Genomic DNA, 72,089 nt, shown 5'->3' on the forward strand with positions numbered 1-72,089 from the left:
AGGGCGTCTCAATCTGAGACAATGCACTCTTGCACTTTCCGGCTGTGCTACCTACAGAGATTTGCTCCCAAACTCGAAAAAGGAAAGCAACACTGGTCCTCTTACTAGGACACCACGAACTTGGTTTGCTTTCTTGAGCTCTTTACCATGAACCAGGGTCTGTTGATACCATGTGAAGATAGTGGGAGAGAAGGAAGGAGTCTCACTTGCGGCTTTCTCACATACACAATGGGGGAATACACACAAAGGTGGAGGCTGAAAATAGTTTTCCTCTTCTTAGTTGTGAAAGCCAAAAGAACTCTAGTACATAGAAATTAAAGAACCCTATATGTGGGTCTCAAACCAAACTCAGCTAACTAAGGTGGCATACTAATTGAGCTAGGAACTAGAGTACATAAGGATAGCTGTCATCCAGCTATTATTCATGGGCAGTGTACCAACCGCATTTGCAGCTAACAAGTCGGTGACATAAATGCACAATGGTCACCCTGGCATATCATGAGTGGAGCTCAATATTTCAACACTGCTTTGGTTCTACCTTCTGCTTGCATCGATACAGCTGTGGTTCTTCTTCCTATTCTGTTGGTGCGCATTTACTTTCGTTCTGTGTTCATCGGTGCAAATTCGCAGGGCATGCATGTTGCATTTACCTACGTTCTATGTTCCTTCTTCCCGTCGAAGCAATCTCCAAGAGTATTGTGGTTCATGAGTTTCCTCAGTTGCATCTTGGGTCTTTTGCAATACTGTAGGGTCCTTTCTTTGCGCGAAACAGAAAATTTGGCAACGCTTTGTTGTTTTTGTTTACCTTAGTATGGCGTTGTAAATGGTATGCATGGTTTTCCACGTGTTGTCGTCTCTTTCGTACGCTAATCATATACTCTCCCCGTTCATGTTTTGACTCTCCTGATTCCTACACCTCCACTTCTGGTAAACTGACAAACATCTCCCTTCTATTTTATCTCCCTTTCTGCAAAGTTGACGAACCATCCATCTGTGCCTGCGTACCTTCTTTCTCTACTAATTGCCGTGCCTCCTTTTTCTTAATTTTTGCACCTCCACTTCTGCTAAACTGACGAAGATATTTCTTCTAGCTTACCTTCCCTTTTGCAAAACTGGCGAACATTCCTCCTGTGCCTACCTCCCTTCTTTCTCTGCTGTGCTTCCTATTTCTTATAATTTTGTGTCCCATATCTCCTTTGCCTTCTAATTTCCCTGCGTCTTATTTTAACGTAATTCGGGTGTGTAGTAATGTATTGTTCATCGAAAACTGAATGACGCATCAAATCTTCATAAAATATGCTTAATCTGATTGAAAATGTACGCTGTGTTTATTTTGTTGCATTTTTCTATTGAGAGAGTAGATTATTTTAATTCTCTGTTTTATTGAAACGTTGGGACCACCCAAGTACTCCACATATTAAATACATATGTCTTTGTTATTTTGCATGGACTTGTGTCAATAATGTACTGTTATTTGAGATTCATATGAATCTGTAACTTTTGTAAATTTTATTTCCAAGAAAACTGTGTTGATTAGATAATGTTTGATAGGATTTCATGCTACATCCGCATGCTCGTTTGCTGAAAAGAATGCATCTCCTCTCAACAACAAAACAACAAACTTCTTTACTATCATCTTATGACTACTACTTATCGTTGAGAAAGCTAAATGACGAACAACGTTTAATTCTTGAAGACACAATGTTGAAAAAAAGGTGTGATCCTACAATCCCACACCATCTCTTTTTGACAGGAAATGCCGGAACGGGTAAAACATTTGTCTTGCTACTCATTCCCATCCCCCTCCCCTGCGTTCAGCCTCCCCTCCCTCTCCCTCCAGTCAGCCGTGGTTGGGAGCTACAGCTTTGCCTGCTCTTTATCGCAGCCTCAGGAGAGCAGAAGCTTCTGGAGAGCAAAAGCTTCTCCAAGAAGCTATGGAATCTTCTTCTGCATCGCGCGGCCAATTGATTGCCTATGAAGCCTTGCCTTCGTTAAATTTTTGGAACCATTCCCCCGCGCGCTACACAAATTAATTAATTCTGCCATTTTCCTCGTTTTCGGGGAGGGGCGGCGGAGGGGCAATCGGCTTACGCATTACCTTGACTTTCTGCTACTGCTACTCCTTTCTTTTCTAGACCGCCCAACGACTTTGATGAGGGAACATGATCGTCAAACCGCGTGAGTGCAGCGAACAGGCATCATCCATGTCATCTTCATCGAAACCTCCTCAGCCCAAAACACACACAACCCCTCAGGCCTTATTGGTGGCCAAAACACTCAACTCCTTCTTGACTGGACGATGTTGGATTTGTGTGAAAAACCCACCAATTTCATGCTCCTAGAAAGCGCCTTCCAGAGTTGCTTTGCTGTGTTTGTCGCTCACATTCTTGCTGGAGCAGTTGATGCCGACCTTGATGGAGGCAACATTGCTGCTAAGCTCTCATGGCTCCTCCGATACTTCAATCCCGTCAACCTCTCCTGGCGTTACTACTCCATCTTTGCTTACCGCTTTTTGGCCAGAGATTGGAGTGAAAAGCAGTTAGCACTCATAAATTATGAGGCCTACCCTTACAGACCTCCTATACCTTATGTAGTAGGAGAGAGGATCGAAGATTATTGTGTGAGGAAGCTGAAAATCTCCGGTGTCATAAGCTCCCAAGGTCTGCTGTCCATCGTCGCTGCATATCAGGGAGCGATGGCCGTTCAATTCACCGTCTCGTATAATGTTGGGTTCTTGCCGAACATTTCGAAGCCCATAGCAGTCTTGGGTCTGATTCGAGTGATTGTGTCCAATTGGATCGCCAGCAAAGTGTATGTGGAGCCTCATCCATACCCTGCAGAAATGGACGACGTTGGTTACAAATCTAATCGGTATGTGACCTTCGGATGGGTCGCGATCCTGCTGATTCTGGTGATATTGTCTTTGTGGCCATTCATTGGGTATTTTGAGTCTAACAGCTATATGGATCTTAGCATGGAAGTTCTGTACCAGTATGAGGCGATCTCAATATTCCTATTTCATGTGGTCTTACTTTCGCATGGTCCTGGTGGACTCGCAAACCGAATTCTCTATTTTGATCATTGGGCTTACAAAGTACAAACGCTTGGCTTTGGCCTCCTTCTCGGGGCGACGCTATCCATCGGTATTGTAGATTTTGTAATACACAATTACTACAGATCTTGTGAATAGTTCCCAGAACTTATTCAGAAACCAGACGACATACGACATATCGAGAATTCATATGGTTTGTGCTCTACCTGTCAGCCAAAGAATTTGTACATTGTATTCTTACTCTCTCCCCCCTGCCCTATTCTTACCTTTAATAAGAAGTGCCCTAACCCGTCTACGACGGGCTAGATACCCAACTCTTGAAAGCATTTCTAGTAACAAACATTCATCTCTCTCTCTCTCTCTCTCTCTCTCTCTCTCCATCTATATGCTTAAGATAATACTTTTGTAATCAAATGACAATGAATCCTTTGGGGTGCCTTTAACTCATAAACTCCACGATTACATTTAAGGCCCCATCGTATTCTCTACTTATAGATAAAGAATTCTTGAATCAAGAATTTGGCCCAAAAAATTTCTGAGGAGAACTTATGTTTACAATTCTTAAAATCATGGAGGTAGTGCTTTGGAGTGCCTCATTAGGGAGAAGGTTCTTGGTTGCTTGAAGCTACAATGTAATCATACCTGTGAATAGACGGTTATACCGGTGATGATGAGAAGGAAATCATATATGGTACATTTGCGTGTGCCAAAGCATGTACAATTAAGATTGAAACCTGTGATGCTTGTGGTGACGAAAGTCCCCATCTGCTCCAAAGGCAATCCACCCTGAGCTCGCTTCTCCTTTATGTCCATCTGCGGCGGCGACAGCCGCACCTCCGCTGCTGCATGCGAACATGAGAGTCACCTAAACTGTGAGCATGGGAAATAGCTGATCATCTTGCATAACGTAGGCCAAAAGCTTCTTCATCCTGCTCGTACTAATCTGCCAAATGCAATTTTATATCAGAGAAGGAACCCAGAAATAATGGCCAATGGATTTTTTGCATCGATGGCGCGTGGAGCAATTGAAAATCCTCCACCATCCCTGTTGCACCCCCACCCCTTACACTGCCCCGCACCATATCTCTAGACCTTTTTCAATGTCCTTTTGTATCATATAAAAGCAAATCTCAAAGTTTAGCGTCACCACACAAGCTGTATTGCTGTATCTTTTTGAAGATGTAGATTGCCTCTCTGGTTGGGACGGAGAAGTCATTCATGAAGCGTAGAGTCTCTCTGAGATGCTCGTATGTTTCATCCGCAGAAGGTTACAGGAAGATCTGCTCGATGGCCTAAGGCCAATGCTGCATCATCCACCGAATCACACAGCCAGGAATGAATGAATTGCCTGGATCCTTGAGTCAATTGCTCCAGAATCGGCATTGTGCATAGATCGTGGTGGACGTTCGGGATATGTCTGGCCATTGCATGTCGGATCACTTGGAAGAAAGGTGCATGTCGATCAACAGTAACCTCTGGTGCTCCTTTGATTGATTGCACTATACGTGAAGGGAAGTACTCTACACGAGATGTGTGGGAGCAGTTGCGTGCGGGGTAAATCTCTTCCAGGATAGTAAAGATGCGAAGCGAAATGCACATGTTGATTCTTCAAACGGGCTGGAACCAGCTGGATACCAGTACAAAGTCCCATCAGCCTTGTACTTTACCTCCCAAACACACTTGGTGCACTAATAACCTTTCTATTAGGTGGTCGATCTACTAGCTCCCAAGTTTCATTCTTCATGATGTTGTCATATTCTACTTGCATAGCGTTTTTCCAATCTCGGTCTCCAAGTGCTTCCTCCAAACTCACAGGCTTCTTTACTTCTACAATAATCTTAGCCATCAAGGCCATATTGACTATGTGAGCACAAGCCCTCCTTTGCTCCTTGATTCTCTGAGACAGCCTCGGTTCGTTTTCATGCTACTCAATAGACATAGGCATCTGGTTATCATGGTCATAGAGCTGCCTTACCCATCGCGGCAATGGCTTTTCCAGTGGTGTAACAACAGGTTGGTGACTTATACCTTCATCATCTGATATTTCCTCCTCCTTTATAGCTCCTGGGATAGGTCCATAGTGAATTACCTCTTTGCTTGATGATAAAGTGGAAGAGCTCTTCTCTGCCTCCACTACATGTGGCTGCTCCCTAAACACCACATCACGGCTCGCTATGATCTTCTTTGCCTCTCAGTCATACAACTTATAGGCTTTCTTCTCATCACAATAGCCTCAAAAGATACATTTGGTGCTTTTTGGTTGTAGCTTGTTTCTCTCTTTGTCTGGTACATGCGCATAGCATTCACACCCAAACATTTTAAAATGGGAGATAGACGGCTTCTTACTACTGTAAGCCTCATGTGGTGTTTTACCTTTGAGTGCCTTTGTATAGGTGCGATTAAGGATGTAAACCATAGTATTGACAGCCTCAGCCCAAAAGTGGTTTAGCAGTCCAGCATCTTTCAACATACACCTCCCCATCTCCACGGTGGTCCACATTCAGCATTCAATAATAAAATTTTGCTGAGCCGTATGTGATGTCATCATTTGTCGCTTGATCCCTTTGCTCTTGCCAAAATCTCTAAACTCTATAGAAACAAACTCACCACCACCATTCGATCTAATTTTCTTCACTTTTCTCCTTGATTCATTTTCAACAAGCTATAGCCATTCTTTAAATTTACCAAAAGCTTGAGCCTTTTCGCAAAGAAAGTACACCCACATCTTCCTACTATAGTCGTCGACAATCAATAAAAAATAGGAAGATCTCCCCAAGGCCTATGTAGGCATCTTATTGCACAAGTCAACATGCAGCAACTCTAGAGGAGCGTTTGCTCTATTCTTGCTTTCTTGTGGGAATGCCTTTCTTTGTTGCTTGCCCATCATGCAAGCTTTACACGGTTCTTTGATTTCAGTGACTATAGGTAAGTGAGCAAGCATACCTTGCTTCTGCATCTCCTTCAGCACTGCAAATCCGATGTGGCCAAATCTTTCGTGCCAAAGTCTACTTGTGCCCACTCCAGTGGTGGTAAGAGCACTTAGCTCATACAGGTTGTTCCTCCTTACTCTTGTGCCAACAAGATTGCCTGCACTATCCAGAATTTTTGCTCATGTCTTGTTGAACCTCACCTCATGGTCAAGGTCACTTATGGAAGCAACTGATAGCAAATTTCTCTTGATTTGTGGAACATATAGCACATTAGATAGGTTCTTAACATCTCCATTTACAGAAACAAATGAAACCATACCTATACCCTCAACAGGGCATTTTGCATTATTACCAACCGTCACGGTGATGGGTTCTTGTAGAGGCTGCATGGAACAATATAGACCCTTCTTGCAAGTCATGTGACTGGAGGCACCACTATCCAATACCCATGAATCAGTGGTTGAAGCTTCTTGAACTGAGTAACACTCTTCCTCAATGGCCAAAAATAGATCCAACTCTGCTTCCACTCTGTTAGCTATCTCTTTTCCCTTATCTGTCTTCTTCAAGGTACCATTCTTTTCATCTTCTTTCTTGACTCGGCAATCTGCAATCACATGGCCCTTCTTCTTGCAGTAGAAGCATTCTCCCTAAAACTTCTTCTTGCCGCCCTTCTTCTCTTTATCACCACTAGTAGAGGACTCACCTTTGGTGGAGGAACCACCTTTGCCTTTCACACTGGTAGAGAATGCAGCATCCCCATTGCTGCCTCCATCTCGAGCTTTAAGCCTCAATTCCTCCTCCATAAGTAAAGCACAAAACTCCTCAAATGACAATGGTTGGGGTCTCGCCTGAGTGTTAAGTGCTATTACCAATCCATCAAACCTTGGTGGATATATCCGGAGACACCATCGAGCTAGCTCTTTGCTAGTTTTTTGTATCCTAGCACCAGCCATCTAGTCATGCAAATTTTTAATTCGAGTTATGAACACCTCTGCTATCTCTCCTTCATTAAACTTCTCAGATGTGCTACGAGCTGATTCTCCAAGTTCTAGATCCTTGTCTGATTCCACATCTCATACTGATCTTCAATATGTTCTAGGCCACAGTTGCCTTAGATGTATGTTGAATAAAGGTCAAAACACTATTAGTATTACTTGTAACCAGGGCACATAGAGCATTTGTGTTCCTACGTTTCCAAGCTCGTAGAAGGTTAGCATTAGGAGGTATTGTACTCCCCGGATTTACTGGGTTGGGGGTTCCTTGTGGTTCTAGGTCAGTCCCCAGTACTGTCTCTAGAAGCTCATATGAATCTAGAATATTAGTAATTTTAAACTTCCACAAAGTGTAGCTCATATGAAGGCTAGTGGGGGAATCCTCAACGCCTGGATTGTTGGTGAAGTTGGTGTAGCTGTAGTTGTTGAACTTGAGCCGCTTCCTATTGCCAGCACTCCGTATGCTATTGAAGCCCTTGCCTCTCTTCTACTCCGTATGCTATTGAAGCCCTTGCCTCTCTTCTACTCTTCGATCCTTAGAGCTGCCTGGGCTCTAATACCATGTTAAATTACACGGCACAGCGGAATAGAAACTGAACAAAGAATAGAGAGTACACACCAAACTGGAGATGAACAAAATTTTCCTTCAATACTGATGTAGTATAGATGATAGCTCCATCCACCCGTGTGCTCCCACAGTGGAGCTTAGATGGTGATCTAGACAGATACTAGGTGAAGAGCTACCAGTTGGAAGATCTCTGCTAGAAGATCTGATCTGGTACAATGGACTGGGGAGGTCACCTCTTTATAGCTATGATGGTGGTAGTCGGACAACGTAGTCAGTGGAACTGACCAGTCAACCTAGTCGGTAAAGCCGACCAATCAACCTAGTTGGTGGAACCGACTAGTTGTCCATGGAACCGACTAGTCATGGAACGAGAGCAAGGGGCTCCCACACAATCACCTTTCTACCATCAATGGTCTCATTGTGATAAACCTCATCTGACATGCAAGTCAGGATCCCCATCTAGTGTCATGGGCTCACACATGGCTTCTTCTCATATGGGGACGGGGAAGAAGAGGGAGAACTAGAGGCCGGTGAACTAGAGGATCAAGTTTTAGGTATACATACAATAGGGGATGATGATGTAGGTGATCAATTATATGTAAGCATTGAGATAAACATATTTGGCATGCAAGACTTGGCTCAAGATGAAGCCATCGATGTAAATGCTACTAATTCATAGTTTTGACATAAACAAGACTTCTTATGTATAATTTGGCCCTCACATTTTTATAGTGACATTTTGTACATTAATATGTTTATTAATTAAGTTCACTATCGATATATGAGTGTTTTGATCTCAAATTTGGTGTACATACTCTTACATTTTTTATCTTTCAAATGACCAAACTTGTGGTCCAAAATTATTTTGGGACCCTTGCAAATATAAAAACATCAGTATGGAAAACTATACCCAGGCATCAATGAAAGCATCACTAAAAGCGTCAGTGCAAGGGTGGTATCAATCCATACATGGCAGTCGCTATATGTGTCAATATAGGCGTCGGTATATACTGATCCCTATACCGACACTCTATCGACATATATATCGACGACCATACCCACTGATATCTGGACATCCACACTAACGCCTTCCCTACTTGCCAACTAGTATCAATGATCTTCGTGCCCGCACCCATGAAGACATCAAAAAGAGGCCCATGTCTTGTAGTGTGTAATAGTGCGAGTTTGCTTTGATGTTTTTGGCAATGCTCCTTTGTGTAGAGTAGGATATGGAATCTCTCACACAAAGAAAGAACGAACAAAACACACACTAAGGTCTCTCTTATGCTCTCTCAATACCTCTTAGAAGAACTACTCTCAAACAATAGATCTCTCCAAGAATAGAACTCTCAAACACTTGGATCTCTCTCTCACCAATGGAAATCTCTCACATGAAGAAGAAGACATTTATGAATGAAATATCTCTTGAAGGAAATTCTCTCTTACAACAGCTCTCACTCAAAGGTCTCACAAATATTAGAGAGGAGATGCCTTGAAGGAGGATTTATTGCCTCAACAACATGCAAGGGCTTGTGAGTACCATTGGCTCTAATACCATGATAGAGAAACTGAGAGAGGGACTCGGGGGGGTCAGTCATCATATGTAACCCTATCACGTGAGTTCAACAGAAGGATATTTTTAATATCTAAATTTTACAAAAATTAATTTACATAAGGGAGTATTTAAATTGATTTTGGGAAAAATTTACAGATTTATATAGAAAAAGCATACATTTTATTAATGGAAAAATTATAGATAAGGGATTTTACAAATAGGCCTTGAACACACGTGATATTGAGGGTTTATACACAGTGACCCCCCTGAGGAGAGGGAGAGAGAGGAGTGCACAAGAGATTGACTAACTGTACACTAACTTGTATTCCATGGAAAGTGAGAATATATACATGGACCCCTTAGGGTTAGGGTTAGGGTTAGGATTAGGGTTAGGTTTAGGGCTAGGGTTAGGGTTAGGGCTAGGGCTAGGGCTAGGGCTAGGGCTAGGGCTAGGGCTAGGGTTAAGGTTAGGGTTAGGGTTAGGGCTAGGGCTAGGGTGATCCTAACCCCAATGCACTAGATATCAAAGCAATCGACCACTCCAACAAAATCACAATGAGCTCTCTCTCTCTCTCTCTCTCTCTCTCTCTCTCTCTCTCTCTCTCTCTCTCTCTCTCTCTCTCTCTCTCTCGGCTTCCTAGGCTGCCTCTAGCCTAGCCCCTCTCCCCCCCTCTCTCTCTCTTTCTCTCTCCTCTCCCAGTCTTGGGCTAAGTTAAGCTTTATGGCTCAAAAATGGGCATCAGCCTTGCAATGGAGCATCTCTCCATGAAACCTAAAACTGTAGCTCCTAACTCAAATCCTTACTATTCAACTCATCCAGCCAATGGGATTGTTAGTGATGTTGGGACAAATTGATGTAATGGGGATTGTACCGAGGGGTACAAGGTCAATATGAGTTTGTATGTCACCATAGGTGGTTAGTGTGACCAAGTTAGGTGGTAGAAGGTTCTATTAGGTGTGATTGAGAGATTCACAAGTCTGATTGAGAGATTAGTGGAGAAATTTGTGGATCTAGAGGTGCTCTCCCTTGGGCACATGTGTTGTATCAGTTGCCTTCATAAGGGCACTTCTACTCATGAATAAACAAGTATTTTTCTTCATTGTTGGTACACTGCTTCCATCACTACTCCATCATATGGTATCAAAGCCACTCCATCCTCCTTGAGTCTCCATGCCATTTAGCCACATCAGCATCTTCCTCTTCACCTCAACCTTCTTGCTCCATTCTTCCCTTTTCTTCCTGACTTTTGCTTAAGAAAGTTCTCCTTATTCTCTATGCATTTCCCATGTCCTCTGAGCCCAAGCATCCTCATGAAGGGAAAAACGTCTGGCTAGGAGGAATTATGAAATGCTTGCGTTCTTTGCTCATGCTGACACAAAGATCAATCTACACCATTTGACAAAAGGTGACCTACTAAAATGTTACAAAGAAAATTGGAGAACCTAATTGTTTGAACATTGCAAACAAATTTCTTTTTAAGCATTACTTATAGACTACTGGTGTGCACAAATCATGGTACTTGATCTTGATTGTAGGAGTCTCTCGAATGTGTGTGTCTTGCAAATTATCCTTTGCTTGGATTACCCTTCCTTTAATTTGACCTTTTTTGCATGCAAACCCATGTTGAAGAGGCTACTTGCCATAGTACAATTTTCCTTGTTTTGAAGAACAAGGTTTTTATGGACAAAGTGAAGTGGCTATCTTGATTTGTTAGCTCCCATCTAGCCACGTCATGGGAAGATGTTTGGGGAGGCATGTGTAGCTACACAAGTGTCCAAGGATAATTTATTGAATGCCAACTCCTCACAAAATAAGTCCTTGAATATGCTCAGTGGTGGTGAAAATCCCTTTGGTAGAGAAACAATTATCGGCTTGTCCACGAATTCAACAACTTGTTGACTTGTATATACTCCATGTTACTAGTGCATCAATTGCTACATGGTCTTGCAAAGTTTGGTTGTTTGTTTGGTAGCTTCTTGTCCTTATTCAATTACATGTAAGTTTGATTTGTGCTCCATCCAAAGGGGGTTTAACTCCACCTTGTTCTTTGTAGAGAGGGCTATCAAGTAGTTCATGCAATGCATTCAATGTTAAGGTGGGCCAAACCAAGCCACTCATGTAATTATGGGTGTACTACAACTTGCACTTTTTCACAGTTGTGAAAGCTGCATATCTATCAAGAATCAAGGGAGCATGTGCTATGCTCTATTGTCATTATCAAAGACTTTAACAATGCTTCCATGTAGTCAAAGTTGGCCTTTGGAGGACAGCTCATGGATTTGAGTAAAAGGGATTCTAATCACCACCAAATATGCTTCAACATTGTTTAGTGCATCCATGGTCTTTGATGCCATGGCCATGTTTTTCACACAAAGCATTGCATTTTATTTTGGTTAATTTGCTTTAAGAAAAATGAATAAATGCCTCTTTTTTATGTGGGAAAGTTGTCATGCAACAGACATGCTCTAGTAAAAAGTGTTAGATATGCTCAATGCCCCACCCCTCTAGTAACCACCAGTGGTCCAAGCTGCTCAAGTTGTAAGGCCCCCATATGAGGAGAAGCCATGTGTGAGCCCGAGACACTGGATGGATCCTAACTTGCATGTCAGATGAGGTCTATCAATGAGATTGTTGATGGTAGAAAGGTGATTGTGTGGGAGCCCCTTATTCTTGTTGGGGCCTGGGGGCTAGCTGGCCCCCAGCTAGGGGGTCCCAGGCATTGGCCCCCTTGGTGGGGTTTCGAGGGTGGGAGCCCCCGAGGCGATGGCATAATTCCATGGACGACTAGTCGGTTCCACCGACTAGGTTAACTGGTCGGCTCTACTGACTAGGTTGATTGGTCAACTCCACCGACTAACTTGATCTGACTATCGCCCTCATAGCTATAAAGTGGCAACCTCCCCAGTCCATTGTATCAGATCAGTTCGTATCATATCAAATCTTCCAGCTAGTAGCTCTTCACCTAGTATCTGTCTAGATCACCATCTAAGCTCCATTGTGGGAGCACATGGGTAGATAGAGCCATCATCTGTATTACATCAATATTGAAGGAAAATTTTGTTTCTCTCCAGTTTGTTGTGTACTCTCTATTCTTTGTTCAGTTTCTATTCCGTTGCTAGCTTTTATGCCCTGTTTCATCCGTATATACTGACTCTATGCCCTGTTCCATTGGTATATACCAACCTTTAAGGGATATGTAGTCGGTATATACTGATGAAATAGCATCAGTATATACAGACTCTGGGAGCTAAAATGCAAAACCCGTGTGTCATCATCCCTCACAATTCTATTGTGGTTGGAAAAGCAAAAACCTCTCCTCCTTCCTCACCTTTGGTGACCTCACCTTCCTCCAACCTCTTCCCCACACTCCTCACCCCTACCCAACCCCTCTCCCAACATTTATGCTCCCTCTCCACCCTTCTCCCTCTCTACTCATGTGAAAGGATGTTTTCCAAGAAGGTGTGTCTATTTAAACAATGTGGGTTTTTTCTTTCCCCCATTTCATTTTGTGAGTGTTGAAGCATGTTTCTCCTTGCATTGCTAAGCCCATGTGCTCATTTTCATGCTTGATTTTTAGAGTTGGACTAAAAATGAGATTTTGTTAAAGAAAGAAGGCTCACCTCTTCTTTTTTTTGTATTTCTCTACTTTCCCTTCCTCCACTTTCACTTTCCCTTCCTTTTTCTAAAGTTTCTCTCCTCCTTTCCTTTCCTTTCCTTTTCTTTCTTTAAAGGAAGAAACAATACACAAAAAATAATCATGAAAGAGAAGAGTATGAAAGCTATACCTATTGTTTTTGTACTTTCTCCTTGTTTGTAGGCTTCTCTTTGTCTCCTCAACCCATACCCTTTGGAATGTTGCTTCTCCAAACTCCTCCTTTCACTAATTAGTTTTCTTAAAATGGTATGTTTCCTCTTTTTTATAGGGCTAGGACACAAAATACCTCCTCTTTCGAGCGGGATTATCCGATGCCGGGACATATCATTTCTAGGTAAGATTACCATGTAAGTCAGTATTGCTACCTTTAATTAATCAAAATTCGGGCCAACCACCACAGTGGCTCTCACCTTGATAGTGGTCATTTAATTCCATTCCCTTAACCATTTTGTCTTCTATCCCTCTTGACCGTTTCGTTCTCCCTTGCAATCGGACTGTAAACTCAAGCCTCCACTATTCCATTTCCGTTCTCTAACTGAGCAAATGCCTATAAATTGAGGTTGCTAGTCATAGACATGATGCAAGAAATGTTACTCAAAGTCTTTGTGAAATCACTGTCTAAATCAATTGTCTAAATCAATTGTAGAACACTATCTGTATCAAATGCAATCTGAATTGTCAGTGAAGATAGAATGATAATATATAATCCAATCTATTTATGGCTTGTGGCAAATGATGCCAGGAATAGCCAAGAGGCTTTCCAAGGCTAGAATGATATGCACAATGCCAGAAAATATCCAAAATAGGCTTTACAATGATGGCATGTGTGTGTAAAAATCAAATTATGTGCAATGTGCCCATTGAACAATCGATCAATTCTTTTCCTATTTTTCTTTTCGTGATTGCACTGGCTTGCAGCTATTGCCTTAAGCGCTAGCTGCAGTGATGGGCATAGGAACTCTTATTCTCTCTTCTCCCCTCTTCTCCCCTCTTCTCCTCTCTTCTCCCCTCTCTTATTTCCTCTCCTTCCTCTTTCTTCTCCTCTCTTTTCCTACTTGTAGTGTTATTAGCAATAGATTGTATAGTGTATCTTCCATGTGAGTATTGTTTACTATACATCATCACAAGGAACTTGGCGGACAATTCATGGTGTTTACAAAGAAGTTGTATTAATTGTGCCTCGTGTTCTTGTATATACAATGTGTACATACGTTTCTTATTCATTGTAACCAAAGAAGTAATTGAGTATGGATGGTTGGACTCATCAAACGAGGATGTGACTTTTTTATGTTGCATTCAAGCCCCCTTGAGAAATTCATATCGTTTGTCCCCATTAAAGGACATCAAAGTGAATGAGTCATTGAACACATTAGCAAAACACATTAAGTAGCCATGCAATAGTGAACATGAGGTCAAAGAGTTTACAACAATATATGCTATGTCATGCTCTATTAAAGAATTGCCTTGCTTGCAGCTACATGTTGAGGTCAATGAAGACATAAATCTTGATGTATATTTCACCTTTTGAATGAATGTATGGAATTTCTTAGTGGAAGTAGGAGAGGGTAGTCAAATTAATGCTTTCACTTTGTCAAGATCAAGCTCTATCACATTCTCTAACACAAGATGCCCAAGAAGTTGAATTCTGGGCTGAGCAATAAAACATTTCTTTGGGTTTAGCTATCCACCCCCCAAGTCCACCATTGATATACCAGCTCCAGCTTTCCACAATGCTCCTTCCTTGAAATGAAAACACAAATATCATCCAAGAAAACTGCAACAAACTGATCAAGAGAAAGAGCAAGTACCTCATTGAAATAGTGTTGGTAAACGGACGAAAATAAATTTAAAAAAGTATGCACAATCTTAGATATAAAGTCTTTTACCTATGGTGTATTCTATCTTAGGCATGTTTAGAATGATTGAACATAAGTTGAAAACAAAAAGCAGGGAGCTAAATAACCCGTTTTTCTTTTAGTTTCAAAAGAGATTTTAATTGAGTATGCATGTGCTTTCTAAGTTTATGAATAGAATTTTGAATCTTTACAGGAATGGATAAGTGTAAGAGGCTCATTTAGTTTTTTATGTTTTAATTAATTCATTCTGTGTATGAATTCTTTCTTTCATTATTACATGAGAGAGAGAGAGAGAGAGAGAGAGATTTTATTCCTGTTTGTTGGTCAATTTTGTTTCTTCATTTACTTGTTTATTCTTGCTTATTCTCCTTCTTTCTTTTTTCTTTTTCTTGTTTTCTTTCTCTTTTGTTTATTTGACATATTTTAGTAACCACTGGGTTTTCCCAAGTCTCTGTGGGTCTTAGAAACGCAGTATAGCTGCTTATTCTTGGGCATTGATGACGACATGAGTGTTGCTTTGCTTGCTAAGCATGTCTTCCTTTTGTTTTTTAATTTTTTTTCTTCTTCATTTTCTCTTTTATTTTCTTTGTAGAGTTTTGGAATTTAGAACCAAAAAAAAAATCTAAATTTATACAATTGGATAGATATGGATATTACATTTTGTGTGGCAAATGTTACATTAATATATATATATATTAACGTAACGTTTGCCACACAAAATGGCACGACTCTAAAAAAAACAAACCCAAGGTGTAACAAATGTTTTCTCCTGATCTTTTGGTCACTTGTCCTTCCTCATCATCGAAATCTTCACTTTTCTCTTTGGTCTGAAATTCTATCTCTTCCTCTTGAGCATCTCTTTCTTCATCCTCATTTAGCTCCACGTGGCTCACCATGTCACAACTCATCTTCTTTCTTGTACTAGTATGTACGATTATCACTCCCTTTTCCCAATTCTAAATAGCACCCTTTTTTCCTAACCAAGGCCTCCCTAGAATCAGTGGATAAACCCCTAGAGTTGTTGGCATAACATGGCAATTGACTTTGCAATGCACATTGAAAACTTCCACATCCAAATCCATTATAATACCCAAATATTCAACTTCAGTATGATTGACCAATCTGATTTTGTATCTAGAGTGAGCTGAAATCTTTAATTCCAGCTTCTCCATACATGATTGTGTGATTACACAAATTTGAGCATCACCATCTATATCTGATTCTCCTAAACCCACACCCTAGTGCCATGCCTCAATTGCTAGACATATGTTGAGCAAGTATTCAATGGACATTACTCCCCTAGGTGGCTCTAAAGCAAGTTTGTTACTAGGATTGACTACCTATTACTCCTCTAGGTGGTTCTAAAGTAACTTTCTTACTAGGATTGACTGCTCATTTCCATTCCCTCTTCAACTTTGGACACATACCCACATCATTTGGCCAAAAGTAATATCTGCATTTTGCTAAACCAAATCATTTACCAAGCTATATTCTACTTGCTCTTCCCCCAAGGTAAATTGATCACTTTGTATTGCATTCTAGGCCTTCTCGTCTTTTTCTTTGCTCATTTTGGAGGCTCAATTTCTGTTTGCTTCCCCTTCTTTGGATTAGGGCCTATTTCTCCATTGCTTTGAGCTCTAGTTCTCTTTGCAACAACCGATATTACTTTTGGAACTTCTATCAGCCCAATCAAGTTCACTACCTTACCTTTCCCTTTATTATCATTTGCATTTGCAGGTATACTAGTAGTACTAGTAGCACTAGGCTGAGAAGGACCTTGAATCTCCACCCCAAATCATTAGCCCTATCATTCAAGTATTGAGGTAGAAGAAACATCTCACTTCCCATATGAGAAGGCATGTCGCAATAGGTGTTGTAGTGGCCCCACTCACCACAATTAAAACAATGCACATTCAAAGCATACATACCTTGACCTCTTCTTCCTTACCATGGTGGCTACCCATTCTAATTCTGTGAAAGTCCAACACCTCTACCTTCATAAGATCCTCTTCCCCTACCTCCACCTATACCACCCAACATATTGCGACTCATATTCTTTACTATTTCAATCACTCATGGAGGTTCTCTTTCAAAGAGTCATTTGTCCCTTTGGCAAGAGAAAGTATTGGTTCTTTCCTGGTAACTAGAGCAACTTCAATGCTAAACTGGTGGATTGTTTGGACTCTCCTTACCCAATTGTGCCAATCTCTTCATCTTCCATTACTTATCTCATGCATACTTTTAAGGCAAGTGAATAGCAATGTGTTGCTGCTAGGCGTGACTTTAGGCTAGACGGGCAATCATTTTTGCATGCTTGTGGTACCCCAACTGAATATTTGAAATAGTTAGTCACATTGTTGTTATATAATTATGCTGGCATGCATGTTTCCATTCTTTTCTTCATGCATAACCAAATCGTTCTACTATAATAATAGGGGTCATCTCACAATACTTGTTGCAATTATATGAACTAGACATATCATGCAATCTAGCTAGCAAGGACTAAGATTTTTATTGAGATTGGGTGAAGATATGCCAAAGTCTTGATGATTGGTCATCAACCAAAACTCTCCCCCAAAGTGAAAAAAGCTGCCATTTCTTCATGCATACACCAATGCTAAAAATTTAAGGTTGTAACTCTCTATTCACTGTAACTTTTAATGCTCATAAGCCACTGGATGTCCATCCTAATGATTTGCTCCTATTCCCAAACTACAAACATCTTTGCCGAATCGAGAGTTGAAATAACACATCATAACTCATCGAATGTTGGAACTTGTAAGAAGGTGCCTCTTGTCCTAAGCAAACAATAATCCTCCCATGATCAACTTTACCAAGGGGGTCATCACCTATGCATAGTGCTCTACATAGAGATGGTAAAATATGGCTAAACCAAGAAATTGCCTAACTTCATGTTGATCCTTTAGTGGAGGCCAATCCTCTCTTGAGCATGTTAGGAAGTGCTAGGAGAAGGTTATAGTTCTTGGATTGACGTATGTTTTCAAGTAAATTTGTTATTAAGGTTTGTGCAACATATAATATTAAGGTTCATTCAAACTTCTGTATACTTTAGAAAATTTGTCTTGTTAGATCCTTCTTGTGGGTCAAGTTGTTAAAAGTGGGAAAGACTTGATTCATAGAACTGTTAAAGAGAATCGATCAAAACAAACCTCTGAATCAAGTATTTTTTACCCTTCACAAAAGTATGGAGTTGGCACATCTTTAATGCTACAATCAGTCACACCCACTTTTTTAGTGCATGTATTGGGAATAGAGTCACTTAACATAGCAGCCAAGGCATGCCCAACAAAGCATCACATCCTTTGAGAGGTCTTATAAGGAAGTTATTCAATGTAGCCTTGAATTTGGACCCTCAATTAATCAAATAATTGGGTAATCTCGGATTGGTGTCCTTCCATCACAAGATTGACTACCACATGCATCCGTATCTCTTGAGGATTAATCCCCAAAGAAGCTGCCATCTCAGTGAAATATAGTTTTCATTAGCTCTTGTGTCCACTAGGAATAGGGCATTGTGGTCTCTAAGCTTGCCCCAATCTTGAACAATTAACCTTGGGATCGCGTTTTAGATCCCCATTGCTTCTAGAATAGCATCAATGTCAGGAGCCTAGCACCACCCTTGCTTGCATTCTTAGGCTCCCAGTACTGAAACACTTGGGTAGCTTTCAAGGATAGGGTGGGTAGGTAGGGGCACTCTGCACAGGTGGAATACATGGTTGAGGTGGGTAGGATGGGTAAGGTGCGTGGGGAGAGGCACACTCTACATAAATAGTGGCCTAGTTGAGGCACATAATTTTAATACGCAAGGTGGTGTAGGCAAGGGCACTCTACATAGGTGGTGAGCCTAACAGAGGTACATAGCTATTATAGGATGGGGCTTGAGTGTTTGTTCTACATAGGCAAAGGGCCTTCACTATAGTAATAGGGTGGGTAAGGCAATGTGCATGGTTGAGTTGCATAGCTTGCGATAGAGTTGTAGAGTGGCACAGGTGCCATACCTAACTGAGGTGCATAACCCAGGCTAGGTAATAAGGCATGCAATGTGGTGCAATAGGGCATCCTCATCACTAATCTGTGTAGCCTTGTGGTACTAGCGTTGGTGAGTTTGACATTCACATTCTTTGAGGGTTCAAGTGATGTCATTATTATGGCATTTAACCCAAATTGGCGTGGATAACACAAGGGCCATTTGGATCTCATATATGGATAACACAAGAGCCATTTGGAGACAAAGGGAAGGTTAAGATAATTAGCATATGTCTTGGCACCATATGGGTCCAAGTGGTTGTAGAGAGAGAGAGAGAGAGAGAGAGAGAGAGAGTGGTACAAGGGGTAGGGTTGGCCCTCCCTTCAAAAGGTGACATGTATAAAAAGCCAAATGGTTGACTTTGGTCTTTGTAACAACTGGAATACAAGCTCTCATTCTCTCAACTCTTGTTCATGAGTATGGGTGCCTACTTTCTTGGTGTCATGCCTTGTGATTACCACTCATCCCCTTACACTTCCCCCCTTCTCTCCCACCCCCTCTCCTCTCATCCCCTTCCCTCTCCCTGAGGGTTCTCTCAATGGAAGTAGAATTGCAAAGGGTGTGAGAGAGGGAGAGCCACACAAGTTTTGGTGGGTGCAGAACACCTTTATCTTCTATGTCATCGACATATGTATGTGTTAGAGTATTGTACATACTCGGGGTTATGGCACAGTGGCCTTTAACCCCCACAACCTCCCACTTAAAGGACAATGTGCCTTTAATAGAGAACAACCAGTGAGCATACTATCCAATGCCCATCAATACATGACAATACTCAAACTACAGACTAGGTAGACTCTCCATCAGCATATCTGCAGGGTTATCATCTATATGAACCTTGATAAGCTCTATGCACTTGTCCTCAAGTACCTCCCTAATGAAATGGTACTTGACCTCAATGTGTTTGGTCTTTTCCTAAAAAACTAGATTCCATGCTAGCTGATGAATAGCACTCAGGGAATCACTATGCAATGTCGGTACACCTGTATGAATCCCCAAATCTCCCACTAGCCGATCAAGCCATATAGAATCCTTGCAGCCCTCTATGGCTGCAACATATTTGGCCTCTATGGTAGATAAAGCAATGCACTTTTGTGCACCAGACATCCATTACACTATGGCACTTGCAAAGGTAAACACATAACCAGAAGTGGATCTTGTGCTATCCACATGCCCTGCATAGTCTGAATCTATGTACCCAAGTACACGCATCTCTCCTCTGCCAAAGCACATGCCTTCATGTACCTCATCATGATGCACTTAACTGCCTCCCAATGCCTCTTTCCTAGATTAGCCATATACCGACTAACAACTCCCACTACAAATGGAATGTTCGGTTCAATAGCTATCATAGCATACATAAGACTCCCAACCGCTGATGTATAAGGAATCTTGGCCATCATTGCCCTCTCCTCATATGATTTGGGACTATCTGGCTGACTCAGTTTCACATAGGAGGCAATGGAGTACTTATTGCCTTCCCCCCCTCCATATTGAAATGCTACATCACTTTTGTAACATACTCTTTTTGTGAAAGACAAAGGAGTTTCCTACTCTGGTCATGCGTGATGCACATACCAAGAATATGTACTACATGTCCCAAATCCTTCATGTCAAAGGCCTCATGCAACTTGACCTTCAATGCATCCAGCTCATAAGTGTTCTTGCTAGCCAATAGTAGATCATCCACATAAAGTGCCAAGAGTATTAATAGGCTATTATCCTTAGCAGGTGAAAGCTATGCATGACCATCCTGATCTGAAATAAGGACATCTGCAGAAAGGGGATGGACACAAGAAGTTGGACGAGCTCATCATGCACATGCTAGCAAGTCAGTAGTTGCCTAAACTAGTTGCTCAGTGGTTGTATGTGATTGAGTTTTAGAATAGTTTAATTGTTTAATTTCAAAATCGATGATTATCTTAAACTAGCGTGGTGGTTGGAACATCATATGATTTTCTTAAACCAGCTCAGTGGTATGCCTATAATTGAGTTTTGGAATGTTTTATTTCTACGTCAAGCTAGCTTGGACTTAATGTAATTGGAACATCAAGAAACTATGGCTAGTTTAGGTCAAACACTGAGATAGCTTAGCTTGGTGCTTGGAACATCAAGCAACTATGGCTGGTTTAGGATAAGCACCACTTATGTGATTGAACTAAACTATCTTGGTTGAACAAAAATTAAAAGCAATATATTTCTCACCAGCTATGTTTAATTTCTACATCAGGCTGGATCAAACTTAATGTAATTATCCTAAACTAGCTCGATGGTTGGAACATCAAGCAACCATTGCTAGTTTAGTTCAAACACTAGGTATGTGATTGTCCTAAATGAGCGTGGTTGAACAAAAATTTGTAGCAATATATTTTTGAATGTATTGTTCTTATATTATTGAGGACCCAGTCCAGTGGTTGAAATAATTGTGTTTCCTAGTAGTTAAATTATGTAAATATAAAATTTTGTTGATTTGGGTCATATACTAGTTAATTTCTAAACTTGATTATTCTAAACCAGCCCAGTGGTTGGAACATTGCCGAGTTGGTTCAAGTCCAATAACAATTACATGATTGAAATTGTCATTGGGATGAAATACAGAAGTAAACAACAACACGCTGTTATTGTGTAATTATTATATATCACTGAGACTATTTAGGTCGGATGCTAGCTATGTGACTTTCCTAAACCAACTCGGTGGTAGATCTTGCTTTCTAGTAGCTTTGATTAGTTTAATTAGTAGATTGATTAATTTAAATAGGCTATGTTTTTTGCATGTATATAAATATATTACGAAGCTGGTTTAGTTCAGACACTAGCCTGGTGGTTGAAATTGTGATTGTCTGGTTGTTTTTCTTTACTATAGCTTGATTATTTTAATTATTATCTTGATTAGTTTAATTGAGGATGCTTAAATTGATGGGAGGCACCTTTGGATCTCCTTGAGAAGATCAATGGTTCGGATTCTAACCCCTTTTTCTTGCATCTCTCCCCTTGGATCTATTCTTCACAGGGGGGTGAGGTGTATTGTTATAGCAAGTCTGCACCTACAAGTACTTGCAACCAACTGACTACTGTGGTAAAACCCTCCAAGCCATTAGATCAAGGTGTAGATCCAATGGATACCATCAAAGGATAGAGGGATAAAATCTAAGCCCTTGAAAATGGCAAGGATCTAATGAATGAGATCAAAAGAGAAGGGGGTTCTGTTAACTTGATTACTTTAGCTAATTAGTTTAATTATTAGCTCGATTGTATGTGATTGTCATAAACCATCCTTCTAATTCATAGATCAGATTTTGAAGATCAACATTGCAAACTCGGGACCATCTTATTTATAGGCTCAAATTTTCAAGATCCACATTGCAGCTTGAAATGTCCTTGAAATGGACGGATGTCTATTCTTGGCTTGGATAGCTATAAGACTGTGGAGGATCGAAATTCATTTGGATAATCATAGCCATCGGGTAAACACCAATCCTGCATGAGAGCATTCATGACCATCTAAATTCTTTGACTCAGATTAGCTTGCATCAGACTGTTATAACAATGTGAGGACTGCAAGCTTGGATTAGCATTGAGCTGCTAAAAGTAGACTGTAGAATAATAGAAAATCAAACTGTTAGAATTTTGGAGTTTCTAGTTATTATAATGCCATTCAAAATGGTAGTTTTCTTGCCATTGAATTATTATAATCTTGGCTCTAATAACTAAGAAATTCTCCCATAGCAACCATCTGATTGCACGTCATGGGTGGCTAGATAATGATGTATATGATCTCCTATGCTAGGCTAGGCTACCAGTAAGGTGGGTGCTAGCTGGAATATTTAGTTAGGACTCTGCATGTGTCACCTCTCCTCTCCCCTCATCCCCTCATCTCGACAAAGTGTCATTTAAGGGGGTTCCAGTATCACAATTGTCTAATCATAGGCAAAATCTAGTGGTGGATGGTGTGATCATAGTAGCTATAGGCACCCAGAGTCACATGAACTGACGTATAAAATGAAGGGAAAAAGAGTGGGAGGGAGGCAAGTCCTCCAACCCATTATATAAAGGCTTAAGGAGAGAGAAACAATTCGCTGCACCCAAGAATATACCTCTCCTACACCCTTCCATGATCTCAAATCCCCCCTCCACCCTTGTGATGAATCTTCTCCAACGAGTTGGATGCTCTTGAAATTCTTGATGTCATATAGGTGGTATCACCAGTTAATGACCAATCACCGTCGGCATGGTAGCTTCTTGGTTTTGCATGTGATTTTATATTCCTGAGGCATTTTTTGATTACTTTTAATGCAGTTGATTACTAGTAGCATGTCATTAAATAGCTGCTCATTGAAGCAATTCATCACAAGCATCTCCTCCTCCCCATCCCCTACCTCAAAACTCTCCTCACCAAAAACTCACATCAACACATGGCAAGCAAAAACTAGAGACAGGGAGAGTATTTGGAGTCTAGTATTTCGAGATAATGAACCGTGAAGTTGGTTTCATGCTTCTACCTAGAGCATACCTCATTCCCACTTTGAAATGCGGTGTTGAAATTAATCCCAAAAAATGTGGGGATGCCTGAAGAAGAGGTGATGGACATGGAAATTGAAGATTTACAAGATATGATTAAAACACAGGGACACACACCCATTGCCAACCCACCTCCAAGACCCTGAGCTCCATGTCCAACACAAACAAGAGTAGCTTACTCTGCTTTGAGAAGTATTTTTGTAATAGGCAATAAACCTAATAGGGACGAGCCTTTGATAATGAAATTAACCACTCCATTTGTTCCTTTATGATATATTTTCTTTCTACATAAATGTTTAGTTCTCTCTTTTTTTCCCCTGCTAAGGGTCTATCAAGAGTTTGGATGGTTTTTTGCTAATGAGGGTGGATTTCATAAAGTATATGGCCATGTCAGTTGCATAGCTAAACATATGGTTGATGTCCTTAAGTATAGGGTTAATCATGTTCTTAATAGTCTTTGGTCTTTATTTGCTACATTTTTTGTCTTGATTTGTTCTCACATTAAGAAAGAGTACATTGTATTACAGAGAAAGAGAAACAAGATACCAATACCTAGAATTGGAATTGTATGGAGGAATCTATATGCAATTCCAATCCTAGGGGTAGAGAGAGAGGGATGGAATTAGAAAATCTATTCTAGTTATCATTGAATATGTCCAAAACAAATCTTGCACCATCGGGCTTGCATTCACGGCAATGTTGTAGCATAGATCTTTCAAGACCTATGTGAGGAGACTGTATATGTCAGGAAGATTGTGTGAGGATCTCTCGTATGTCATGATTTCAAGATTAGGGGAGGAATGATTGTGTGAGGAGCTCTCTTCGATACTGGGGGAGGAATGATTGAGTGAGACGCTCTCGGCGGACTGTGCAGAGGTGGAGGAGTAGGGTGACACATTTGGGAGGGGATGTTCATAGTGATATCTATTTAACAGCTTATTGGGAGGTAGATGTTTAATGGGGTAAGCCAGGCACCTTCAGTGAGCATTTGTGTTAGATCATATCTTTGATGTGATAATAATGGAGGACCATACTGTATAATTTGAAAATGTCCATCAAATTATAAAGTCCAACTGAGTGAAGCATGCATAAAAAAGAGAACATTGTATCCAAGGATGGATAAATGCAAAGACAATTTATTACTTTAAAATGAAGTTATATACAAAAGCTAAATGTATAGTTAGCCCCTAAAGAAGACCTGGGTAATATACATTCAAGTTTTATTCTTCTACATTTCAAAAAGAGACAACCATCGTATGCAAGGATGGATAAATGCAAAGACAATTTATTACTTAAAACTCAAGTTATATAGAAAAGCCAAATGTATTAGATATGGTCAACCCCTAAAAAAGATCCAAGTAATGTGTATATCCAAGTTTTACTCATATATTTTGAATTGGTTTCACTTAGAATCAAAAAGTGATTTTGAAGTTGAGTTGAAGCCAAAAAAAAAAAACGGGTGAATACAAAAAAACAGGGTAGCTGAGATTCCAATCCGAGATCTCTATTATCTAATAAGAACTTGTGATGTACGTAAGGCTTCCACAACATAGGCTCGACACAAAGCATAGTGGAATCCTTCAGCAACATACTTTAAAAATTGTGGGCTCTTTTAATATTGAAGGCCTTCCTAGTTCCTCCTACAAGCGAACCATCTTGCGAATGACAATCTCAGGTTGACGTTGTGGAACACAAAGTTCCTTCTCCAAGTGATCCATCTTGTGAATCACAATCTTGGGTCATCGAGGAACCCATTTCAAAAGGCTTTATCTTTCACAAGACTATGATAAGAAGAAATCTTATTGTTGTCGTAGCTTTCCATCACCAAACACAATGACTAAAGCGAGTCCACAAGGGATGGTTGTGAGTAGTAGTGAACAAAGACAAAAGAGATGGCTGGAAAGAAGCAAGCAGAGAGAGAACTAAGAGACAAGGGAGAGTGCACTCCACGGTGGCTTGCATGTGATTTAATTACCAGAGGTGGCTGAAAAACAACAAGCAAATAAAGAACCAAGAGCCAAGGGAGAGTACACTCCATGGTGGCTTGCATGCGATTTAATTACCACTTAATTACCAGTCATTGGCATGGTGGCTCTACCATGATTATTTGGATGGCATCACTTGGCTTGCCATGCAATCTAAGGGTACATTAGATGCATCTATGATGTGGGCAATCTTGCCCAAGATTGCCCACGGTAATCTTGCCCATCCATACGAGCCTGTATGATCATCTGCACATCCCAACATGGTGGCTTTTTCATGATTATATGGACGTCCTACTACAATTAAATGACTAGTACTCTGGTAGTTAATCACCAATCATTGTGGTGGCTTGTGATTGTATGTCGGGCTTGCATGTGTTTGTCGGCTTGCATGCGATTATTTATTTGCAAAGTCTTTTTAGTGCAATTAATAACTAGTCATCACACTAGCTTGAATTTTTATTAATTTAAGGTAGCTTATTAAGATGGCTTATGATTATCTGGATGGCACAATTAGGCCTCCAGTCACCCCGGTGGCTCAAATTCTGATTAATTTAAGGTAGCTTATTAAGATGGCTCATTATTATTTGGATGGCACACGCATGTCTCCAGTCACCATGGTGGCTCGGATTTGATTAATTTAAGGTATATTGAATCATGGCCCCAAACATGATTTGGCTACTTTGCTCTCATCTTCCCCTGCTTTGCTCTTTTGCTATAGTCTCTCTGCTCTGAACCTTCCCTCGGCATCCTTTTTGCCCAATAGCCTCTCCTTCCTACAACTCATGGCCTACTACCCAAGAACCGAATCCCATGAAGGGTTATTGTATGCGCTTCTAGGATCGGGTTCTTGTATGTGCTTCCTCATATTCCAGGTTTTGTTAAAGATCAATGTCAAAGGTATGCGCCATTTGATAGGCTAGAGATTTGGTCACTTGGATTATTATGGGTGAGGAATGCCACACCATCGCTTCAGCTCAATTTCCTTCTCATGTTGATTAGAGGGCTCTAAGACACTCAGCAATTGCTGAGTTTTTATAAATGTAATCTTTGTTCAATTTTTGCTCCATGAGGCTCTCAGGAATCGTTGAGTTGATAATTTTTACAAACTATCTTTGGATGTAGATGTAATCTCTTTTGTTCAATTTTTGCTTGAGGAGGCTCTTAGCAATTGCTAAGTTGTTATAAGTTGTCTTTGTATAAGACTCTTTATTCAACTTTTACTCTCAGCAATGGATGAGTTGTTATACGGACCAGGTGTAATCTCTTTTAAGTTCTAACTTTAATATAAATAATACTATTATTGTAGTCATTGTCGATAGCAGTCACCATTGGTTGCAACTATTGCATCATCAATTGGTGCACAAGGAAACACATTTTTTATGGTTTTAGGATTAACTACAAGCAACACTAAAATAGTTCCATGAACGAGCACAATGGCTACAAGGAAATACATTTTCTTGGTTTAGGATTAACTGCAACCCGCACTAAAATAGAACTGTGCAATGATTGCACATGGAAATACAGTTTCCTTGGTTTTATGATTAACTGCAAGCAGTGCTGAAATAGTCCCAAGAACTTGCATAAGAACCAGTCTGATTGCAAGGAGATACATTTTCCTTGGTTTAGAATTAACTGCAATCCCCACTAAAATAGAACTAGCATAGTGGTTGCACAAGGAAACACGTTTTTCTTTTGTCTAGGTTTAACTTTAAAATGAAGGACAATATATTTTCTTCATTTAGGATTAGCTTTTAAAAGAAGGAAGATGTTTAACTTTGTACAACCAATGCACTAAAATCGAACTAGCATGATTGTTGAGTGGAAATACATTTTCCTTAGTTAAGGGTTAACTCCAACCCACACTGAAATAAAACCAATGTAGTGGTTGCATAAGAAAATACAATTTCCTTCATTTAGGAGTAACTTTTAACCTCTTGTTTTAAACTCGATGTGAAGTACATGAACAATTGTGGGACTCCAATGCGGGTCTCACATGACCCAACCAATTAACATAAATACATTTTCTTTGGTTTAATTAGGAGTAGCTAGAGTCACCTCCAACAAACAACACGGTGGTTGGATCAAGCTGACGTCAATGTGGTGGTTGTGAATCTAGATCAGCATCGGGAGAGCTACACGTAGATGACAAGTGGCGACCTCCGAGTAGATGACAATTGGTGAGATGTGGGTAGATGACAAGTGGTAAGCATCGGGTAGATGACAGGACAGTCTGATGTACAAAGATGCAACACAAAGACTGCACGAAGGAGGGCAAAACTTCTTGTGTAGTATCATGTGTCGAGCTCTACGGTGTCCAAGAGAGCAAGTTCTTACAAATTGCATCTCATTATTACGCTAATAAGGCAATCATTACGCTAGGAAAATTTTCAACGAGAGCGTGAGTCTGCCCCAGATTCAAAATATCGCCTACCAACGCGTCACATCATGGTCCCAAAATTATCCCGAAAATAGTTATGCGATTGGCTACACATGACAGTGCATCGATCCGAATGCTCCAAGTTCTATTTAGTACTAAAAATAGAATTGTAACTGGTAGTTAGCACTCTGAATCGAGAAAGCAACTAGTGGTTAGCAATAACATAATGCTAGTTATCACAAAAATTGGAGCTTCTAGTGCTACTTAGCACTCTTACAAGAAGTATGAAAGTGCTAGTTGGCACTCACAATAGAGTTTCAAGTGCTATTTAGTACTTATAATGATGCTTCAAGTGCTATTTAGTAGTAAAAACTAACTTATAGCACTCTTAGCAAAAGAAGCAACTAGTAGTCAACAATAACAGCGGTGTGCTAGTGCTAGCTCTCACAAGCATGCAAAATGAAAGAAAGCACAAAACTATAAATTATAAGAAGAGAAACTAAATAGTGAACTCGGCTACACAGCTTTTGCAAACCAAAATAGATGAATGCTCTCAAAAATCAACAAGAATACAACTGAGGGGAAATACTTTGGGTCAAAAGTATCTTTTCTCAAAGCTATAAATATGTAATCTTGAGCAAGCCATTGAATCCTAGTGGCACCTAAGATGGCTTCATAAAGAATTTTCTCATTAGAGAGAAGAAAAAAATAGTGCTTACTTTAGTGCATGACACAAAGCCTTTCTGTTGACAAGCTTTGAGATGGAGACAAAGAGGCACACGCACACACACACACACACACACACACAGAGAGAGAGAGAGAGAGAGAGAGAGAGAGAGAGAGAGGGTGTTACATAACTAACCTAGATGTGGGTAGTTCAAAACTAGATGTGCGAGGTAGAAACTAAAACACAATCATGCTAGAAATTATTTACGTGATTGACCTTGAAATAGGGTATAATTGCAAAAACCACAAGGGGACTACTAAAAAAAGTGTGCTGCTTAGCAATGTCCATAGACATGTTATTATGTACCACATTAACTTGCTTATGCCCCAATAGGTTCATGGACTTTACAAAGGCATGGTATTAAGAAAGAAGAACATGAGACAATGATGCTTTACATAAGGAATTATTGCTGATAGCACAATGAAGAAGGAAACCTGGATGGATTTTGATTTTTCAGTGTCATTGTTATCTTGCTTGTAGCATCTCCTTGTTTACCCCTAGATAAAATTGTGACTTCTACTTGTGTTTGTGTTCCAACATTGACTTTGTTTAAGATTTAGAGCTACAAAATCCTCAATAGAGATGTCACATGCATTGCAAAGATAGCCTTTACTCCCTTTAGCTTTGTAGACCAAGGCTTTTCATCACCTTTCATCATCAACACCTTTTTGATCTAAGGCTCATCTTTATCTAATGCAAAGTGGGGATTCCCATTCTCAAACTTTCCATGGATACCTCATAGGCATTCTAGACCACAATGCATTTAGCAACTCCTTCATTTCCATTTGTATGGACTTTCGATCAATCAATTGATCAAGAACTTATCCCTACCCCTACATTTGATCATCAATGCTTTGAGCTCGATGCCCACATCGAAGTTTTCACTGATCTTGCCTAAATGTAAGTAGGGGTCATCATGCAATTTCTCAGAGTGTGTCCATCTTAGAAATTCCACTCTAAACTTCTCGATGTGGAAGCACCTTAATAATGACGAATTAAATTTTGGTCATCCTAGTGGCTCCTTAGGGAAATAATTCCATAAACCATAATGGCACTACCTCAATCTCGTAGGAAACATCAATAGCTTTATCTGGTCTACATTATCACCCACAAATCGACAAGCCATGTCAAACAAGTGCAACAAGCAAGCGTGATCACCTCAATCATTGTACTTATACTATTTCAAGTCCTTATCCTTGGAATTTATCACTGGGTCTCTTTTCATGAGAAGCATATTCTCATTATGGTTTTACATACATCAACTTTGGCGTTTGTAGGCTTGCATCAACAAAAATATTCAAAGCTTGCTGCATATTGACAACTTTGTAAGGAAATGAAGAAAACATAATAGAAAGACACAAGATGATACTTTGCAAATGTTTTTAATTTACACACACATACAAATAGACAAGAAAATAACAACCTACTATCGTCATGAATATGACTCCCATCTATGGACAACAAAGTGAAATACCTTATAAGACTTATGTAACATCAATGGTGGTTGAAATACCTGAAACGATGGCCTTCATATATTGTCTAAATATTACATCAACCTCAGATCCACCCAAAGACAATAAAAAAAGTGTACGCTCCTCCACGATTCCCTCAAAATTCATGCAAAAATCAATCCGAGAGAGAGAGAGAGAGAGAGAGAGAGAGAGAGAGCGTGTTGCATGTGAAATTTTTACTTGGCCAGCACTAGGACGTTTTTTCAAATTCTGAAATCCTGTGCTTCCACATGGCACAATATACACCCTTAGATTTTTTAAATTCTGAAAGCCCAAAAGCTTTGAAAGTTTTTGAAAAGCTGCGTAAAAAGCCAAGGCAAAACCTTTAAATATAGGCGAAACGGACAAACGAAATCCTTGCTCACGTTGATCACTTCGTTCCCATCGGAACCGGCAGTCAACGAGCAGAACACTTAGCAAATTAAGCCCGTCTTCGAAGGTAAACGTACGTGATCATTGCTTCGATCTTTATCGTTCTTGTGAATTCGGAGCGTGAAGCAGTGCTTCTCATCGGGCATGGGTCTCCCACCATAGCTTTGCACCTTTGTATGTCTCCGGAAGGCGCTCATTGTTGGCAGGACTGTAGGTGAAGCTGCTCGAGTTCGTGGGTCGACACAAATTCAATCTCCTTGCTAACAGAGGAGTCGCGCTGCTCAGATGGAGCTTGATGGCACCGTAGAGCTCGTTGTTGGTCTTGAAGCATAATGAAGGGTTTGGAAATGAGTGGAGGTTTTTGGGGGGAGGCTGTGATGGAACGGAGGCTGTAGATTGAGTGGAGGTTTTTGAAGGGAGGCTATAGATTGAGCGGAGGTTTTTGGAGGTAGACTATAGATTGAGCGGAGGCTGTGATGTGAACGGGTAGAGGTTCGAACGATGGCTTTCTGCAGCGGCAGGAGTCTTTGAAGCGAGTCTTTCTGCGGATGATAGAAATCCTTGGAAAGCCCTCCACATCTTTCTTGGACACTCTTTCGCCTATTCTTGGAGTTGCTGGTTCTCTTCTTGGGAAGAAGTTGCTGGTTCTCTTCTTGGAGACGTTGGTAGCTAGGGAGTTTCTTGCATCTCTCTTGCTAGGGAGTTTCTTTAAGAAGTCATTTGTGCTCTTCAAACTGAGCGGATTGGAGTTGTTGCTTCATCGTTTTGCTAGGGAGGCGTTTGGCTATTTCTTCTACTTCATATGGTTCTTTGGCAGCAAATCTATCGTATGTGCAGCAGCTCATAGATGATTTTTTCGTGAGGTTATTGAAAAGCATAGATGAAGTTACAGTCCATCCATCTCGTAGTTGAACGATCGATTGTGGCTCTAGCCTTTGAGGCTTGTTCTACGTTTATCCTTCATCGACAGCCCGTTCACCTCTCGCTCGTTGCCTTCATTCTTGGCCATTCTGGCATACCTTTCAAGCACAACAGCACTCAACCTCATCCTACTTCAAGGGGTTGTTTACCGATCTGCAAGCATATTTGGTTGCTCTGTTAATTCTTCTTCCTAGCCGCTGTTATCACGGACGCAATAACTGCATTGGTCAATCCATTTTTTGAGTTGCAAAGGATCCAAATTCTAGATTAAAGACCACGACACGATTGAAAAATCTTAATAAGGCTGCATGGCTGACTGACGCAGGGATGTTCAAGGTATTACTTTGATTTGTTAGCATTGGCTAAACGTCTGGCAGAGGTAGAGTGCAAGCGTCACCGTTGAAATATACAAAACCCAAGCTTCTTTGAAAGAGGAATTGGGATCCTTTTGGAACAAGATTTCAAACTGCACATTACCCTCTTCTCTCCTGCTGGCATTAGCAAATTGTTCTAATACTTGATGGAGGAGATGAAGGTTCAAGGCTAGTTACAGTGTGAAAGGAGGCATTCGCCCAGGCCTGAAAAAATGGTTGAATCTCTCTATATCTAGCTTACTATATACTGCCAATGCTCTAGTAACTAACTGCAGCTGTAAGCTTGCCAAAAGTCTCTGCGATCCTTTCTCAATAGCTCCCATAATTTGTGACGTCGTTTCTGGTGCTCTACACTAAATCGTAGTCGACCGCGAGGATTTAGGCATTAGTCTCTTTTGTGCATAGGCACCCCCTCTAGCTGATGATGAAGTGCAGTGAATTGCAGTGCTTTCATTCCTTAATTCGAGTTGCGCATGCATTCTCTACTATGCATAGGTACTGTGTCTACATAGTCGGCATCATCATACACGACCATAGTCTACATCTTTGATCGTTGGATTGTGTATAGCTTTTGTGCTTGAATTTATCATCTTTAGGAAATTGCACATATGCTAACCAACATATCCAAACATGCAGAACATGAGGAATGCATATTGACTAATCATGATTGTTTTTCAGATTCCAACATTCCAGCAAAGAAATAGGCGACTTCTCGTCGAGCTATGGACGTCACAAAGGATACTCCACGTAAGTAGAATGTACGGTCATTTCAATTCTGAAATGTTTCTGCACCGTCTGTTGCTCTGGTCCGCATTAATGCACTACACCTCCAACACTGGAGGTGACTATTCGAAACGGGGGGATGGCACGTTCCCCTATGATATATAATTTTTGGAGAGACATGTGCCGACTCTCCACCATACATAACGTATGGTTTTTTTTTTTTACACCTCATCTTGAGCACGCACACTTCTTCGCACATTCTGTTTCCGCAAGCGAACATTACATTTGCTTGGTTCAACCAACATACTAATCATGTCTGCAACACTTCTATTTTCGAGGTGTTTGCAGCCTCCAAACGAGTGTCTTCTCCTAAAGGTACGCACAACAAAATGTATTTGCTTGATTCAAGTTATTTTATCAATTCTTTCACGTTTTAAAGATAGAGGTTCAATCCATTTTGTTTTTCCTGTTGCGTTTAAACAAAACCACGTGAGTGAAATTGTAGCAAAGTTTCGGATGGTTTTTATTATTAATCCCTGTAGGTGTTTAAACCCGAACATAAGACATCGATTCATGTCACGATGTAGAAATGACCACCGGAAACTCCTTCGAACATGACCATTCGTCAACGCTCAGAGCAGCTAGAGGTCGAGCTATTCAACTTGATATAACATCAAGAAAGATGTCCTTGAGGCCAGCTACGTCATCGTGGTTGACCATCGCAGATAGATACAAGCAATGGGTTAGTAATTGCGCGGCTATTTTCTCTAGCCTTCAAATCTGTGGTGTCTGTGGCATAACCACGCTTTTGTCTGCAAACCAAAGGATCGTTTCTTCGCAAGGCATAGGCATCTCGAGCCACAGCGCCGCACTCGGAAACATGATACTTTTGGATGCCTGCGAGAATATGGGCATGCAAGTGACTTATTGGAAATGCCAAAGCTGCACACGAGATGCCCAGCGGAGCAGATACATTGTGCGGTTGATGCCACAGTACTCTCAGCAGTTGCTTAAAACAAACCACCTCCACACGCAACTGCTAAGCATCATAGATGTATCCATTTCAGTTACCAGGACTGCAAATGCGATTGCTCGTGGCACACTCGATCGAAGGTCACTTCTAAACAATCCTCTGATATCTTGGCGAAACGTCCCACTAAGCTCGGCTCAAGAAATCGTGACGAACGAGCTGTCAGGTGTGCTCGCATACAACATCGAGAACAATCCAATATTGCGCAAGTACAATTCTTTAGCAGAGCGTGCGGACATCAAGATGGGTATGTGCATCTTGAGTCCTCAAACCATTGCAGGTATCTTGGAACTACACGATGAGACAGCTCCCTTCGAGTTAATGTCAATAGCGGAATCTCAGCCTGAGCTCCTGCTTTTGCAAAACATGGTGGACCCCGCGAACCGTCACGCCTTTGATGCAAGGGACAAGCATGAGTTTGCCTCCATACAGCTACGGGGTATAGAAATGCTTTCAGAGAGGGTCGCTTCATTCCACGTCGACGGAGTAGCAGCAGCTGGCAGTGCGTGCGTTGACATAACCATGGAGTCAGCAGTGTTCCCCTTCCTGTTCCCTTTCGGACGGGGCTACTATGATGGCTGCATACAGTTCAGCAACTATGTGAAAATGAGAATATGCACCTTATTCTCTATCTACACGCTCTGCAAGCCGTACTTGTTGATCATGTTCCAGTTAAAACAAGCAGTGATGATTGCCAATTCAAGCAACTCTACATGCTTGCAACGAGACATCGACCAATATAGGAAAGCCAACCCTGCCACGACCGATGAAGACGCAATGAGACACGTGCTTCGCTACAGCATGCCATCAACAATGCCGGGGTCCCCATCGTGGCATCGACGGCAACTGAAGGACCTCATAACGATGGTCGATGCTTGGGGCCTCCCAGATTTCTTTCTGACATTCACTGCAGACGAGGTCACCGATACACGGTGGTAAGAAATTAATGTGATCGAGAGCATCGCAACACATTATAATGCGCAATTCACTTGGAAGGACTGTCCTATTGAATGCGTGGCACTTTTCCACGCACGCTTCCACATGTTCATGTGCAAGCATTTGCTTTCATCCGACGGTCTGCTTGGCCGAATACAACACCATGTCATTCGTTATGAGATACAAAACAGGGGCTCCCTACACGCCCATGTCATATTGTGGGTCCACCATGATGACCGTCAGCGAATTGCAAATGAGATTGCGGCTTACGTCCCCAGGGACGAGGCCCTGGATCCTCGAAACACAAGACTGCGAGAACTAGTTCTCAGGAAGCAGTTGCATGTATGCAGGAAAGCATGCTACGTCGGACCGTCACACCACAGTTGCAAGCACGGCTTCCCTTTCGCAACACAGCCAGAATATGAACCCATCCTCGACCCTCTGACGCAACGTTGGTTGTATTACCGGCCGGGACATGAGCACCGAAACGTCGTCCCTTACCACCCTTCCCTGTTACTGTTGTGGGGTGCACACATGAACATACAGCGGGTGACAAACTCTTCAATCTCTCACTACCTCCTCAAATACGCGATGAAATCTGAACCAATGGGCAAACTGAACATCCGTTCAGAAGACGCCTCGCGTTTGGGGTTGCAACATCTCGACGAAGTAAAGCTGAAACTCATCGCCGCGAGCCTCCTATCAAAACCAACCTCTCCAACAGAGGCCGCGCTAAACTGCATGCAGATACCAACAATCACAAGGAGCGAGACCGTTCACTATGTCGACTCCTCGCCACCATCTCTAAGACAACGCATCGTCTCGCGAAACAACGTCACCCTGCACCCGGTCGACATATACTGCGGGACACCAAGCGTCATCGAGGATAGCACGTTCTACGATTACCATAGGCAATATGTGATCCGAAAGCCCAAGGAAACGCAACGTGGAACGGTCGGTCTTGACCTCTTCGGCAACAGGATCGCAAAATGTGAGTGAGTAGTCAGATTCACTGACTACCACCCTGGACATCAACCAGAGGGGTACTTCTACAACGTGCTCTTGCGAAAACTCAGCTTCAGGAATGAAACGGAGCTCATATCACCTGCCAACACAGCTGGATGCTACTTTGTCGAATGCCAAATGCGCAGCCTCATATTGAGCAACGAGGACCTCGAGATGTATGTGACCGAATACACGCAAAGGAACTTGCTAGCGACTGACCACACGGACCAATTGATCAATATGATATTGCAAAAGCTTGCGATCATCCGAGACTGCCCGATGGAAGCGCCTAACATCGACCAGCAAACCGTCGAAGGGCCAACACGCACGAGGATGTTGGAAAAAATGGCCGAGTTTCGCACCGTCGCCAATGCCGCATTGACAGTAGAACAACAAAGAGTCTTTGAAAGCCTGGCTTCAACAAGCTCGGGGCTGCACGTTGTCTGTGGAACACCAGGTAGCGACAAAAGCTTCTTGATACGGTACTATGTTTCGCATCTGGTAGCGCAAAACAAAACGGCAATACTCTGTGCATCAGCAGGGGCGACTGCGACGCGGCTGAGCGGGATTGCAACCACTGTACACTACCAATTCAAGATCCCTGTGCGCAGCAGTCAGTACCCACTGAACATCCATGAGACGGATGAGCGACACCTCGCAATCAAGGAAGCCAACGCGATCATCATTGACGAGATGTCCATGCTAACAAGGATGACTTTCGATCTCGTGGTAAGACAAATCGTCAATGTCACTAATGGCACATTGCATGAGCCATTTAGACACAAAATGCTCATAATTTTTGGTGACCTGGTGCAATTACCGCCAGTCTGCAAACATCGCGAGGATCTCTGCGAGCCGTGCCACATCACGTCCTCCGCGCACTGGGCTGCAGCGAAAATGTACCACATGCAATTCTCGGTGCGACATGCACGAGACATGCCGTTCCTGGCATTCTTGCATACCATAAGACTCAGGACACCCACAACTGACGAGATTTTCAACTGTTTGAGGCAGTGCATTGTCGACAAGGAAGGTGCATGCCACTTCATCGATGCCGAAACAACCATCATTTGCACGCACAGAGTTGATGTCGCTACCTTCAACGATGAGCTTGTGGAGAAATTCAACACTCTCGAGATGATTGTGCATGTTCAAATACACAGTAACACCGCGAGCGAACCAGCTCTCAAAGAATGGTTGGAGGACAAAAGCTTCAACGAGATGGGAAAATTTTGCGTGGGGACGAAGGCAATGATAACGGAAAACATCGACCTCGCAATAGGTGCCGCAAATGGAGCAATGTGCAAAATCAAGAGCATCAATGCAACTAGCAAGGGAGAAATCAACGGTATCACTGTCGTCGTGGACACAACGGCCGTGCTCACATTACGACGCTCGAAGCATCAGCTAAAGGCAATAAATGAAAAATGGTTCCACAAGTCCACATTTCCACTAACCCTAGCATACGCTATCACGGGACACAAATCCCAAGACGCAACCATATCCAACAAAGCGCTGCTCATATTTCGAGGAGTGTTTGCCCCTGACCTAGCATACGTGATGTTGTCCAGAGTGACTGAGAGAACGAGGCTGCGCATACTACATTGCCCACATCCAGACATATTCAGACCAATTCCACGAGAGTTCTCACAGCCGACAACACAACCACGCGCATAAAGGTATTCACTACCAAAGATTGAAAAAGGCAGAGGCAAGTCATGAATATGTTACGTCAAACATTCGTGCAAGGAAAATGGTTTTAATATCTTGTCTGTTGTCGAGAACAGGTGCAGAGAATCAGAAAGCTCGGGACATTGCAGCATAAGACAAGGACGCAAACAAGGTAAATTCCACCAGCATGAAAGAATCTTTTTTTCGTGAAGATTTAAAAAGACGGCTCATTTGAAAAGACGGTGTAATAAGTCTTGCCTGCAAGCAGCTATTTGAGCTATACAAAAGCAACGCGAAGGCAACAAAACCTCCACCAGCAAAGAGGAGCTTCTTCCTAACCACAAAGCAATTCCGGCTAGCAAACAATGCAAGAGAACGTCCGGGAGCTTACATCAACGACTTCAACACGTATGCGAAACTACGCGACTTCATTGACAACTGCAATAGGCATTTGCCAACTAAAAGACAGTCGGGAGGCTTGAGATTCGCAAATGGTACGTAATGCTTTCGAAAATTAAAAAAAAAACCGCAACAATTGAGAAAAAGAATTAACGAGTTGCAAGAACAACAAACTCATCATGGATTGCACTTCTCCTGCAAGACTCCTCAAAGAGATCCTTGTCGAGCTTGACATTGAGTTCGATGAGACCGATAGGATGATGGAAAGTTTAGAGGGACAAAAGCTACTAGACACAAAGACGAAAGGGATCACAACGTATGAGTGCGACGTATGAGTGCGAGCTGCTGCATTACGGGTACAACGTATCCTAGGAGTTGCTGAGAGACACGACGCGCGATCAAGGAACAGCTATACTCGAACAATTCATGGAATAATTTGGAGGGACGCACGACGCGACGCACCCGATGACGACAATGGAGAAGCTTACGTATATTTTCGACAGGGACTTATACGAGGAGCGCTTCAGTATTGGAAACGATCCTTTCACGGCAACAAAGAAAAACCAGGGCTAGTAAATAAATGCATTCTATTATGGACGTCAAACGAAAAAAAAAAGACCGAAAACCTCGATGACTAACGTAATTGTCAATGTTTACGCAGATACGACATTGAAAGACGCGAGCCTCGAGATGAAGGAGGAGCCTCCACTGAAGCGCCCGCGCAAGGGAATCGCGCGAGCCTCGTCGTCTACTGCATCACGTGCAAGCCCAACAACAGAAAATACATAGGGAGCACGACAGACCTGCCGCGGAGGATCAAACAACACAATAAAAAACCATCGGCGAAAATGAAAGAGGACTTGCAGCGTTATAAGCCCTTCAAAGAAAATTTCGAAATCAAAGTTTTGGAAACAACAGACACTGTAGACAAAGCACGAACTTTAGAGCAGTACTACATAAGGAGCCACAACACAGTAGGTCCATTAGGTTACAACACGCTCGAGGGCCATCCGGCTAGAGCGCGGAAGTACTATTTCCTAAAGCGTAGGAACATCATTTGACCCAAAAAATAAACATTTGTGCCTTCAAAAAAAGGCATCCAATGAAGTTGCAAATGGTGCTGGAACTTTTGTCGTACATGCAATGCAGCTTTGCGTTTGGATTATTCCTGTCACAGTTGCATGCTTCTGTCTCAATTTGGTTTTGATTTATTATTTATACATTTCTGAAATACATCTCCCCGTCGTTCGCTCGAAGTGGAATGGACAATAGATTTGCTTACAGTGCAAAGAATACGAATTTGTCTTCCTCCAAAAAAAACAAAAACTACGTTTTACTATCGACATGAACAACATCAAGTGCAAGCAGGACTGGATGATAACGAAATCTCTACAAAAGGTTGCATGCAATTGAACATCAATCTTCTGCATCATTTCTGACAACGTGACTCATGTGAACCTCAACAAGATAGCAAAAGAGAGAAGTATCCATCAGGAGCCCAGCTGGCCAAGCAATCTAGTTTAACTACGAAACAAATCATCTCATCATGTGATGCGTAGGCAAAACATATACAATACAGGTCAAGAGAGATCTCAACTGCTTAAAATACCGTTCATGCAGAATTGAGCAACAAAGTACAGAAAAAAAATTGCACTTATTTTCTGAGTACAAAGGTTGACTTGCTCTATCCAAAAGACGAATTACAGACCCGATAGAGACGAATATGTTCACCTGCGTCACCATATAAAAACAGTAAGTTCACTAAGAGTTGCAAGCTTTCATTGAACATGCCTATGATTGACCATCTCAATAAAACCACACAGAGGAACTGGATAGACTATAGGATCACATTTCATCGATGCGGTTACTTAAGCACGAATTGAGCATAGCACCACTACAATGTGACTAGTAAACTGTCATGTGCCCTTCATAAATTAAAAGTAATGCAACTTCTGTCATGACTCTACAAAACACATACATCCGCTGAAGCCTAGCCTCTAGGTCGTTGACAGACCAAAACTCTTCCACATGCTTCATTTTCATGTAACTGCAATTCGTTCCACCAATTATGCGAACTAAATTTAGAACTCCTCTTTAAATGCTGCAACTTCAGCACAAACAAAACTTCCTTAAGTGATTGTCCAGGTGCCACAGCCAGGCTGACAACAGCCAAAGCTTTTGCAGATTCTTAACCTACAATCAAGGAAGTAGAACCAATCCAGAAAAGAGATCCTGTACAGCTATCTAGCACCACACAGCCAATCACACAAGCCCAATCAAAACTGTCCATGGCGTGGCAAATTGAGCTGCTCCTTCATTTACAATACCACCCTCGTTGGCTGCTCCTTCGGTCGACAGCACAAGTGATGCCAGCTCCCCCTGCCTCGACGGGTTCATGAAGGGGCTGTACAGACTCTCCTGCTTGTGCTTTGCTTCGGCTGCATGGCTGGAGCTTTGCTCCCTTCAATGGACTGTTCACACAGTCCTTGCAGGTAGTGTAGCAGCTGGGACGAAGGTCTGCAGCTGAGGCTGAAAAGACAGTCCCCTGATTGGCTTTTCTGGGCTGGGAAAGGCGCACCTTGACTGGCCTTTCTCAGTGATCTTTCCACACAAACTCCCCCCCCCAAAAAAGAACCTGAATTTCCCCTTTCTCCCCACCCCCCTCTTTCCCTTGTCCCCTCCCTTTTCTAATACTCCCCCCCACCTCTTGCAACCTTCCCCTCCCTCCTCTCCGCTTTAGTCACTCCCCTTCCCTCCTCTTTACTCACTCCCTTTCCCTCCTTTCACTCGAGCCTTTGCATCCTCTCCCTCATTTACAAGTGAGGTTTTCCCAATTGGAGTATCCGCTGTGACTACATGTCCTAAATCAGGATCAATAAAGCTTTGGAATCTCTTACTTTTACAACAAGTTTCTCTAAGGATAGAAGATTTTGAATGCTCTGAAAGCCTTTTACCTATCTCTCCAAACTTGAAAGCCTTTTGTCCTAAAGTTTTTACATACTTCCAAGCTACTACTAGATGCTTCCAAATTCTTCTCACATAATGAGGGAGAGAAGCCATTACTTCAAGAGACTTCAAAATTGAGTTCAAGCCTACCTTGTCAAGAGAGAGAGAAGTAGAAATAGAAATCAAGAGTTCCTTATTTAGATAGAGTTCTTTGCTTTGAAAGGAAGCTTTTACTTTTAAGAAGCGATCTAACGAAATTTTAAGTAGTATATAATGGAGCTTATTTAGATTCAAATCCTCAAAAAAGAAGTTTTCCAAGGTGTGTTGAAGTTTGAAACGAGCTTTGACATTATATTTTTCAAAAACTTTTATGAAAAAATACCTAGAGACATTAGTCTCTCTAGGTGAAGAAGTCTTCTTTTATAGTCTTGAGAAGCAAAAACTCTTGGAACTCCGGAAGTTAAAGGAACTGAAGGTCCAAGGAGGAGGAAGAGGAAGTGAGGGAGGCAACTCACGATGAACGTGTGAGATTGCAAGAGAGCTAGGACAACCCCGTAACATAACTTTAGGTTTCCACACAAGGAGAGTATATATGACTATGTTGGTAAAGAGAAATGTTAAAGGGCTTGATATGAGGTCTCCACGTCAAAGGGTTCTTTTATTCTTATGATGAGTTGATTTTACTTCCAAATTAAAACCTCTTGGGAAGAAAGTGTGTAAAGTTCTCATCCAAAACAATTCAAGAGGTCAATCAGCCTTGTAAAAATTATTGGCATTATTAACATCGCCCGCCCTCTATATGCTCAATAGGAAAGCAACGAAAAGACCTTGCCATTGCCGCATATAAGGGTTTTGAATTCTCAATCAAAGAATCTTCCTATGAACTTTTCTAGCTTCCCTAACATGCCCAAACTAATCATCTAAAAATACAGCACATAGTGCAATTCAATCTCCATCACAGATATATATGTATATACATATATGTGCACATACATGCATGAAGCAGCATGCTTCGCAAACTTTTCCAAGAAACTATAGCTTCGGGATCCCAATTGCCATATCCTCATACCTGAGATCTAACAAGTACTTGAAATTGACATCACCATATCTCTTGTGCCATTTTGCAGATAGTGGCATCTGTTGCGGTTGAGCTAACATGGCATGCTTATCTGGTACTGTAGCTAGCATTCTGTATAAGCGTCCTTCCTTGACACCTTTTGTCACATGCACCCCTGCATTTGGGTGCAAGGTGACACACTGGCTACATCGACAAGTGTATTATAATTCCCAGATAGGAAATTTTGTCGCATGCTGTGAGCCCTTGTCCAGAGACAGTCAGGCACAAGCTACGTAGGTCAGTCTCTCAGCCTTAGGTCAAGTCAATAGTCAGTTCTTGTTCACTAGTACCCACTGGAGAATAGTAGGTTAAGTGTTTCCATCTTATAGTTTAGGTCTTAGCCTAGGTTAGGAGTCCCTTTAGGGTCCCCAAAGGCTGGACAGGTAAGTAGGGAAGGCAGCCTGCAAAGGCTGCCCAAAAACTCCCCTGGCAAATGAGCCAGGGAGGGCTTTTTATAGGCTGGTTGTAGGCCAGCCAGTCTGTAAAACAGACTGAGTCTGTAATACAGACTGACTCTGTAAAACAGACTGAGTCAGTCTGTTTACAGACTGGGTTGGCTCAGTCCAGCGCTATAAAAGGGCCCCTTGAATCCTGTTTTCTCATTCAGTTTGCTCCTGCCTTCAGTCCTCCTACAGCTCCACTTCAGCCTCCTGTGCAGCCCCTGAGATCCTCAGATCTGGCCCTACTCTAGCCTCAGTCCCTTGGCCATCAGTTCAGCCTGATCTGAAGGTGACCACGCAGCACAACAGTCGGAGGTTTGGACCAGCGAACGGAGAGAGGTTTGGACACTGTTTCCTCAGCTTTCTCAGCTCTCTTTTACAGTTTACACAGCTCACTCTCAGCTCTATATTTCCGTCATCTCTCAGTTCTCTCATAGGATCTATCACTTCTAGCTTTTCACTCTCTCACTCACGCAGTAACTCTGCATTCCGCTAGACAGCACAAGCCTCTTCCTTGCCTTGCAGAAGCGTCCTACATCGTCAGTGTGGACAGCATCAAGGTCTCGGTATTGGTCGGCGCTGCCTCTCAGGTCTTTGGGTCTGCTATACGTGTGCACAGTGAGCTCTTCAAAAGCGGGTTCCGTGCTCTCTTCAAGAGTGTTCTTTGTATTTCTCAGTTCTCCAAGTATAAAGCAAATTCTCCCTTGACTGGGGGAGGGGGCCTCAGTGGGTACAGGGACCCAATCGGTTGTCGACTCTACTCTCTCTCTACCCTCATCTCCTTCCTCTCTCTATGGTAAACAACGCTCATTCCTCGCTAAAGGTTTAAAGAAGGTCTTGCTGTTGAATTACACAATCAGATAACCGTTGCATGTTACATTGGTATAAGAGCTTCGGTCTGTATCCAGCTTGACTACCGCAAGTGTAGGGTTGTGTGAGAGGGAATGAGAGAGGGAGTGGAACCAAGGAGAGAGAGAGAGAGAGGGGGAGACACAAAAGTGTGGGTGTGAAGTGTTGAGCCACACCACAAACTCATAGGTTTTATTAGGATTAGGCTTTCACCCTATGACTGTCTTAAGACAGTCATAGGTGTCATATCTTTAACAAAAGGGTGGCAATGTGCCTTTACCCCAACAACCTCCCACCTAAAGGCCAATGTGCCTAAAGGGGAGAAAAGAATAAAAATTACAGCAATATACAGTTACTGTATACAAGACCATAAAATAAGAATGGTCTCATCCTAATCCCATGATGTGGCGGCAATGTGCAAACCGCTCTGTAGGCAAGCTCTTAGTGAGCAAATCTGAGCATATCTGCAGGATTATCATCAGTATGCACCTTCACAAGCTCAAGTCGCTTGTCTTCCAGTACCTCCCTGATGAAATGGTATTTCACATCTATGTGCTTGGTCTTTTGATGAAAGACCGGATTCTTTGCCAACATGATAGCACTCTGACTATCACAATGCAAAACTGGCATATCTCCTGTAATGCCCAAATCTCCCACCAGCCAAGTAAGCCATATTGCTTCCTTGCAAGCCTCAGTGGCTGCAACATATTCAGCTTCAGTGGTTGACAGTGCAACGCATTTCTGCAACCGAGACACCCATGATATAGCACCTCCTGCAAATGTGAAAATATAACCGGTAGTATACTTCCGGTTATCTGCATTCCCTGCATAGTCTGAATCTGTAAAACCATGCACCAATGCATCCTGCCTACCATAGCATATGCACAAGTCTTTGGTACCCTTGAGATACCTCAAGACACCTTTCACTGCTTCCCAATGCCGCTTGCCTGGATTTGCCATATACCTGCTGATGACTCCCACCGCAAAAGCAATATCCGGACGAGTGGCAACCATGGCATACATCAAAGAACCAACTGCAGATGCATACGGAACCTTGGCCATTTCAGCCTTATCATCATCTGATCTGGGGCTGTCCTTACTGCTGAGTTTTAAATGTGGAGGCAACGGGGTACTAATAGACTTCCCCCCCTCCATTTTAAACCTCTGCAGTACTTTGTCAATGTACTCCTTCTGTGACAGAAACAAAAGTCCCTTGGACCTGTCACGAATAATCCGCATGCCAAGAATATGGTTTGCATCACCCAAGTCTTTCATGTCAAAAGACTTATGCAATTGTTTCTTCAAAGCACTAATCTCCTGCTGAGATTTACTGGCAATCAGCATGTCATCCACATATAGAATGAGTAGCATCAAACTGCCATCCTTTGCCCGTTTGGTGTACAAGCAATGATCGGCGGTCTCACACCTATGATACCCTTGGGACTGCATGAAGGCATCAAACTTCTTGTACCATTCTCTTGGCGCCTGCTTGAGTCCATACAAGCTCCTCTTGAGCTTACACACAAGCTGCTCTTTCCCTTTAACAGCATATCCCTCTGGCTGACTCATATAGATCTCATCATGGAGATCTCCATGAAGAAAAGCAGTCTTCACATCCATCTGTCACATCCATCTGACATAAATCCATGTCCTCATGAGCAACAAGAGCTAACACTGCTCTCAAAGTAGTCATCCTGACTACAGGGGAAAAGATCTCATCAAAGTCAATGCCCTTCTCCTGCTTAAATCCCTTGGCAACCAATCTGTCCTTATACCTCAGTAAAGCATTTGAATCCACTTTGACTTTGTAAACCCACTTGCATGGCAAAACCTTTCTGCCTGCAGGTAGCTGCACCAAGTTCCATGTATCATTTTGAAGTAGGGAGTCCATTTCTGACTGCATGGCTTTCTCCCACTTCCTTTTCTCTGTTCTTCCCATAGCTTCCTTGAAGCTGGAAGGCTCACCACAATCTGTCAGCATGATAAAATCAGCCACATTATTGGCTCCTGGAACAAACCTGTCAGGAGGCCGTTGTACACGGGTGCTCCTCCTAACAAAATGTTCCGGATTAGGCTGCTGTCTAGCCTGTTCGTCATGCATGACGGGTGGCTGTACCACCATATTTGGCTGTTCTACCGCCCCATTTGCTGGCATATCCAGTGGTGCATCATTGGCAATATTCTCTGGCTGATTTTCAGCCTGTATACCCTCTTGAACAGGGTTATCTACAGCAGCCTGCTGCTGCATATTAATGGGCATTCTTTGCTGTCCGACATCATCATAAACAACCCTCCTGTATTCCATAGGTTGCACGGGTTCTTTGTGTACACTATCCTCTTTAAAGATGACATCATTGCTGCGTATAATCTTCCGTTTGACGGGATCCCATAACCTGTACCCCATTTCACCTTCGTCACCATAACCCATAAAGATGCATCTGGAAGACTTTGGCTCCAGTTTGGTGCATAGTTCTTTGCGTATATGAGCAAAGCACTCGCAGCCAAACACACGTAAGTGCTTATATGAAGGTGGCTTGCCAGACCACACCTCCTCTGGCACTTTCAACTCCAAAGCCTTGTTCGGCGGCCTGTTAATTATGTGAACTGCTGTTTGCACAGCTTCTGCCCAAAAGCCATGGGGCAATGCAGCATAAGACAACATACGTCGAACCTTCTCCTGAATAGTTCGATTCATCCGCTCACTCACACCATTTTGAGATGCATTATGAGGGGCTGTGAGTTCATGTTTAATGCCCTTAGCTTCGCAAAACTGTACAAAAGCATGTGACACATACTCACCCCCATTATCGGATCTGAGGCATTTCAGCCTGCGACCTGTCCGATTCTCAACCTGAGCGACAAACTTCTTGAAAGCATCTAAGGCATCGCTTTTATGCTTCAAGAAATAGACCCACACTTTGCGTGTGGCATCATCAATAAAAGTAATGAAATACTTTGCACCCCCTAGTGACAGCTGTGGCATCTCACACAAATCAGTGTGCACTAGATCAAGCGGTGCTCTATTTTGGGGAGTTCTCCTCTTATGAGGAGTCATAGAATGCTTGCCAAATATGCAATGATCACAAGTAGGCAAATCTGAAAATGAAAGAGACGGTAGATAACCCAAACGTGACAGTTCTTGCATTCCTTTAACGGACATGTGTCCCAACCGGCTATGCCACAATGAAACCTTTGGCAGCTCGGTTATGGCAACAACATGATTACCTACACTGGAAACATAAAGAGGGTACAAGGTATCACTCTTATAACCCTCAGCCACTACAACCTGGCCATCAGTAATCACCCATTTGGAATCCCCAAATGTGGTGTGGTAACCACTGTCATCCAACAAGCCAGTGCTAATCAGATTTTTCTTGATTTGCAGCACATGGCGAACACCATCAAGCATAAATGTGCGTCCATCGGGGAATACTATCTGTATACTGCCAATCCTTGCAATCTGACATGCATAGTTGTTCCCAAGGTGAACAACTCCATGAGTACCTGTGTAGGAAGTAAACCACTCCCTATGAGGAGTAACATGAAAAGAAGCACCTGAATCCAAGAGCCAGGTGTGCATGTCATGGCCATCAATAACCAATGTATGTGCAATTACAGCAGAAGAGCATAAAACATCATGTCTGTCACTTTCACTGTCTTCTGCTGCAACATTCACTGCATCCAAGTCATCTGCCTTGGCCTTGCCTTTGCCTTTGCTTCCACTGCCTGCATCCTTTGTCTAGCCTTCTTGGCTTTCTGATCCCGTATAAACTTGAAGCACTTAGACTTCACATGTCCCTTCTTGCCACAGTAAAAGCATTCAATATCCTTTTTGCCACGGGACTGACTGCGGGATTTGGACTTTCCAGCAGATCTCCCCTTCTGCTGAGTCCTGCCTCTTTCCTGTACCTGCAAAGCATTTGAAGACTTGCTGCCCGCATTATTCTTCCTGCTCATCTCCTCCATAAGGAGAGAGCTCTCCACATCAGCATACATAAGAGTGACATTTGAATTAGACAGGGTGGTCTTGAAAGTGTCCCAACTCTCAGGGAGGGTACACAACAAGAAAGTAGCCTTGAACTCCTCATCAAGGTTCAATCCCTGTGCAATAAGCTGTGTAAAGATGGCATTGAACTCACTCAAGTGTGAGGTCATAGCTGTACCTTCCTTCATGCGAAGATCAACAAGCTTCTTCAACCAATAAACCTTACTGGCTGAACTCTTTTGGGCATACAACTCTTCTAGCCTCTACCATAGGCCATAAGAGGTCTTTTCAGCCTGAACATTGAACACAAGAGAATCACTGAGAGTATGCATGATAGCAGCCCTAGCGGACAAATCAAGCTCCTCCCACTCATCATCTGACATCCCAGATGGCTTGACACCCTTCACCCTTAAGGGCTTAGAAATCTTCTTTAGCAGAAGTACATTCAAACACTGTTCTGCCCATAATGCATAATTGTGTGCCCCTTCCAATTTCTTTATGTTCAGAATTGAAGATTCACTTCCCCCTAATGCCATATCAGATAAGGAAAGTACCTGACTCCCTGTAAGTCAAAAATGACTAAATAAAATTCTGATTTCTCAGAAAAACCTGCTCTATCAAGAGCCAGGAGCACTCACAATAGTGCTGTTTTTACTGTCAAAAAAAAATCTGCAGCAAAACAGAAAATTTCCCTCCAGTCACTGTACCTTCTGACACACTGTACCGTGCTCAAATAGGCATAAAACAGTAACCTCAGAATGCTGCAGCTGTTCCACAAGTGCTTTATCAGTGCATCACGAAGCACAAAACACTGCTGTCCTGGACACTTCTCCCACCTCAGATGAGGTATTGCACTGATTTTATATGCATAAACCACTTGTCATACACTGTTTTGTTCACTGAAAAGAGGCTCCAAACACTTCAGCCTGTCACAAACCTGCAACAAAGAATGGGACAAATCCCAAGCAATCACCCTTCTGCCAAGGGGATAAAAGGCATCTGAAGGTCTCAAACAGTAACTCAAGTGCTCACAAGCAAAATCTGGGCAAAAGCCCCTTGATTTGACACCTGTACCAAGTGAAAAACACCTCAACACTGAGGTAACATACAAAATACAGCGCTCTCCTGGTACTTTCACCTGACAATGTGATGCATAAACGGCCCTGTGTACACAGTAACAACACAGATCCCAGCGTACAAACACTGAAGAGAAAATCTTTTGAGCACTGTCAACGATGGACAGTTAGGGACTGAGTAAACTCGATGCGCCCTGGCCAAGCGTGGCTCAACTGAGATTTTTCAAGGTGTCGTACACAGAATGTGACCTGTAAGAAATGTCACTGAATACACTGCGGAAACAAGACCAATGTGAGCATTCTGGCTCCACACTGCCTCAAGGCATACACTGCATAAACTACCAGGCAAAAGCCCTTTGAAATTGTCACCCAAAAGCTGAGATTTGCACTCAGCAAAAGCATAAAAGCCCTCTGCAAAATCAAGGCATTTGACCTTCCTGAAACAAGATAACTGTGCAACCACCACACAATGTGGCACTAGTCACCTCAAGCACGAGGGACACGAGGGTACTTGCTGTACCTTCAACACACAGTTTTGAGAACTGAACAACCGGGAATGAAGAGCAGAGTGCTCTCTCTTTTTCTTCTTCCCCCAAAAAAAAAAAATGCCTGCTGTACCTGCGCAGGGTACAAATCCCAAAACAAAAAATCCGAACTGTACCTCCTTGACGCAACGACCGTACGGCGGCGTCCGTACAGTCGGTACGGACGACCGTACCTGACCATACGAAAGGCTGTAGCAACCTATGCTGTGCGGTGCGCAGCTAGCAACAGCTAGCTGCTGCTGCGTGTGCGAGCTGCCCTGCTCTGCCTGCGCGCTGCCTTGCTCTGCCCGCGCGCGCTGCCTGCGCGCTGCCCTGCTCTGCCCGCACGCGCTGCCCTGCTCTGATACCAGTTGAGAGGGAAATGAGAGAGGGAGTGGAGAGGGAGAGGTGAAGGCTCTGATACCAGTTGAGAGGGAATGAGAGAGGGAGTGGAACCAAGGAGAGAGAGAGAGAGAGAGGGGGAGACACAAAAGTGTGGGTGTGAAGTGTTGAGCCACACCACAAACTCATAGGTTTTATTAGGATTAGGCTTTCACCCTATGACTGTCTTAAGACAGTCATAGGTGTCATATCTTTAACAAAAGGGTGGCAATGTGCCTTTACCCCAACATTGTGTTGAGATCCAGAAAGGACACACAATCAAGCACCATGGAAGGGTCACGAAAAGATTTCAACCGTGAAGACTTTGAAGAGGAGAAAGACTACCAACAAGATACGCTTCCGCCAAATGCTCAAGAAGTGATGGCGAACCTTCTAGAGCTAAATCAGGTCTTGCTGCAGCAACTCGAAGAACATTCATCCCAGCTAGAAGAAAGCAGAAGACAGCGGGACCAGACAAAACGTCTGGAGGAAAAAGAAGCACAAAAGCCGCTGGAAGAAAGAAGAACCACTGATTTTGAAAAACTGCTCCTGTTGATGCATGAGGAACGCAAAAATGAGGAGGCACTGCGACGCGCAGAGCTCGCCCAGGCAGAGAGGCAACAAAATCTAGACCGAGAGGCAATGCTTCTCCAACACAAACAGATGTTAGCCGCTATGCAGGCAAGTTTGAGCACAGCGGTCGTCTCCGCCACAGCTTCGCCATCGACAAAGGTAACACCACTCACTCGGTCCACTCCAAATTTTGTAAAGTATGATGGTAAGTGTGATCATTCAGCAATTTTGCAATTTATTCATCAGTTTGTAGCTCATTTTTCGTTAGCATGGATTCAAGATGAGCAAGATAAAGTCCACCTTGCAGCCCCTCATCTTACAGGTGAGGCGGTGACTTGGTGGCAGCATTGGGCTAGTAAGCATACTGACCCAAAAACGTTTAAGACGAATTTCGTTTAGGCAACGTTTGTGGCCGACCTCAAAGCCCGTTTTCTCCCACCCCAATATATGCTTAACCTGGAGGATGAGTTCGCTCGTCTCTTCCAGAATGGTTTGCCTGTGTTGACATACAGTAATAAGGTCATCACACTGGCGCGACAGTTGGGCGTGACGGAGAGCGCCAAGATGAAGCAATTCATTCGAGGTTTGGACACGAACATACGTTTTACCATTCGGAACTTCGACCCGCCGGATTATGAGCCGGCACTGACTCTCGCACAAAATCAGGAGATGATGCTGAACGAGGAAAGCCCAAGCAGGTCCAGAAAGATTCCAAAGCCCCGCAGCAGTCAAACAACACAGCGGGTAAGGATCAGAAGAAGAACAACCAGTTCCAAAAGAAAGACGGCCAAGCATCTGGTCAAAAGAGGGAATCCAAGCCAAAGATGACTTCGGATGAGAAGGCTAAAGCAGGTATAACAGGAGGCTATCTACAGCCCAACGAGCAGAAGCGATACCACCAAGAACATCGCTGCTTTCATTGCCACCACATCGCTGGACATGGCAAGAAGAATTGTCCAAAGTGGCTTGTCGAAAAGGCTGCGAAAGCACCTACTTCGTCCGTCGCTAATGTATTGGCTCTTCCAGCTCCGCCTCCATCCTCAGCTACGAATGCCGTCTTCCCTGCTTTGAACGCCGTTCCCACGGTGGTCTTTCAAGGTAAGAAGGAGGGCGACTTCTCAAATCAAAAGAAGGCGCTCATTCGAGCGAATGGCACAGCTAACGGGCATCAATTTATTGTCCTGTTCGATATGGGGAGTTCAAACCCCTCAGCTTGCCAAGACAGTGGGGTGCACCTTGGTACCTCACGAGCTTGCAATGGATGGGTTCACGCCCCGCTTGCGCACACACATCACGCATAAGGCCATCCAATTCACTTTTTCAATTCAGAAGGCCATGTTTACGCAAGATTTTATATTGACTCCTTTGATGGGGTGCGACATGATCCTCAGGATTCATGTTTCGACGCCTAATTGGCGGCAAGATACCTTCACGATTGTGGAAGGTTTACCTGAGCCCGCCGTGATACGCGGTGATCGGAGCATACCAAGGATTCCATTAATCTCTCATATTCAAGCAGATCGTGCCGTCCGCAAGCGTGCCATGTGTGCACTTGTCTATGTCCAGTGCCAGATCACTGCAGTTCAAGCCACTCCTCCGATGGGGCAAGCAATGGTAGATCTACTCCAAGAGTTCAAAGACATCATGCTCCGGGACGATCTGCCACCCCAGCTACCTCCCAACCGACCGGAAGACCATCGCATCGATCTACTTCCGGACCCGACACCTCCAAGTAAGTTCCCTTATCAACTTTTAACGTCTATGGAGGGGGAGTTAGAACGTATGCTCATTTCCTGCAAACAAACGGCCAACGTTGAAGATGTAGCTCGTTTGTTTATCAAGTATTGGTATCCCATTGGAGGGTTGCCAAAGACCATCACATCCGACAAGGACTCTAAGTTTACGTCTAACTTTTGGCAAGCCTTGTTTGATAATTTTGATACTAAGCTGCAGATGTCCAGCGCTTTCCATCCACAATCGAACGGCGAGACGGAAAAGTATAATGCTATGGCATTTGATATTTTGAAATCATATTGTCATGATGCTCAGGGAAAGTGGGAGCAGTTTCTTCCGCTTGTGCAGGCCATTTTGAACGATACCTATTCTTCGAGTATTGGTCGCACACCTTATGAAGCGGCGTTTGGACGGCGATTTACCTCACTCCTCACCGAATGGTGTCTCCATCTCTTGAAGCCAACAAAACCACCAAAGCCATGGCAGAGATTACGGAGTCCGTGAAAAGCCGCATCGCCAAAGCTCAAGCATCGCGTATACACGCCAAGCTAACAAATCCAGACAAGATGTCCACTATAAAGAGGGTCAATGGGTGTATTTACGCATTATCAAGCAACGATTGAAGCAGGTGGGCAAGCGATGCCCTAAGCTGTCCTTCACGAGCTTCGGACCATTCCCTATTATTCAAAAGATCAACGATGTCTCGATGAAGTTACGCCTACCAAACAGTTGGACTATGCACAACATGTTCCATGTAGCTTGGTTGAAGCCATATTTTGGGCCTCCTCTTTCAGAGATTTCCGACAAGCAACAACCTGAAGTTCTTGATGAAGCCGAAGTTTTGCAGCAAGAACAGATCCTTCTTCATAAATTCAAGCATGGGTCAGGACGCAGGGTCCGGGAGTTTTACACCAAGTTCCAGGATCGAGGTACCCATGAAGCAGTGTGGTTGGACGAAGATTTTTTCCAGGAGTTTCCCAAGATATTGGCGGACTACTTGGAAGCAATGAACCTACCGCCAAGTTAAGGAGGGAATGTCACATGCACCCCTGCACTTGGGTGCAAGGTGACACACTGGCTACATCAACAAGTGTATTATAATTCCCAGATAGGAGATTTTGTCATATGCTGTGAGCCCTTGTCCAGGGACAGTCAGGCACAAGCTACGTAGGTCAGTCTCTCAGCCTTAGGTCAAGTCAGTAGTCAGTTCTTGTTCACTAGTACCCACTGGAGAATAGTAGGTTAAGTGTTTCCATCTTATAGTTTAGGTCTTAGCCTAGGTTAGGAGTCCCTTTAGGCTCCCCAAAGGCTGGAAAGGTAAGCAGGGAAGGCAGCCTGCAAAGGCTGCCCAAAAACTCCCCTGGCAAATGAGCCAGGGAGGGCTTTTTATAGGCTGGTTGTAGGCCAGCCAGTCTGTAAAACAGACTGAGTCAGTCTGTTTACAGACTGGGTTGGCTCAGTCCAGCGCTATAAAAGGGCCCCTTGGCTGCCCTGTTTTCTCATTCAGTTTGCTCCTGCCTCCAGTCCTCCTACAGCTCCACTTCAGCCTCCTGTGCAGCCCCTGAGATCCTCAGATCCGGCCCTGCTCTAGCCTCAGTCCCTTGGCCATCAGTTCAGCCTGATCTGAAGGTGACCACGCAGCACAATAGTCAGAGGTTTGGACCAGCAAACGGAGAGAGGTTTGGACACTGTTTCCTCAGCTTTCTCAGTTCTCTTTTACAGTTTACACAGCTCACTCTCAGCTCTATATTTCCGTCATCTCTCAGTTCTCTCATAGGATCTATCACTTCTAGCTTTTCACTCTCTCACTCACGCAGTAACCCTGCATTCCGCTAGACAGCACAAGCCTTTCCTTGCCTTGCAGAAGCGTCCTACATCGTCAGTGTGGACAGCATCAAGGTCTCGGTGTTGGTCGGCGCTGCCTCTCAGGTCTTTGGGTTTGCTATACGTGTGCATAGTGAGCTCTTCAGAAGCGTGTTCCGTGCTCTCTTGAAGAGTGTTCTTTGTATTTCTCAGTTCTCCAAGTATAAAGCAAATTCTCCCCTGATTGGGGGAGGGGGCCCTCAGTGGGTAAAGGGACCCAATCGGTTGTCGACTCTACTCTCTCTCTACCCTCATCTCCTTCCTCTCTCTATGGTAAACAACGCTCATTCCTCGCTAAAGGTTTAAAGAAGGTCTTGCTGTGAATTACATGACCAGATACCCATTGCATATTACACCTTTTGCTACTAGTAGCTGACATCTTTGGGATTTATCTCTGATAGTGCATTCATCACCGTCGAAGATGGCTCGATAATTGTGTTCCATCATATGCATGCATGTATGTGCACATATATGTATATACATATATATCTGTGATGGAGATTGAACTACACTATGTGTTGTATTTTTAGATGATTAGTTATGCATGCATGTATGTGCACATATATGTATATACATATATATATGTGATGGAGATTGAACTGCACTATCTGTTGTATTTTTAGATGATTAGTTTGGGCATGTTAGGGAAGCTAAAAAAGTTCATAGGAAGATTCTTTGATTGAGAATTCAAACCCTTATAAGCGGCAATGGCAAGGTCTGGTTTCGAATCTTTTTGTTGCTTTCTACGTACGTACATGTATGTATGTATGTATGTATGCTCTGTGTGTGTGTGTGTGTGTGTGTGTGTGTGTGTGTGTGTGTGTGTGCACATTCCACACAAAAAAAAAAGTGTCTACGTGCAAACACACACACACACTTATGTGTGTTGGAGATTGTGTGGTCACCTCCCCATCTATAAGCCCCCATACGAGGAGAGCATTGGGCGGGGGGGGGAGGAACCAATGGCTTCCACATGGGCAGCAAGCTCACTGCAAAAGATGTAAACACAGGGCTGCCACGTGAGCAGCACATGTGCTGCCATGTGGGCAGCAGGTTCAAAAGAGTGCTGCCACATGGGCAGCACATGTGCTGCCATGTGGGCAGATTGCCTCCATGCTGGGACAGCAGGGGCACAGAGGTGTCCTGTGGCTGTCAGCAATTTGCAGTGATTCCAGCATGGATAGACACGTTAGCAGTACGGATTGCAGGCAGGCGCAGTACAGACCTTCTACTGAGGCTGTTTGGACCTGCAGCGTGGTTTCCAGGGGCTGGAGATGGCTGGAACAGAGGCGGAACTGGTACAGCAGTTAGGCGCTTGGTTAGGAGAGGCTATGGGACTGAAACAGGGCCTAGAACAAGTCAAGATTTAGGGCATGACTGCTTGGGCCAGAGGCAGCCTGCCATGCGGCGAGGCAGGGCCATGCATACCTCAAGAAAAGTGCCCCACCAGACAATTTTCGCAGACTGGGTGGGTTGGCTGACAGGCTGCAAGTTGACCAATAAGACCCCTACTGGGTTGGTTCATTCAGGGGCTTCCAAGCCCTATAAAAGGCGAGCCCGTAGAACTCATTTCACATCCACTTGAGCAGCAGATATTCAGCAGACTGAAGCAGCAGACCAGCATTCTTTGCGCCTACATCCAGGAGGATGAAAGAAGGGCTGAGGAGCTGCAAACAGAGCTTGGAGGGGGCTGCATACCTAGACTGACAATGATGGCAGCAAGGTGCAGGGATCAAGGCACAGTGACTAGATTCTACAGAAGCTCGGCAAAGGAGCACGTGGGCTCAGGGATCTAGAAGTGCCAAGGAGGTAGTAGGACAACTTTTGGTAAAGACAGAGGACCATGGTTTGGTGGTGCTCTGCACTGCTTTGTATTGTGTCCTTTTGTGGACAATAATATATATCTTATTTTACTTTTATATCTAGCTTGGAGCATTGTCTATTTACTGGTCTGCACATATATTTGTTGAATACACACAAGTAAAGAAGTTTGGAATCCTTCTATCTGAATTCATGGGCTATCTATCAGTCTTCTGCTGTGGGTACCCCAAACACACACACACACACACACACACGTGTGCGTGTGTGTGTGTGGAGAGAGAGAGAGAGAGAGAGATGAATCCAGGAACATGCCCAAACTCATCCTCTAAAAACACAACATAGTGCAGTTCACGTGTGTGTGTGTGTGTGTGTGTAGAGAGAGAGAGAGAGAGATGAATCCAGGAACATGCCCAAACTCATCCTCTAAAAACACAACATAGTGCAGTTTCAATCTCATGATAGTCACAAGAAGAATGCAAAAGGATGAGCTAGTAGACGGCAACAAGCAAGGAAGAAATTGGAGACACCTATGGATATGGACCCCTCCCCTCCTCCACAAGCTCAAGTACGAGACAAGGGGAAGACACCACCTTATAGGACTCCACCCAATCTTAAAGATGCTCATAGATGTAACATCCTGCAACAGCATAAACACCCCGCTAGCCGCCAAAGGCTATGTCAACAGGTGGCCCCACTTTCTCCCACTCCTTTGTTGCATAGATAGGCCGCCACCTTATAGGACTCCACCCAACCTTAAAGATGACCATAGATGTAAGACCCTGCAACAGCGTAACACCCTGCTAGCCGCGAAAGGCTATGTCAACAGGTGGCCCCACTTTCTCCCACTCCTTGGTTGCATAGGTAGGCCGCGATTCCTTCCCTGTCATCTTCCTTCAACTCCTCTGGTGGTGCCTGTATCTGCTCCACCCTTCCAACTCCAAGATGGAGCCATCTTCCAATCCCTCTCCCTCACCTCCTCTGCTTGCATCGGTCCTACCCTTTCTTCTGACTCAAACATTGGTTCTGTCGACAATGGTCCTCCCCATAGGGCTTTCCAAGAACTCCACAGCACCCCCCCCCTTCCCCTCCACCGTCCTCACTCCTCGCTTGCTTCCTCCTAGCCTAGCCTCCTTTCCGCCTATTCCCTCTCCCACCATATTAGTCCCCCCTCTACCCTTGCTGTCCCCCTTAAAGTCTCCCCTCCACTGGTACCAGAAGGGGCTAGGCTAGGGTCACTCGCTAGCTACAGTCCCCCAATTCCTTGGCTTCCTTCTCTTTGACTTCGGCACCTAGTCCCATTGCAAGACAGCTCTTATATATCATAGAGAGTTGGGCCACGGAACTACGTGGATGTTCCCCCCAATTACCCCTCTAGTTCTAGAGGTATCAATCCTTTGTGTTCACACCAAGAAAGGTGGGGTGCTAGGGGCCTAAGGTATCAACCTGGGGTTTCCTCTTTCTAGAGGCAGGTGAGAAGGTGTGGTGTCTGCAAACTCTCGCCAGATTTTTGGAGACCCATTGATGACATATTGATTTTCTCTATGGATCCTGCACAACATGAGCAGCATGTCAACAAGTCCTACACCCTCTAAAGGACAATTAGTTGTACATTAATGCCAAGAAGAGCAGCTTCTTTTGGAGGTACATTATTTGAGGTAAATCATCAGCTCCACCAATATTCGATTGGACTTTGCGAAGGTCCAAGACACAATGGGCTAGGAGCTGGCCACAAAAGGACAAGGTCCATATGCTCATGGCAATTTGCCAAGCATTCAGAGAGCACATCAAGGACTTGGCCAAGATTGCGGTACTGATCACCAATAAATTGCAGGGGGTGAAGACAAATAAGCGAGCCATCTGCTTCAGTATAGAAGCACTTAAACCCTTCATCTTACTAAAGCAAGCACTTAGCACAACCCTTATATGGCATTGGCTCAAAGGGACGATTCATTTGATGTGAAGATCGATGCTAGTGACTATGCCATCGGAGCAATCATGGAGCAACATGGTCCCTCCATCGCATTTGAAGGATGCAAATTCATCCAAGAACAGATACTCACTATATGACAAATTGCTAGCAATCAATCATTTAGTGGAGTTGGACATTCTAGCACTTTGGAGGCATTATAACATTCTAGCACTTTGGAGGCATGATAAACTAGGTTCCCACGTCAAAGAATGTCATTCCCAATGCTTTAAACAAAAAGGGCCTTAGCATTGTACGAGATTCAACACTCTAGACATGAAGAACTAGTACCACGATGCTCCCGAGTTTCGAACTCATTGGTACAAAGTGATGTTGGGCAATCAAATCGACAAGTACGGCATCCATGATAGGTGGTAAAGGATGCCTTTGTTTTCTTTCCCAATTTTGGTCAGCCTTGTCACACGTTGCCCACAATCCCACAGTTGACAGACATGAGGGGTCAATGACAACCTCAAGAAACTTGAACCGAAGTATTTCTAGCCACATCTTCTCAATGACGTCCACAAATGTCACTCATTGTCACGTATGCCAGAAGATTAAAGGTTCCTCATGGGACTTTGCCTTTAGATTCATGACCAGCCCTTTGAGCATATCAGCATGGACTTTGACACATTACTTCCACCTTATTGGTTTCACGAACACTTGTGCCTAACCAATTTAGCACGTTTGGCATGTTTATTCCGTGTAAAAGCACCAGCAACGCACATGATATATCCAAGTTGTTACTTTGTTGGCAATATATGTGTGGTATTCCTAAGGCCATGGCCATTATGTCCAACAAGAGACTCCAAGTTTCAATTAATTGGCCTAAGACTCAGTGACATGTTATATTGCAGATACACAATCCTCATGGAGGAATGAGTCACGTCATTGTACCGTCTTAGATCAGCGATACAAACAAATGCAGATCTCAAAACAAGTTCTTGCTACCAAGCTTTGTCTTTTAACTTTCAAGCCATGGCTAGTGACTTTGGAGTGTCCAGTCAACATTTCTGAAATTCCAAGGGGTAGTTGAATACTTCCTTGATGTTTCCTGCATTCAAAATTTTGGATAAACATACTTCTGTTACAATAACAGATCACCTCTAGTCATGGTCTGGACGCTCAAGAGAATCGAAAGAAATGTGGGGGATAAATACATGAAATGCCGAATCCTTTTCACACTACTAGTGCCCCTGCTCTACTAGAATCTTAGCTTGCTCTTACATAAACGACCTCTTCAGAAAGACAGTTAGAAGGCGGCTTCCCAAGAACGGAAATGATGGCACATATCCCTCCAAATATAACGTCCGCAGAGGCTTGGAATGTTCGACTACGCCGTTGAAAATTCTGTTTCATTCAATACTGATCCCCTCAGGCTCTACCTTACCAGACTTAAGGGACAGTACTTTGGCGGGACATTTTCAGGAGAGTCGCAATAGATTTTATACATGAAAAAGCTTTAACGAGGTTCCCTGTACTCACCGAAGAGCTAAGTGGTGGCGGACTCCAATGGGGGCAGGAGCTCTTCTGCGAGCTTGGCAGCCGGGGCACGTCCGCCAGCGGTCTCCGCAACCCTGTATGTCTTGGTTTTGCTTATAGGGGCGCATTTGACGAGGATAACGACGTCACCCACTTTGCACTTGTTCTCAGCGTCGTGCGCGTGGTATTTCTTAGTGGTCTTGATGCGTTTCTTGTACTTGGGGTGGCGAGAGATACGGACGACCTCAACAGCGACGGTCTTATCGTTGGTAGAGCAGACAACCTTTCCTCTGATCTTTTTCATGGCCTCGATGGGGAGGCGACGAGGGGGAGGGCAAGGGAGGAGGGAAGGGGAGCAAGGGGAGCAGATTTTGGAGCCTGAGAAGGAAGAGTGGGAGAGAGAGATGGGGGTAGAGAGAGGAGAGTAGAGCTTGGCAGCCATGGAAATGAGCGCGGCCGCCATAGCTGAAGCTTTGAGGTTTATGCAGTTCTGCTTCACAGATAATCAAGATAACGCCTAGCGCGAGAGACTACGTATTCGTCTTCGTCTTCGTATTCGTATACATACTTGCGTATTTCATATGTTTGCCTGCACCTTGAGGGAATCTTTAGAAACCTTGCTTGAGCCCTGCCCGCCCACGCCAATCTTCATATTGAAGGACAAAATCTGTCATTGTCCTTCAAAAATAACTAAATATATGCAAAAATTTGCAACCTTGTTCAATTGTTGGCCTTCATTTGCAACGTCAATTTTTCTAATGGCCTTCCCTAGAATGCCTAAAGGGCTTTGAAGGTCGCTGAAGGCTTCAAATTTCAAGGCTGGCCCATGCCTCAATGATAAGGCCCTTGGTGGTCAGGGGCTCCATACACACTACACTGCCATGATCTGGCGATGAGAACTTTGCTCATGTGGTGCACAGTCATGGGTTTAAGCCCCACTAGCTAAAGTTGCATTACATGCTTTTTTGAAGACGAAACCCCCTGCCCAAAGCCCTTGGGCATGGGGTCTTGGCTTGGGCAGGTAGCACAAATTTTGGAGCTAATAGTGTCTTGCCATCTGGCAAAATGCTCCTGTCTTTTTGGCTGGTTCTTTGTGCCGACATTGAAGCTTGGCTACCACAGCTTGAATGACTTGTTCTAACTTTCATTTGGTTGTGATGGTACCAGGTGAGTCGGGTTACCTATCTATCGGTTCTGCATTTAAAAATCCTGGGCATGACTACGAAGAAGAAGGATACGGCATTCGCAACTTCGAGGAGTACTCTATGGCAGATTATCTCCAACTATGAAGAATAGGACTAAACTTTCTATTGGGGAATAGTCATGAGTATTGTTGTACTCTTTATAAGTTATTGATATGAATATGAATATGTAGATTGATTCCACTTTGCACTTTTTCGAAAGGGGTGGAATAATAATGGATTGCTTTCACTTGTGCGGTGTTAAGGGCAATGGTATATGGTTGTATTTGGGTTACTTATGCATTGAAAATTGATCTAGTATAGGACACACACACACACACACACACGTCACACACACAGAGTCAATACTATATCCTTCTTTTTGTGATCTCATCCAAATCTTCTCCTCTCATATCATCTCCCATGTTGAGCTTCTTCCGGGCCGTGTGTAAAGAGGCTGAGTGTTTTTTGTGGTCTACAAGGGTTGTATATACATGGCACCTTTTAGTATAGCTTCTTCTTTTGACATGTGTTACAATTTGGATTTTTATACATTTCACCTTTTGAAGGGAGGGCCAACCCTACTCCTTGTACCTCTCTCTCTCTCTCTCTCTCTCTCTCTCTCTCTCTCACATTACAACCACTTGGGCCCATATGGCGCCAAGACATATGCTGATTCTCTCAACCTTCCCTTTGTCTCCAAATGGCTCTTGTGCTATCCATATATGAGATCCAAATGGCCCTTGTGTTATCCATACCAATTTGGGTGAAATGCCACAACAATGACATCACCTAAACCCTCAAAGAATCTAAATGTCAAACATGGAGGACTGAAAGGCAAACATCCTCACATGGCAGGTGAATAAGAAAGTACTACAAGTTATGCTTTTGGTTCACCTATTTTCCCTTCTTTTGTGACTTGTAATAGTGCACTTCAAAACCCCAACATAGAACCACTCCACCCGACTGCTTCACTCTAAGCTGGTGGTTGGATGTAGCAACCAATGCTTGTACCTGCTCTGGGACCAGTGTATGGAGTTTCTCCAACACCCAAGATCTATGCACAACCAGATCATATCCTCCAATTACCACCCGCCGCAGCCACCAACCCTATCCCATGTCCTATGCTATATTTTGGCTACATGCCTCGATTAGGTATTCCACATGTGTTGAGTGTTTCACCAATGCTAGTACCACAAGGCTACATAGATTAGCAAGGATGCCCTCTTGCACCACATTGCATGGCTTATCACCTAGCGTTATGCACCTCAGTCAGGTATGGCACCTACACCACTCTACACCTCTATCCCAAGCTATGTAACTCAACCACGCACATTGCCTTACCCACCCAATTACTATAGTGAAGGCCCTCTGCCTATGTAAAACAAACACTCAAGCCCCATCCTATAATAGCTATGTAGGCCCACCACCTATGTAGAGTACCCTTGCCTACACCACCTTAGCCTATTATGTGCCTCACCTAGGCCACTATTTATGTAGAGTGTGCCTCTCCCTACACACCTTACCCATGCTACCCACCTCAACCATGTTTCCACCTGTGTAGAGTGCCCCTACCTACCCACCCTATCCTAGGAAGCTACCCAAGTGTTTCAGTATTGGGAGCCTAAGAATGCAAGCAAGGGTAGTGCTAGGCTCCTGACGTTGATGCTACTCTAGAAGCAGTGGGAGATCTAAAATGTGATCCCAAGGTTAATTTTTCAAGGTGTGGGGCAAGATTAAAGACCACAATGCCTTATTCCTAGTGGACACGAGCCGATGAAAACTATATTTCAGTTGAGGTGGCAGCTTCTTTGGGGATTAGTCCTCAAGAGATGGGGATTCATGTGGTAGCCGATCTTGTAATGGAAGGACACCAATATGAGATTACCCAATTATTTGGGTCCAAATTCAAGGCTACATTGAATAACTTCTTTATAGCACCTCTCAAAGGATGTGATGCTTTGTTGGGCATGCCTTGGCTATGTTAAGTGACTCTATTCCCAATGCATGCACTAAGAAAGTGGGTGTAACTGATTATAGCATTAAAGATGTGCCAACTCCATACTCTTGTGAAGGGTAAAAAAGACTTGATTCAGAGGGTTGTTTTGATTGATTCTCTTTAACAGTTCTTTGAATCAAGTCTTTCCCACTTTTAACAACTTGTCCCACAAGAAGGATCTAACAACAGACATTTTCTAAAGTATGTAGAAGTTTGAAAGAACCTTAATACTATATTTTGGACAAACCTTCATAACAAATTTAGTTGAAAACATACGTCAATCCAAGAACTATAACCTTCTCCTAGCACTTCCTAATGTGCTCAAGAGTGGATTGGTCTCCACTAAAGGATCAACATGAAGTTAGGCAATTTCTTAATTAGTCGTATTTTACCATCTCTACATAGAGCACTATGCATACGTGATGACCCCCTTGGTAAACTTGATCATGGCAAGATATTTGTGTCTTAGGACAACAAGAGGCACCTTCTTACAAGTTACAACATTCAATGAGTTATCATGAGTTACCTCAACTCCTGATTCGGCAAAGGTGTTTGTAGTTTGGGAATAGGAGCAAATAATGAGGATGGACATCCAGTGGCTTACGAGAGTTAAAAGTTACAACCAACAGAGAGTTATGACTTGGAATTTTTAGCATTGGTGTATGCATTGAAGAAATGGCAGCATTTTTCACTTGGGGGGAGAGTTTTGGCTGATGACCAATCATCAAGACCTTTGGCATATCTTCACCCAATCTCAATAAAAATCTTAGTCCTTGTTGCTAGCTAGATCGCATGATGCTGTGTCTAGTTCATACAATTGCAACAAGTAATGTCAGATGCCCCCTATTATTATAGTAGAATGATTTGGTTATACATGAAGAAAAGAATGGAAACGTGCATGCCAGAATAATTATTTAACAACAATGTGACTAACTATTTCAAATATTCAGTTGGGGTACCAGAAGCATGCAAAAATGATTACCCTAGCAAACATCAACACATTGCTATCCACTTGCCTCAAAGTATGCACGAGAGAAGGAATGGAAGATGAAGAGATTGGAACAATTGGGTAAGGAAGTCCAAACAATCCACTGGTTTAGCATTGAAGTTGCTCTAGTTACCAGGAAAGAACTAATACTTTCTCTTGCCAAAGGGACAAATGACTCTTTGAAAGAGAACCTCCATGAGTGATTGAAATAGTGAAGAATATGAGCCGGAATATGTTGGGTGGTATAGGTAGAGGTAGGGGAAGAGGATCTTATAAAGCTAGAGGTGTTGGACTTTTACAAAATTAGAATGGGTAGCCACCATGGTAAGCAGGAAGAGGTCAAGGTATGTATGCTATGTTTTAATTGTGGTGAGTGGGGCCACTACGACACCTATTGTGACAAGCCTTCTCATATGGGAAGTGACATTTTTCCTCTACTGCAATACTTGAATGATAGGGCTAATGATTTGGGGTGGAGATTCAAGGTCTTTCTCAGCCTAGTGCTACTAGTACTACTAGTATACCCACAAATGCAAATGATAAAGGGAAAGGTAAGGTAGCAAATCTGATTGGGTTGATACAAGTTTTAGAAGTAATATCGGTTGCAAAGAGAACTAGAGCTCAAAGCAATGGAGAAACAGCCAGGCCCTAGTCCAAAGAAGGGGAAGCAGATGGAAATTGAGTCTCCAAAGCAAGCAAAGAAAAAGACAACAAGGCCTACAACACAATACAAAGTGACAGATTTACCTTGGGGGAAGAGCAAACAGAACACAGCTTGGTAAATAATTTTATTTAGCGAAATGCAGATATTACTTTTTGCCAAATGATGGGTATGTGTCCAAAGTTGAAGAGGGAATGGAAACGAACAGTCAATCCTAGTAAGAAAGTTACTTTAGAACCACCTAGAGGAGTAATAGGTAGTCAATCCTAGTAAGAAAGTTGATTTAGATCCACCTAGGGGAGTAATGTCCATTGAATACTTGCCCGACGTATGTCTAGCAATTGAGGCATGGCACTAGGGTGTGGGTTTAGGAGAATCACATATAGATGGTGATGCTCAGATTTGTGCTTTCATCGAGGTTGGTGCTCTCAACCAAGTTTGTAGTAAGGGCACTATAGAGGTATTCTAGTGATTTACTGACATCTCAACTGGGGGTACCGTCTAAGTTCTCCAATTGGTATGAGCCACCAGAGAATCGTTTGTGCCCCAACTTTGTTTGAAACTTAGTTATCCAACTTACTATTATAATGGAGCACAAGGTCACCCTTACCAATCTTCTTGTCCTTGATCTTCTCATTAGCTCTCCATTGATTTTGCTCTCCTTTTGCTCTTGGATCTTTTGATAATGAAGATGATTCCTAAAGTAATGCTGAGGCTCCTCATTTATCTTCATCAAGAATCTCAATGCTGGCACCTCTACCTTAATAGGTAGTAAAGCTTCAACTCCATATATAAAGTGGAAATGAGAGAATCAAGTGCTTCCTTTCACTGCAATCCTATAAGTCCATAGTGCACAAGGAGCTCCAAATCCCATGATTTCTCATGAGTCTGAGTCCTCTTGCTAAGCAAGATCGTTAGTCCACCATTGAAATTTTCATTCATCCCATTTCATTGTGGATAGTAAAGAGTGACATACCTGTGTTTGATTTTCAGCTTTTCACATAAAAGATCCATCAACACACTCCAAAATCTAGGTTCTCTATCTGGCAAGAGCTCCAATCGTGCTCCAAATGGGTAGCAAATTTCCTCATACACAAACTTGTATACCTCCTTTATATTCACTGCTTTCACTGCCTTAGCTTCCGCCCATTTGGATAAGTAATGATATTTCCTCTGTGTCTTCCTTTCTATCTCAGTTTTTACTCTACTAGCATAGTATACTAGCCTCATATATCTACATTCATTTCCTTGTTGCAAGAGAATTGCACCGATTGCATCTCGCCCTATGGAAGGGTTGACATAGAATGGTTTGTCAAATTCAAGAGCTTTCACACTTGAAATCTCTGCAAGTGTCTCTTTGACTTTGCCGAATACCTCCTCACACTCTTCATCCCACTAAAGAGGATCCTTCTTGACTGCCTGCTGAAGTGGATAAAGCAACTATGTCAATGAAGACATAAATCTTGACGTATATTTCCCCTTTTGAATGAATTTATGGAATTGCTTAGTGGAAGTAGGAGAGGGTAGTAAAATTAACGCTTTCACTTTGTCAAGATCAAGCTCTATCATATTCTCTGACACAATATGCCCAAGAAGTTGAATTCTAGGCTGAGCAAAAAAACATTTCTTTGGGTTTAGTTGCCCCCCCCCCCCCCCCCCGAGTCCACCCTTTGAAATACTAGTTCCAACTTTTCACAATGCTCCTTCCTTGAAATGAAAACACAAATATCAACCAAGAAAACCGTAACAAACTGATCAAGAGAAGGAGCAAGTACCTCATTGGATTAGTGTTAATAAACGGATGAAAATAAATTGAAAAAGTACACACTATCTTAGATATGAAGTCTTTTATCTATGATGTATTGATCTTAGGCATGTTTAGAATGATTGAACATAAGCTGAAAACAAAAAGCGAGGAGCTGAATAGCCCATTTTTCTTTTAGTTTCAAAAGAGATTTTAATTGAGTATGCATGTGCTTTCTAAGTTAATGAATAGAATTTTGAATCTTTATAGGAATGCATAGGTGTAAGAGGCTCATTTAGTTTTTTATGTTTTAAATAATTCATTATGTGTATGAATTCTTTCTTTCATTCCTACATGAGAGAGAGAGAGAGAGAGAGAGAGAGATTTTATTCCTATTTGTTGGTCGATTTTGTTTCTTCATTTGCTTGTTTATTCTTGCTTAGTTTCCTTCTTTCTTTTGTATTTTTCTTTTTTTCTTTCTCTTTTGTTTATTTGGCATATTTTAGTAAGCACTCAATTCGCTCAAGACTTCGCGGGTCTTTAGAAATCCAGTATAGCTGCTTATGCTTGGGCATTGATGATGACATAAGTGTTGCTTTGCTTGCTAACTATGTCTTCCTTTTGTTTTTCATTTTTTTTCTTCTCCTTTGTTTTCTCTTTTATTTTCTTGTAGAGTTTTGGAATTTAGAACAACAAAAGTTCTAAATTTATATGATTGGATATATATATATATGTAACATTTGCCACATCAAATGGCATGAATCTAAAAAAAACAACCCCAAGGTGTAACGAATCTTGTCTTCTCCTGACCTTCTGGTGCAATAGCTATTAAAAAAAACCTAAATATCTATCACATATGATCTACCTTTCATGGCCTACAACTTTATCCAAGATTTCGTCGAGGAAAGGTATTGGATATAGTGATTCCTCTTTGGTGCTTCATTTCATGGATTATAGTCCATGAATACGCACCATCGACCATCCTTCTTTGGCCTTATTACCATTGGATTTCCCCAATCAACACTCTACTTGATAAATAAGACCCACCTTCAAAAGCTCCTCTACCTTTGTCTTGAGCACTTGCTTTGTCCTAGCCTTCACAAGTTTTGAAACACTAGTCTTGCACATTCCTTCAACTTTATCCTAAAAGCTTTCCATGAGAATCCCCTTATTTTTTGATACAAACTAATAAAAAGGTAGGGAATTTTTCAAACATTCTAAGATATTCATAGCCTTCTTGTGAAGTGAGGTTGGTACTTAGCATCCTCTCCACCAATTCCTACTTTTGGGTTGAGGAACTCCTTGGTTGCATCAAATTTTCTATGGATTCTAGTCTTCCCTCCTCCTTAGCATCAAATATAGCCATTAGCTGAACTTCTTGAGGGTCTTCCTTAGCAAGAATGAAAGACACTTGGCCTTCCTCATCATCAAAATCTTCACTTTTCTCTTCGCTCTCAATTTTTATCTCTTCCTCTTGATCATCTCCTTCTTCATCCTCATTTAGCTCCACATGACTCACCATGTTAGAACTCATCTTCTTTCTTGTACTAGTATGTACGATTATCAATCCCTTTCATCATGATCATCTGTATTATTTTATTGGAATTTTGGTTGGCACATCGTTGAGAAAATGACCACTTTGCCATTGATCGGGCACCCAAAATGGGTCATGATCATTTTGTAGAGAAACTTGGCCACATAGGCCATCACACTATCATGCATTGCTCATGCTTCAACCCACTTGGCGCACTAATCCATTGCCATGAGGATATATGGATTGCTACTCACATGGATAGGTGGCTTGAAAAGTATAGCAAAGCTTAGAGGGTCTATTGCTATTAATATTGATGAATCTAGATACCTTAAAAGGGAGGGAATCCTTTTAGCCGTATTTCATAATAGCAAAGGTTCCATAATATACTGAAGCTATTTTCTCTAGTCCATAGGAGGAAATCCGCAAGGGAAAACAGAAGGATTTGGAAGGAATTGTCCTTGCACTTCCTTGGGTGGAGAGTAGTCCCACAGAACACCCCCAAGAAGGCTCATCGTCAAACATGCAGAAGAAAGCTTCTAGTGTCCCTGAATTGCAGAAAGGTGAAGCCCCCATCAAAACCAAGGAGCCTTTGCAAAAGAAGAAAGGAGACAAGTATCATACAGAGGATAGCCAGTCTACTGCATCGAAGAAGACAAAGCCTTTGCATGTGGTTAAAAATCGAGCTCGAAAGGGTACATTCATTAACATCTACGCTCCTTTGGCAGAAGGGATGGAACACGAAATGTTTGATGAGGGAGGTGGAATAGAAGGCCACAGTGGTCTTTCATTTCTTGGAATATTAGAGGTGCATGTGCGATGTGGAAGCAACAATTCATTAGAAATTTCCTGCATAGGAACAAATCTTCATGTCTAGCCTTGCAGGAGTTAAAAGTTAGTCCGAAATTGCTTTATCTGCTTCAGCAGGCAATCAAGAAGGATCCTCTGTAGTGGGATGAAGAGTGTGAGGAGGTGTTCGGCAAAGTCAAAGAGACACTTGGAGAGATTTCAAGTGTGAAAGCTCCTAAATTTGACAAACCATTCTATGTCAACCCTTCCGTAGGGCGAGATGCAATCGATGCAATTCTTTTGCAACAAGGAAATGAATCTAGATATATGAGGCTGGTATACTATGCCAATAGAGTAATAACCGAGGCAGAAAGGCAAACACAGAGGAAATATCATTACTTATCCAAATGGGCAGAAGCTAAGGTAATGAAAGCAGTGAATATAAAGGAAGTATGCAAGTTTGTGTATGAGGAAATTTGCTACCCATCAGAGTGTGTTGATGGATCTTTTATGTGAAAAGATGAAAATCAAACACAGGTATGTCACTCTACTATCCACAATGCAATGGGATGAATGAAAATTTCAATGGTGGACTAACAATCATGCTTAGCAAGACGACTCAAACTCATGAGAAATCATGGGATTTGGAGCTCCTTGTGCACTATGGGCTTATAGGATTGCAATGAAAGAAAGCACTTGATTCTTTCCTTTCCACTTATATGGAGTTGAAGCTTTACTACCTATTGAGGTAGACGTGCCAGCATTGAGATTCTTGATGAAGATAAATGAGGAGCCTCAGCATTACTTTAGGAATCATCTTTTGGAATTGCAAAAAGTAGAGTTGGATAGGATGCAAGCATTGGAGCATTATCAAAATATCCAAGAGCAAAATCAATGGGAGAGCTAATGAGAAGATCAAGGACAAGAAGATTGGTAAGGGTGACCTTGTGCTCCATTATAATAGTAATTTGGATAACACTTTCAAAACTAAGTTTTAGACAAAGTGGGTGCATGAACGATTCTCTAATGGATCATACCATTTGGAGAACTTAGACGGCACCCTAGTTGTGATGTCCAATAAACCACTAGAATACCTCTATAGTGCCCTTACTCTAGTGCCCTTACTCTACAAACTTGGTTGAGAGCGCCAACCTTGATGAAAGTCATCATGTGTGGGACTAGCTGCATACCCAAAGATGAATACTGCCATGCGTGAAGATATTAGCTATCCTACATGTGACTAGAGGTAGCGATATTAGATGATCATTCTTCCCTGGATATTTGAGGGGCTTTGGACTTTTTACATGTAGTGTGAAATAGTCGCACGGGTTTTTACTAGAACTTGTTTATACTGCCTTACATATGGGAGGCAATGGTGGTGAGCACTAACCTAGTGGAACTTTTTTATACTCCCTTATGTATGGGAGGCAGCGGTGAGCACTAACCTAGTGAGAAGGTGAATGATAGCGAGTAGTCACTCACTTGAGTATCATCCCTTAGGCTTCAAATGAGCCTACTTGTATGTTGGATCCTAGCATCGACTTGGCATCTGAGCTATCACGTAAAACAAAGAGTCACTCATATAAAAGGTAGCATTGTATAGAATAAAGATGATATCACTACAAACTGTGTGTTACCTTCATGAAAGGTTACATACTTTGTGTCATTACATTAGGATTTTGACGAGTTTGCAAGGCGTTTACACTAACTGTGATAACTGATGGTTGTTCCTCACTTCGAGTACATAATGTGAGATGGCTCTTATTGCCACTATGCCAGGAAACCATGTAGCTAGCAAAACATAAGTGGCCCTTGTTTTGGTCATGAGCAATGCTCCCTGATTCGACTACTAGCAATGCATACTGTCCATGCGTATCCCATCAACCCATGATGCAAAACCTGAGATAGCAACTTTGGAAAGCATGGGAACCATTTATAGTTATGTCGTGATCTAACCAATTCAGTCAATTCATCTTCTCTAGCTCTTACATTTCCTTACGAGCAAAATCATGTATATGTTTCATGGGCATTCTCATCTCATGATAATTCTCTTATGGGCACTCCATCTTAAAAGTAGTTGTAATTCCTTATTATCATCAAGAGACTGTCATCATTGTTTTATAATCAGTACACATATACTATCAGATGTTTAGACTACCATCACAATATATGGCCCATAAATTCTTTGCGACTTCTTGGTATTGGCACATTGAGAGTTATTAAGATATTCTTCTATTGCTAAGGACAACCATATCAATCGTCATGATCTAGCCATGAGCACTATTCCCACATTAAAATGTGTTAAGAAGCATACGTGATTGAAATCTATAAGTAATCATAAGTGCATTTGTTTTAATTCTTCCAACTTCTTGGATTGGAATATTAAGGAAAATCGAATAATTTGACAAGGTCAAACATCAATATATCATATTATCATCATCATGGCCTAGGTATGAGTGCTAGTCCCACATTATAAGGTCAGTAAAGACGTGTGTGTGTGTGTGTGTGTGTGTGTGTGTGTGTGTGTGTGTGTGTGTGTGTGTGTGTGTGTGTGTGTGTGTGTGTGTGTGTGGTAGACATTTACAACACCCCTTTCCATAGTGAAGAGTAGACAAATTTGGAGTAGGAAAGAGAGATGTTTAATAGACAAACTTTGCAATAAACATCACAAGAAACGAAGTAGCATCATTAAAGGATGAATATTTTTTTTTTAGAAGAAAAAATGTGAGCAGTGAAGCTTTGATAAGTTATTGGTAGCATCACTTTTATTGAAGAGGGGAGTCTGCCTACCTGCCACCATCCAACAAGAAAAATGTGGTGAGAACCTATTTAAACTTTAGTTGGGTAAGACAGGTGTCATAAACACCCCTCCCTTATTATCGGAGTAGCAATAAATTTAATGCTTAACAATAAACTTATAAAGCTAGATGCGTAAAAAATTGGCTATAAGTGAACAAGTGTTTAAGTGAGGTAAGTAGGAATAAAGGATTAATTTAAGATGAGGGGGAAATAAAAGAAAGGTACGAAAAAAAAGGGGGAAGGGGGGGGGGTGTTTAATAGATTTGAGGGAAAAGTAATAGGTGGAAAAAACCAATGGATGATAGGAAGGGAGGGGTAGATAATTTAAACAAATAAGAAGAAAAAGAAAAGGGAAGGGAGTATTTAGAGGATAGAAGGAAAGCAAGGGGTTAGGTTTAGAAAAGGGAGCATTTTTAAAGGGTTTATTAACTAGAAGAGTTTGTTACAAAGGAGCTATAAAAGAAAAGGCACTAAACAATACAAAATTAGAAAGGAAGAAATATACAAGGAGAAAATAAAATGAAAAGGCACTAAAAATCAAAAAAATTAAAGAGAGGGGGTTGGGGGGGGGTTGGTTTAATAAATAAGGAAGAAAAGACGAGGAGTGAAAGGGAACCTGAGATTCCAAGGTGGCATGTGAATAAGCTAACGGGGGAAATGTATGGGAACACTAAGGAATGGAGTCCATCTTCTTTCAGGAAAAGACATACACGAGTCTTTGTGCATGCACGAGAAGTCCTTGCGCTCGCAGAGATTAAGTTCGTGTACAGGGATCCATGTGGGTGCACAAGAATTGAGCAGAAGGTTTGCAATTATAAAGCAAGAGTTGTAGGTACTATTGCAAGGCGCTGTCCATGAACAGTGGCAAAAGTTGTAAGGTAAAAGCCGAGATAGTCCACCAGTGGAGCATACTTTGGGGAGCAGGCAAGCGAGGAGGGCAGTCAAGCAAGGTAGTGTAGAAGCATTTAGAGGTAGTCAAGCAAGGTAGTGTAGAAGCATTTAGAGGTAGTAAATGTGTGACTGTGCGTGCACGCTTGGTGAGTTGAGAGCAGGGAACAGAGAGCGTGAGGCAGGGCATAGGGAGCATGAGCAGCAGGAATTGAGTGCAGTGGATCGTAGGTCATGAGTAGAAGGAGGAGATTAATTTTTAGGTAGATCAGGGGAAGTCGGGCACATTGGGGCAAGGGAATTCGGGGAGGTGAGGAGCTCAAGGAAACTTGGAAGGAGACTATGAAACGCATGGGAGCGCATGGGTGGAGGGTAGAATTAAAGGCTACATGTGTGAAAAAAAGTCGTAGATAGGCTTAGTGTAGGAGAAATTAAGGGTTTAGAGAGCTTTGGGAAGAATAGGGGAGTATTAAATTAAATAGAAAAATTAGGAGGGAATTTGGTGAAAGAACAATTAGGGAGGAGTTAGGAAAATGGAGAAATAAAGAAACATGGTAAGAATTAGAGGAGGGTGAATTAGTGAAAGGTAGAGGAGTAAATTAGTGAAAAATCGAGAAACAAAAATAAAAAGGAAAATTTGTAAAACATAGTTTAAAAAATAAAAGAAAACATAGTAAAAAATAAGAAGGGATAATTAGGGTATATAGGTTTCTTTTAAAGGAGAAAAATATACGGGGAGCAAAGGAAAAAAGGGGATAGAAAATAAGGGAAATATAGGGGAAAATAGGGGAAAAGTTAGAGGGAGACCGAGGAGAGGAGGGAGAAATAGGGGACATTAGGGGGGATAGGGACAATAGGGGAAGCTAGGGGAGGTGCTTTTTTGGAAAAGATTGGGAGAAGGGAATGAGGGGAAGAAAAATTAAGGGTATTTAATAAAATTCAAAGGAAAAAGGGAAATGAGGGGAGAAAAAAAGGAAAAATTGAGGGAAATAAACAGGAAACCAAGGGATATAAAGGGAGGATGGAAGGGAGGTGAGATAGGGATAGAAGTTACGGGAAAATGTTAAGGGGGAAATTAATAAAAAAAGGGGGGGGTGGTCGAGAAGAAAAAATGTAACGTAACTATAAAGGAGAAAATGAATAGGAAGTGTGTGTGTTTTTTGTACATGTGCATATGTGCACGCCCGTGCCTAGCAATCCACCCACACAATCACAATCCCACCCCCTACGAGGGTCACCATGCCCCCTCATAGGGAGGGGGTCATGGTGTCCACCTTTAGAAATGAATGACTTCTAAACAAGCTTTCGTAGATCATCAATGTTGATCAATGTTCCAAGAAAATCATTTTTTGTAAAGTTAAACACAATCCTCCTAAGCCTTATGATATTGCATCCGTTTTTAGAAGAGCATCTGACAAGTTCTAGAATATAATAGGCAGCTTGCTTTGTATTGTTACATATGTAGATGATCGGCATAATCAGAGAGCAAATACCCTCTCTTAGTTGTATTTCATAATAACAAAGGTTCCATAATATACCGATGTCA

At 42.6% G+C, this 72,089-nt stretch overlaps 2 protein-coding genes across 2 annotated transcripts; one reads left to right on the forward strand and one right to left on the reverse strand.

Annotated features, from left to right (window-relative positions):
- The first annotated feature begins 2,299 nt into the window (after positions 1 to 2,299).
- LOC147886298 (uncharacterized) lies at positions 2,300 to 3,190 on the forward strand. Its single transcript, XM_087395086.1, has one exon. The coding sequence runs from the start codon at positions 2,300 to 2,302 to the stop codon at positions 3,188 to 3,190; it is 891 nt and encodes a 296-aa protein (XP_087251212.1).
- Positions 3,191 to 38,841: 35,651 nt separating this feature from the next.
- Positions 38,842 to 58,506, reverse strand: RPS17 (ribosomal protein S17). Its single transcript, XM_087395717.1, has 2 exons — positions 57,967 to 58,506; positions 38,842 to 38,937 (listed from the first exon to the last, which is right to left on the reverse strand). Exon 1 carries the CDS (start codon positions 58,424 to 58,426, stop codon positions 57,974 to 57,976), a length of 453 nt encoding a protein of 150 aa, XP_087251843.1. The 5' UTR covers positions 58,427 to 58,506; the 3' UTR covers positions 38,842 to 38,937; positions 57,967 to 57,973.
- Positions 58,507 to 72,089: the final 13,583 nt, after the last annotated feature.

Source organism: Dipteris shenzhenensis, chromosome 24, assembly GCF_047967505.1.
Source record: "Dipteris shenzhenensis isolate YYH24624 ecotype China chromosome 24, Dip_SZ_1.0, whole genome shotgun sequence".
NCBI classification, from domain to species: domain Eukaryota; kingdom Viridiplantae; phylum Streptophyta; class Polypodiopsida; order Gleicheniales; family Dipteridaceae; genus Dipteris; species Dipteris shenzhenensis.

What these genes read in the sequence shown, in the direction of transcription:
- LOC147886298 (XM_087395086.1), top strand. Translation starts at nt 2,300, where the DNA reads ATGTTGGATTTGTGTGAAAAACCCACCAATTTCATGCTCCTAGAAAGC.
- RPS17 (XM_087395717.1), bottom strand. Translation starts at nt 58,426, where the DNA reads ATGGCGGCCGCGCTCATTTCCATGGCTGCCAAGCTCTACTCTCCTCTC.